Source organism: Triticum aestivum, chromosome 3B (assembly GCF_018294505.1).
Source record: "Triticum aestivum cultivar Chinese Spring chromosome 3B, IWGSC CS RefSeq v2.1, whole genome shotgun sequence".
NCBI classification, from domain to species: domain Eukaryota; kingdom Viridiplantae; phylum Streptophyta; class Magnoliopsida; order Poales; family Poaceae; genus Triticum; species Triticum aestivum.
The window spans coordinates 699,960,473-700,032,561 of NC_057801.1; the positions used below are offsets into that span (position 1 = coordinate 699,960,473).

The 72,089-nt window shown below is 44.2% G+C and overlaps 2 pseudogenes; one reads left to right on the forward strand and one right to left on the reverse strand.

The window, feature by feature from the left end:
- Positions 1 to 11,546: 11,546 nt before the first annotated feature.
- LOC123067724 (mugineic-acid 3-dioxygenase-like) lies at positions 11,547 to 43,400 on the reverse strand (annotated as a pseudogene).
- An 82-nt stretch (positions 43,401 to 43,482) lies between these two features.
- LOC123066118 (chitinase CLP-like) lies at positions 43,483 to 59,810 on the forward strand (annotated as a pseudogene).
- Positions 59,811 to 72,089: the final 12,279 nt, after the last annotated feature.

The following is a 72,089-nucleotide window of genomic DNA, read 5'->3' on the forward strand; positions in this document are numbered from 1 at the left end:
AGCCTCGTAACGATAAGCATGAGGAAAATAATCTTCACCACACAAGAGTGCATCAAGATGCAACGATAGAGGACACACACTCAAGGCAAAAGCTTTCACGGAGCCACCAAAGAAATAACATAAGAAAGACAAGGTGGACGTGAAAGAAAGGATATCAACTAGAGATGTAATTTCTCTCAAGTGTATAAGGTTCTATGTAGACGAAATCATGATGATATATATATCTACAAAGAAGAATGTACACCCGAAATAGTTACAACACAAAGGAACAAGATATCCACAAGGAAGTCATAAATATACCAATAAGATATTTGCTTGAAAGCATAGCGCTTGGCTAGATATGGTCTTATTGTATATAAATGAAGTCCAAACACACATCCATCAAGGGCATCACAACTAGCAACAAGAGATCATCGTTGGGATGCTTTGAGAAAGGAAACAAGTATCACAAGATATGAAATGAAAATCATGCCAAGATGCAACCTACACAAGGTTGAATGCAAGAGGAGAAAGCATGAATAGATACTTGTTATCGAGATATCATTGGAAGGATGTAGTAGATACCAATTGAAGGTAGATAGTAGTTCATTGATCATCCTAGCTTGACTCCAATATGCACATGGTGACAACACCTTCCTTGTGAGTGAGCCGAGCATCCAATGCATCTCCAAATGTTCCTAGAAGAACAACACAAACTAAACGGTACCCAAACTCACCGGGACCAAATAGTTAGAAACACCAATACATAGGACAAACTCGACATAAATATGTGCATATAGATATGAAAATGAATTTCATGCACATCTCATCCAAATTGAGACTAGGTGGAGTTTCCCCTATATATTGAGTCAAAGAAAGAAAGCATGCCAAATGAAATACATGAAGTAAACATGCATGCTCAAGACTTTCAAAACCCAAAACCAAAAGACAAATAAATGCCAAGTGAAAAGGATACCAAATGGAGAAATCATCACTTGGAAGATATCATTAAAGATACATCAAGGAATGAGATATCCATTGATACACACTAAACTAAAGATGTCAAACTCCCAAAGAGAGGATGGTTCCAAACATACCAAGCTCTCAATAAAGTTTCATGATGGCACAAAGTACCAAAAAGAAATGGCTTGCCTTCCACCAAAACACACTTGATAAGGATCACAAGAAGAGTGAAGAAAATAGAATAGCTCCCCCACGAGTTGTGCATTATATAGGATTTGTATTTGAATACAAAAGGCACAAGGTGGGATCACTGCTTTCACTATATCTAGAAAACACTAGACAAGAACAAGAAATAAACAAGATCCAAAAGTGGTATGGAAGACAACGAGAGTTAACACAAACCTTTGCAAGTGAAAAAGGCAAATAAACAAAAGCGAATGTAAAGATGATCAATTAAATTCTACCACACATAAGTGACTACCAATTGTCAAAAGACAAGAAGTAGATGGAAAGAATTCCCGGTGGTAGATAGCAAGGATATCCAACATCATCTTCACACCACACACAAGCAAATTGCAACTTGTAGAGCTAACATGCCACCTAGGAACAAGATAATTTACAATATCAATTCTATGTGACAATATCTCAAATGTACACATTTTCTAGGCTTGTAATATGCACTTAGCATATTACTCCCCCATAATGTGATACCAATAAGAACTAAACAAGAGGCAATAAGAGGATCCAACACGAGATAATCAATGGAATTTTTAGAATTTGAATTTCTCATGAGAGATATACCACCTAGCGCCTAGATAATCTTGTAATATCAGTACTAGATGGTATTCCTCATGTACACACATTTATAGGATTGTGAGGTGCACAAAGCACATCACTCCCCCAAAATGGGATGTTCCATTGATCTCTCACACGAGCCAACTAGGATACAAACAGGAAGCAAAAAGGCTCAACGCACGACACACACGTACATGATGTGCAAACCAACACACACATACTTGATTGCTCAAGATAAGCAAGTTGGAAGCGCAACATATACAAACACATGCAAGGAACAAAACCAAAACATGCAAGGGGGCAAGTAACTTTCAAGGTAAACAATTTAAGTACAAGTTACCGCAAGGAGGCACATTGGATATAAGATAGAAACTTGATAATCCCATTGACTTGGCTTGAGACAAAGAGAATGATGAAGTCCCCTTAATTCTTCATAATGTAGCCAAGTCTCCAATGCCCACCAACAACACCTATTGATCAAGTTTGAGCTTGTTGGTCCCCAACCAAGTTGGGTCCTAAGAGGTTCGTCACAATAGGTTTGGCTACCCAAATGGTTCTTTGCTTGACACCACTTTGATTACCAACAAACTTGGCAAACACATTGCCAACCTTATCCTTACCAAGAGAATAGATATCATCAATAATAATTGGGTTGGATAAGTTACCACTAGTGCATGAAGAAGCGACGTGACCTTTCTCACGACATAAGTAGCAATGTCTACTCTTCACTTTCTTCTCACTTGATTTCTCAATTTGAGAAGCATTAACTTGAGTCTTCTTGGGAAGAGGCCTTTCTTCAACTTGATGTTGAGCATGAGATTGAACTTGTGCCCACTTCCCTTGTTGCTTGACACTAATGGCCTTCTTCTTCAATGGGTAAGATCTAACATGATGCCCTTCAACTTTGCACTTGAAGCAAACAATCTTGGCCGAATTCTTGACTTGTTCTTGGCCCTTCTTCTTGTTCAACTTGGACTTCTTCTTCTTCTTGGAGTTGAATCCAAGTCCACCTTTGTCATTGGGGGATTTTTGCACACTCAAGATATTGTTGAGTGTGGCCTTCCCTTCATGACACTTTTCCAAGTCTTTCTTCAAAGAAGTGACTTGGGCCTTGAGCTCTTTGATTTCCTCTACATGGTTAGTCTCAACACAAGTACTAGAGGAAGTATAAGCTTCATCGTTAGAGCAACAAGGCAAGGAAAGCAATTCATCACAAGATGTACCAACATTGTGAGTAGATGAATTACAAGGACTAGCACATGGCAATATACTATTTTGACTAGAAGTAGTGCTAGTATCCACATGAGGCTCACTAGATGTTACCTTAGCAATCATGGCCTCATGAGCTACCTTTAGCACACTATGGGATACTAGAAGATCATCATGAGATCTTGAGAGCTTTTCATGACTTTCTTCCAATTTCCCATAATTGCAAGATAGCACCTCAAGTTGAGCCCGTAGCTCAACATTCTCCTTCAAAATGGATGCTTCACAAGTAATAGAATTAGTAGCACAAGCATCATCATTAACAACAAGAGGAGAAGGCAACTTGGCAAGCTCTTTTAAATAAGAAGCTTCAAGTTGAGAATGAGACTCGGTGAGTTTGATGAGCTCACCCTTGATGACCCTTGAGCCATTTTCGAGGTGCTCAAAATCCTCAAGGAGTCTAGCATGAGCAACTTCAAGCTTAGCATTTTTAGTTTCAAAAACATTGGCCACCTTAAGAGCTCTATCAGTAGATTCCTTCACTTTAGACAATTCTAGAGCAAAAGTCTCCTCAAGAGATTCCTTGGTGGTTTGTTCAAGTTCAAGAGCTTGAGAGAGGTCCGCAATCTCATTAGCGTAATCACGCCCATGACCTTCCATTTTATCAATGGTGGCCTCATGCTCCTCTAGATGAGATTCCAACTCCTCAATGTATTTCTTGCCATCAATGGCAATGGACATTATTTCCATGAAGTTGGAACGAGCAATTTTATTTTTATGAAGAGATTTAAAAATCATTTCCCCCTTAGTTTTTAAGGAGGCAACATTATCATTCTCTTCATCATTATCCTCATCATCATTAGCATCAACATCATCATCAAGAGACATATTGGGGTACAAAGTAGGAGATACCTTTGACGCCTTAGCCATAAGGCAAAAAGGAATAGATGATGATGTAGGATCCCTTGAGGCACCATTAAACACCACATCTTGTTCCATGGAGTGTTCGGTTTCCACTACATTGTTAGCACAACAATTTGAGGAAATAGATGCATTTTTATCATGGCAACAAGACATAGCAAGCATATCATCATGAGATTTAGTCAAGCAATTTCTACATGATATGCAAGGACTATCAACACAAGCATGTGAAACATTTGGAGTGCTCAAAGTGTTAAAGCCCAAAGAAGGAGCATTGCAATAATATAGTGATGAAGGATCATCCACAATAAGCATACTATCATCATTGCAATGACCAACACTACTCACCATGTCATTACCTTGTGGCAAACCACATGTAGGTAGTAGAAGAAGTTGAGAAGAATATACGACCGGAGGTGGAGGGAGAACAATCATCCCCACAAATATTGGATACACCATATTTAACTTGAAGCTTTGTCCACAACTCATGAGCATCCCGGAACGGCATGAGTTGGAAAATAACTACATTGCTCAAAGCATCAAAAAGCACATTAGAAGCTTGAGCATTGATATAAGAGTTTTTCTCATCCTCTAAAGATAATCTTTGGGGATCCTTTGGAGGAGAAAAACCCATATCTACAATTCGCTCTAAATTTGGGTCCATGACCCTAAAGGGATTAAGCATGCGAATTACCCAAACATCAAAATTTGTGCCATCGAAACTAAGAGTGTCAGAGAATCCTAAGCCCCTAGTCGACATCCTTACTCTCTAGGCGGTTAATCCTAACAAAGAGAGACGAGGCTCTGATACCAACTGAAAGATCATGGATGTCGCCTAGAGGGGGGGGGGGTGAATAGGCGCTTTAAAATAATTATGGTTTAGGCTTGAACAAATGCGGAATAAACCTAGCGGTTAATTTGTCAAGCACAAAACCTACAACAACTAGGCTCACCTATGTGCACCAACAACTTATGCTAAGCAAGATAAGCAACTATGTGATAGCAAGATATATGACAAAGAACAATATGGCTATCACAAAGTAAAGTGCATAAGTAAAGGGGCTCGGGTAAGAGATAACCGAGGCATGCGGAGACGATGATGTATCCCGAAGTTCACACCCTTGTGGATGCTAATCTCCGTTTGGAGCGGTGTGGAGGCACAATGCTCCCCAAGAAGCCACTAGGGCCACCGTAATCTCCTCACGCCCTCGCACAATGCAAGATGCCGTGATTCCACTAAGGGACTCTTGAGGGCGGTCACCGAACCCGTACAAATGGTGACCCTTGGGGGCGGTCACCGAACCCGTACACTTTGGCAACCCTTGGGGGCGGTCACCGGTACCCGGCAAATTGCTCGGGCGATCTCCACAACCTAATTGGAGACCCCGACGCTTGCCCGGAGCTTTACACCACAATGATTGAGCTCCGAACACCACCAACCGTCTAGGGCGCCCAAGCACCCAAGAGGAACAAGCTCAAGGGCACCAAGCACCCAAGAGTAATAAGCTTCTCAACTTGTAACTTCCACGTATCACCATGGAGAACTCAAACCGATGCACCAAATGCAATGGCAAGGGCACACGGAGTGCCCAAGTCCTTCTCTCTCAAATCCCACCGAAGCAACTAATGCTAGGGAGGAAAATGAGAGGAAGAACAAGAAGAAGAACACCAAGAACTCCAAGAACTAGATCCAAGCGGTTCCCCTCACATAGAGGAGAAAGTGATTGGTGGAAATGTGGATCTAGATCCTCTCTCTTTTCCCTCAAAAACTAGCAAGAATCCATGGAGGGACTGAGAGTTAGCAAGCTCGAAGAAGGTCAACAATGGGGGAAGAACACGAGCTCAAAGGATAAGGTTGAATGGGGAAGAAGACCCCCTTTTATAGGAGCTCCCGAATCCAACCGTTATGCTCACAGCCCGCACAGAGCGGTACTACCGCTCCAAGGAGCGGTACTACCGCTAGGGCGGTAGTACCCCTTCGAAACACAACAGCGAGGAGGCAAAAAGGCCAAAAGAACCTTCGGAGCGGTAGTACCGCTTGTCCTCACGGTACTACCGCTCGACCTCACGGTACTACCGCAAATGGTAGCGGTACTACTGCTTGCGAGCGGTACTAAAAAAATACTTCTGTGCCTACTTCCGCTGAGCAAAACACGAGATTTTGGTCCGGAGCGGTACTACCGCTTAGGAGCCGCGGTAGTACTGCTCTGGGGCGGTACTACCGCTCAGGAGCCGCGGTAGTACTGCTCTGGAGCGGTAGTAAAAAATTACATCCGCTCTAGTCGCGGTAGTACCGCTGCAGCCTTTACCAAAACAGCCACAACTTTTGCAAACGGACTCCGAATTCAACGAAACCAAGTTTGTTGGAAAGCTAACGACATGGGCTAAAACAATATTGATAGAAATATCAAGAATAAGAAAATGAGAAAAGTCCCAAAGGAAAATGGTGAGAACCCTTCCTCGGAAAAGACCGGTAAAACCCCCAACACCGAAAACATCATAGAAGACGCATGTGAACTCCGTTTTCGATGAACTCAAGCTTGTCATCAAGATGACCATAAGATCTAAGACTCACAAAGAGAACCAAAAAAGAACCAAGAAACATGATGCAAGGATGCAAGGGTTTGAGCTCTCTACTAACGATACAATCAAGCTACCAACTTGAGAGCCCCCCTTGATAGTACGACAAACGATCATATAACCCGGTCTCCCTACTACCACCATGAGACCGGTAAAATAGAAAACCTATCAAGGGCAAACCTTTGCCTTGCACATGGTCCACTTGAGCTAGATGATGACGATCTTGACTCCCTCAAGATGGACCACCTTTCTTGATTGCGTTGGCTCGATGAAGACTAGATGATTGCTCCCCCATAATCCACTATGGGTGAGCCACTCTTCGGCTCATCTTCACAAGTCCATTGACACCACAATGGATGGCAAGATTCAAGCACTTGATCTCTTCGTGATGCTCCACTTGAACTTGCACACGGCAATCTTGATGACGATCACCACTTGAGTTGATCAACTTGATTCACTATTGACTTAGTCTTGATCAACCTTAAATCTTTGCAACTCTCTTCATTTGGGATATGTATTGAAGGTAAACATGAATGATCACACAACCTTCTTCTTCAAGACATGCTTGCAATAAGCTCAACACTCGCAAGACCAATATTTGGATAATTCCTTAATACCACCTTAGTCAACTCATAAACTCCTTGAAACCAACACATGGACTTCAAGAAAATCCTATGGACAAATCCTTCAAATATAACTCAAGACAACCATTAGTCCATAGAGATTGTCATCAATTACCAAAACCAAACATGGGGGCACCGCATGTTCTTTCACCTATGACTGTCGATTGGCGCGCCAAGTACATCCAATTCCCCACTGCTATGGGACGAGCTCACCTGTTCGGCCACGAAGCCAACTCCACAACATGCCATGTGATCAATCGGGTGCAGCTGATGAACCTGCACCGCCAAGGCTCTCTCCTTCACATCATCCTGCTCTGCCCGATCAAGGGGGAGTCATTTGTTTCAGAGAACTCGCCAGAGCTGCAGCAAGTGCTAACTGAATTTGAGGATGTGTTCCAGAAGCCCACAGGCCTGCCACCGCGTCGTGCGTATGACCATACCATACCACTGATGCCGGGCGCGCAACCAGTTAATGTCAGGCCATATCGGCACAAGCCGGAGCACAAGACAGAAATTGAGCGGCAAGTAGCTGAACTGCTGCAGTCAGGGGTCATTCAGCGCAGCCACAGCAGCTTTTCGTCGCCTGCGATCTTGGTCAAGAAGAAGGACGGGACGTGGCGTCTGTGCATTGACTACCGCCCTCTCAATGCCATGACGCGCATTAGCAAATTCCCTGTCCCTGTAATCGAGGATCTGCTTGATGAATTACATGGAGCGAAGTGGTTCTCCAAACTTGACCTGCGCGCAAGATATCATCAGATCCGGCTGGCAGAAGGGGAAGAATTCAAGACCGCGTTTCAAATTCACTTGGGCCATTATGAGTTTAAAGTGCTCTCCTTCGGTCTAGCAGGCGGGCCGGCAACATTCATTAGTGTGCTTACGGACACTCTGCAACCACTGCTTCGGCACTGCGTACTCCTGTTCTTTGATGATATATTGGTGTTCAGCCGTACCTGGGAAGAGCATGTTTCTCACATTCGTCAGGTTCTCGAGCTTCTGCGCAAGGATCAATGGAAAGTTAAGAGATCTAAATGTGAATTTGGTCAGCAACAGTTGTCGTACTTGGGCCACGTCATCAGCGAGAAAGGTGTGGCCACGGAACCCAGCAAGATCCGTGCGGTCCAAGAGTGGACAACCCCACAAGACGCCAAGCAGGTCCGGCAATTCCTCGGCCTTGTGGGTTATTATCGCCGTTCTGTGCGTGGATTCGGCATCATCACGAGACCTCTGTTCAATCTTCTCAAGAAGGGCATCCCGTTCGTCTAGACAGACAACACAGCTCAAGCATTCCAACTGCTCAAACAACAACTGATCACAACTCCAGTTTTGGCATTGCTGGACTTCACCAAGACATTCACGATTGAAACGGACGCCTGTGACAAAGGGATAGGGGCAGTTTTGCAACAGGAGGGGCACCCTATCGCTTTCATGAGCAAACGCCTTAGTCCCAGGTACCAAGGCCTTTCAACTTATGAAAAGGAGTATCTCGCCATTGTGGTTGCGGTGGACCAATGGCGACCATACCTGCAGCACAACGAGTTCGTCATCTACACAGACCAAAAAAGTCTAATACATCTGGAGGAACAATGCCTTTCCACCCCATGGCAACAGCGAGCTTTCACAAAACTTTTGGGTTTGCGTTACACCATTCGGTACAAGAAAGGCACCGAAAACACAGCCGCAGACGCGCTGTCGCGCGCGGGGTCTTCCGAGATTCTTTCGGTTGTCACTTCGTGTCAACCAACATGGCTCGAAGATGTGGTGGCAAGTTACAATTGCAATCTTGAGGCGCAGAAGCTGCTGGAACAACTAGCTATCAAAGAAGATTCCAAAGGGCGTTTCACATTGCAGAATGGCGTCATTCGTTTCCGTGGGCGTATTTGGCTCGGGGGTTCCACGACACTTCAACAAAAGATCATGGGGGCATTTCATGATAGCCCCCTGGGAGGGCACTCTGGGTTCCTAGCTACCTTCCGGCGCATCCGTCGTCTGTTCGCGTGGCCCAAGATGAAGACACACATGCTGCATTACGTGCGATGTTGCTCAATCTGTCAGCAAGCGAAACCGGACAAAGCAGCATCTCCAGGCCTCCTTCAACCTCTTCCAATCCCACAGCAGCCTTGGGAGATGATCACGATGGACTTCATCGACGGACTCCCGCAATCCGGTAAACACAACTGCATCTGGGTCATTGTCGATAAACGCACCAAGTTTGCCCATTTCCTCCCTCTGGCGCACCCCTATACTGCAGCCAAGGTTGCGCTTCTCTACATGAACAGTGTTTACAGGATCCACGGTTTCCCAGCGTCGATCGTGTCTGATCGCGACCCTGTCTTCACCAGCCATTTCTGGCAGGAACTTTTCAAGTATGCGGGCACCGAACTGCGACTGAGTACGGCAAATCACCCGCAAACAGACGAACAAACGGAGCGAGTCAATCAGTGTCTCGAAACTTACCTCCGCTGCTTCGTGCACGCCTGCCCGACCAGGTGGAGTCATTAGATACCATTGGCACAGTTTTGGTACAATACCTCGCACCACTCCAGCATCGGCATGTCACCATTCAAAGCTACGTTCGGGCATGAACCAAGACACTGGGGGATCACTCCGATCAGTGAGTGCACGGTGCCGACACTGCACTCTTGGTTGGACGAGCGTGTCATCATCGAGGACCTGCTGCAACAGCACTTGAACAGAGCACAGCAGTACATGAAGGCTCAAGCGGACAAGTGTCGATCCCCGTGCACCTTCTCGGTGGGCGACTCGGTTTATCTCAAACTTCAACCTTATATTCAGACTTTGGTTGCGAGGCGTGCCAACCACAAATTGGCGATCAAGTATTATGGACCGTACCAGATCATCGCCAAGATCAATGATGCAGCCTACAAGCTGGAGTTACCTCCGCAAGCCCAAGTGCACCCGGTCTTCCATGTCTCCCAGCTGAGGCACTGCTTGCGCCTGGGTATGATGACTCACTCTGTTCTTCCTCAATGTACTGATGCTCATGTTGTTCCAGTCACAGTTCTGCAGCGACGCTGGCGCAAAAAGAATGGCACCATGATTGAGCAAGTCCGCATTCGTTGGTCGGATGAATCTGCCCTGGAAGATACTTGGGAGGATCGAGTGGCTCTTCAAGCCCGCTTCCCTGCAGCAGAGGCTTGGGGGCAAGCCTCGTCGCAAGGAGGAGGGGATGTCAGCGCCCCTAGCCCAGGTGACCCTACTCTGATCGCTGACAGGAAGGACCCAGGCGGTAGCGACTCCATCGCTGCCTCTCGACCCAACAGGACCAAGAAGCCCAACCCAACCAACTCTGGGCCGCAGTGGGCCTGCTGAGCCCAACCGCCCGGCCGACTACTTAAGGCACACCCCTCGGAGATCAGGTCATCCGGTGGATCAAGGCAAACGACGACGGCGGCTTACCCTAGTTCTCCTCCTTAGATATTCCCCATTCTATAAACCTAATTCCTCTGTAGTCGAGACACAGACTTGAATTCGTAAGTGAGATCAAGCTAGTTCGAGTGAATCCCATACCATCCCTTACATTTATATCCGGTTGTAACATTCTACAGGGCTTCCAAGCGGGTCCTAACAGCGAATGCAGCAACGGTACCAATCAGCAGCAATGGCCGGCTAAAATCGCATGCAACAGCAGTAGCAATCAACGTAGCGTGCAATAGAGCAGCAGGGCCATGAACAGGGATCTTGCCAGCCCGCGAGGCGGCAGCGCCCTAGGTACAGTACTGCCGCCACGCTCCCTGGCGGCCGGGCCCCACACGCCGCTGCCGTTTCGTCGCCAGCGCCGATTCTTGTTGGTACAGTGCTGCTGCCTCGCTGTTTGGTGGCAGGTGCCATGTGTCACCTGCCGCACCTGTCGCCACAGTCGAGGGGGTCCTTTTTGTCAAATTTATCAGCAAGTGGTCTTTTTTGTCAATTCATTCGTGCAGGTGGTCCTTTTCAACAAAAAAATCGAATGTTACTATGATAGACGCATGTGTGCGTCATTCGTTAGTACCATTTACTACTGTCCACGTCCCCACATGTGAAATTATTTGATTCTCAACTGTACCCACTAACGAGTGTTACCTGATCGTGGAACATATTTAGAGCAAGGTTGGTAGCACGACCAACAATTGTCTACTCCCTTATTGTATGACTGGGTCCATACCAAAGGCAATCAGAACTGAGGCCATAAATTTCTTTACCATTGTATCTTTTTCTATGTGCTGAATCACTTATGATCACCCTAAAAATAGAGATGGCCTTAACAACAAAGCCCAACGAGGCAGTGTTTATGGGTACTTTGCAGGTGTGATACACATGAGCAGAGTTGGTATGAGGCGTGCACAATTTGATGGAATTTAGATTTTCAATGGTATACAATCCATATTTCTATAGTTTTGCCATGTGTGGTTTAGTGCAAAAAATCAACTAGTTATTTAATTTATAAGAAGATTTGATAAATTTCTCAAATATGAATTCCTAGATGTCTTTGACGATGAAGGCCCCGGGGACGGGGCGGAGGAGCCACCGCCCGCCGTGCCTTGCCTGCAGCCCGGCAACGTCGCCCTTGGAGAGCACGGTGAGGAGGTGTCGGTCGCAGTGCCGGAGGAGGCCCAGCGTGAGGCTCAGGTCCGGGCACGGCGGGTAGTAGTTGACGTTCATTTGGGTGCTGCCGCTGCTGAGGTCGCCAGTGAAGAATCCACCGTTGGGGTCGAGCCCCTCTGCAATGAGCCAGAGCAGCGTCTGTGCAAGCTCGTGCACCGCGGCGGAGTACTCGGCGAGGGAGGTCCTGAAGCTTCCCGGCTTGTCCGGCCACTGCCGGACGTGCTCGTCGATTTTTTTTGATAAAAGAGAGCTTCCTCTCCAATTTCCATTAATAGAAATCACCGCGTCTTACAAACTAAAAAACAAAAAGATAAAGAGAGAAATGAGGCTATCTCCCTTGGTTCTTTGTCAACTCTGCTTCTAGAGGGGGTGTAAGGAGCCATCCCTCCCTCCATCCATAATCCTCCGAAACAGGTAGACTTTTACCGAGGGGGGAGATCTAAGGCGTGGGCTCAAAACGGTCCCAGCACCAGCATTACAAAGTTATAGCAGTCTAGAACATAGAACTATGATAGGCTATTACAAGCAGATTCACAAAATAAGTCTTCATCGGGGGGAAAGTAGAAACAGCAAGTAAACTAGCAAAGAGGCTTGAAGAAGCAGAGTTCATCACATCGTCATAGGTTCTGAGGTTCACCCCAAAATCCTCCTGGTCTCCAGGCGCCACCCATGTGCTGTTCGGAACACTTCTTCAGCCACTTCACTAATCTGCTTTATTCCAGCTTCCATCATTCTACTTCTTACGCGGTTTTTCTGCAAAATATTCCAATCCTGTAAGGTTTGAGCAACAAGTTAACAGGCACACAAGGATCATTCACCCTGTTATTATCAAAAATAACACCATTTCTCAATTTCCACATAGTCCAACAAAAAGCTGAAATCCCTATCCAAACTAAAACCCTTTCATCCTTATCAAAAGTTTTTGTCCAATCCCTCATTATCAAATCTAGATTATCTGGTATGTCTTTTAGATTAAAAGCACATTTCAAAATAATCCATAACAATCTGGCTACCGAGCAAGTCAAGAACAAGTGATTGATAGTTTCTATTCTCCCACAAAATGGGCATTTATCATCCCCTTTCCACTCCCTGTGTAGTAGATTGTCTTTGGTGAGAATGCTATTTCTAAGAGCTAGCCACATGAAGACTTTAACCCTAGGTGGTATCTTGATCTTCCACATATAAAGATGTGGATATTTGATCCCATTTTCTATTAAGTGCCTATAATAGGACTTTACTGTGTATGTCCCTTTTTTTGTAAGGGTCCATTTGATCTTATCTTTTACATTCTTCAGCACCACCGAATTGCATGCCTCTTTTATATGCTCCCACAGCTCTCTAGAATCTCCTGTCAGAGTTCTCCTAAACTGGATGTTGTCAATCCCCCCTCAAGGACCTCTTTAACTGTCTTTCTTTTATCAAAACATATATTATATAATCTAGGGAAGTTTTTATATAAAGGAGCCGATCCAATCCACCAGTCTTCCCAAAATATGGTGTTCCCCCCATCTCCTACAACAAATTTACACGGAGAAGTAAAATGATCTCTATGTTTTAATAATTCCTTCCAAAATTGGGAATCTCCCTGCTTAGCCACTATATTTCCAATTGCTTTACACCCTTGATACTTTTCCAGAATTATGTCTTGCCACAAGCCTTCTGTATTGTAAATTTTCCACCACCACTTACTCAATAAAGCGTTGTTCATACAAGCTAAATTGTGAATCCCCAAACCACCCATGTCCTTGGGCCTGCAAACATCAGCCCATTTTACCAGATGATATTTTTTGTTTTTATCATCTTCCTGCCATAAAAGCCTAGCTCTAAAAAAGTCCATCCATTTTTCCACCCCCACAGGAAGTCCATAAAAAGGACATCATAAAGTAAGGGATGCCTGTCAAGGAAGACTGGATCAAAGTGACCCTCCCAGCACTAGCAAGAAGCCTTCCTTGCCAGGTCTCACATTTCTTTTCCATCTTATTCTCTGTAGGTTTCCAATGCTGGTTCCTGATTCTCCCCTTATCAACTGGCAGACCTAAGTATTTCATAGGCAAAGTGCCAACAGGACAAGTGAATATTTTAGCATACTCATCTTTTCTGCTATCAGCTTCTCCAAAAAGGAAAAGTTCACTTTTATGAAAGTTAATTTTCAACCCAGACATTTGCTCAAAGAGGCAGAGTATATTTAAGGTTTTGAGCACTCTCTACATCATCTTGTATAAGGAAGATGGTATCATCTGCATACTGGAGCATGTTGATCCCATCTTCAACATATTATTCTAAAACCCCCTTAACTAACCCATTTTTCCTAGCATTATCTGGCATTATGGCCAATGCATCAACTGCCAGGTCAAAATTAAGAGGTGACAGAGAATCCCCCTGTCTCAGCCCCTTATGAGTAGGAAAATATTTCCCCAAGTTTTCATTAACTTTCACACACACTTTTCCACCCCTGATGGTATCCATCACCCAGTCTATCCATTTATCTGGGAATCCTTTGGTTTTGAGCATTTGAAAAAGAAAGGTCCATTTAATATTATCATAAGCTTTCTCAAAATCTATTTTTAACAGCAAAGCACCTTGTTTTTTCCTTTTAATACTATCCAATGCTTCATGCAAGATCAAAACCCCCTCCATAATGTATCTGCCTTTTATGAAAGCAGTCTAAACAGGAGAGATAACATTAGCTGCCACTATATATTTAGCCTATTCATTAAGACTTTTGTAATGATTTTGAAGCACACATTCAACAAGCACATGGGTCTAAAGTTTTGTATTCTATTTGCATTTTTTTCTTTTAGGCACCAACGTGATAATACCATAATTCAACCTACTAATATCGATTTTCCTATTAGCAAAATCATCCAACAGGTCTTTGAGATCATCTTTAACCAACTCCCAATAATGTTGATAGAATTCAGCTGTAAAGCCATCAGGGCCAGGCGATTTATTATGAGCCATTTTAAAGACCACATTTTTAATTTCTTCCATTGAGAACTCCTCTGTCAGCATAGCCTTGTACTGATCTTGGATCTTTTGTGGATTATTTATATTTAGAGATATAGTGGAATTATCAGGATGCCCAAATAGGGTTTTGTAGAAATTAGTGATATATTCCACTATATCTTTCTCACCCTCAACAACTCCCTCATCCTGTTCAAGTTTATTAATTTTGTTTCTCCTCAGCCTCCCATTGGCCTTGGCATGATTTTTTTGTATTACTATCACCTTCCAACAATTCATCCACCTTAGCTCTTTGCTTCCATCTAGCCTCCTCTTGTTGCAGGAGTCTATCCAACTGGGCTCTAAGTTCTTTTTGCTCTACTCTGTCTGCAGCAGTAAGACCATTAAGTTCACAATGTTTATCAATATTATCCAATTTGAGTAGAATGTCTTTCTTCAACTCAATATACCAGACATTCATGTTTCTATTCCACCCTTTTAGTTTGGGTCTAAAAAGTCTAAATTTCCCCAGGAGTCTATCCACACTATCCCCAGTGATGTTACTATCCTTCCAAACTTCATGCATGATCTTATCAATCCCCTCCCTGAGAAACCAAGCATTTTCAAATCTGAAAAGAGGATCAGATTTTTGAATATCACCAGAATCTAGGAAGAGTGGAGTATGATCAGATTTTTCTCTAGTCAAAGCTATAACATGAGTCAAAGGGTATACATCTTCCCATTCATTATTACACAAAATCATGTCTAGTTTTTCAAAGGTAGGGGCAGGTAAATTATTCCCCCATGTAAAGTTCCTGCCATTCATTTCAAACTCCCTAACTCCAGCTTGTTCTAGAATAGCATTAAACAAGAAACTCCAATGACCTGGAGTACCAGGTTTATTTTTTTCACTGGCTTTCCTAATAATGTTAAAATCCCCTCCAATTAGAATGGAATTTACACTATTTTGGAAAATTCTAGAGAGCTCAGCTAGAAATTTAGCTTTCCTCTCTGGTTGAGCATCCCCATAAACCACCACTAAATCCTAGATAAATCTATTTTTTTATCCTGGACTGTCATTTTAATGTGATAATCTCCTTCATCTTGAGATATAACATCAAGGGTAGTATAGTTAACCCCTAGCAATAATCCACCAGATTTCCCCCTAGCTGGGGTGAAATGCTAGTGAAAATATCTACCAGCACATATTTGCTATAGTTCATTTCTAGAAATCTCTTGCCTCATGGTCTCTTGTAGTCCCAGAAAGTCCACTTTCTTATCCATGATCATCTCTCTCAAGAATATTTTTTTAATATCCCCCCCAAAACCTCTCATATTCCAAAAAATACCTCTCATTTCTTCTTTTTCTTTTTCTTGACCGAAGATTCCAAAATTTTAACAGCACAGGCAGTTTTAACCCCAGAACCCCTGGTGGTTTTATTATTATTCTTCCTCCCATCTCTTTTCTTAAATGAAAAAAGCTCTTTGACTATCTCCCAATCATCATCCTCTCTATCATCCTCCCCATATTCCCCCTGGTTTAAGAGATCTTTCAGGGTATAATCCCCAGTATCAATGATCTCAGCCTCTTCAAGCATCATAGCTTGTTTTTGTTCTCTATTAAAGTCAGACAACCACAAATCAATCCTAGCCTGTTCAACTTTTTTTATCAATTCAACATTATGTTTAATCATATCAGGATTATTCCCAAGTTTCACCCCAACCCCTTCAGCAACTTTCTGAAAAAAGTTATCAGAATTAGGAAAACTCTCACTACAATTTAGCTTACCATAATTGTCCTTCTTAGCAGCCCTCTCTTTTGCCAGCTCAGTGATATTTCGATCTTCTTTTCCTTTCAGCCTAAGACATCTCCTCCACTCTTCCTCTTCTTCCTTTAACTCAGCATCACCTTTCCTAGCCTTCATAATCTTGGTCTCAAAAGAATCAGTTTCCTGACTAGCTGTGTAATCCACTGGCTCAACATACCCTAGTCCAATGGCTTGTTCCATCAGTTCCTGATCTATCATCTCTCCTTCCCCCTCTTGTTTGTCCTCAATCTGCATATCTTCATCCAGGTTTTCCATTTCCTCTCCCTCAGCAGTATTTTTCTCTCCAGATTGAGACCCTTTCACATCTTCATTCCCTTTCAGATTAATTTGGAGTAGCTCATGCTGTCTCTTCACCTCTTTCTCAAGGGTTTTCCTAATGATCTCCATCTCTTTCCTCTTTTTTTCTTCCAACATCAACTGTGCAGTCTGTCTAGTAGCCAATTCTTCTGCTTTTTGCAACCTAGATAACATATCATCTTCTCTCCCCTGCCTCTCTGCACTAATCCCTATTTTCTCACTTACTTTAGTAGTGTTAGTGTTTTGACAACTGTTTCCAGACTTCAGAACCACCTGTTCATACTGTTTTAACCCCAAGCTTCCCAAACTCACATTCTGTTTCCCAGTGTCTGTTTGCTTGCTTTTCTTCTGTATGTCATTCTCTCTCTGTGCCTCAAAGTGTTCCAGTTCCAAATATTCAAACATTTTCATTTTATTCCCCTCCTCAAACTTGTACCATCCCTGTTCAGCTACTGAGTCAAATTCAAAGAAAATATCATATAGGAGCAAATCCTTGGTGGTTATCTCAGTCCCTGCTGGTATCTTGTGTATATCCCTCACTCCAACTTTCACCTTGATCTCCGCCCTGAAATGGATGTGCTCAATGTCCACCTCCACCACTGGTCCCAAAGCAGAACCAATCTCACAAATTTCCAGATAATGTCTCAATGTATTAGGCACACCCCACATTTTTATCCACACTGAGTGCAACTTCCCTTTGGCTTTATCATCTGGGCTCCAGAAGTCAACCTCCACCATTGCTCCTGTCCCCAACAGAGTAAATTTACCAAAGTTCTTTAACTCCACCAATTTGGCCTTCTTGCGGAATCTCATCAGAAATATTGCAGGACTCTGAAACTTGGCTCTCCAGGTCCACCCCCACTCAAACATCTTGGAAAATCCAAAAGCAACTATAGTCTCATTCAACTGTCCAGAGTGAACAGTCACCAATGCCATAGGATTTGTGTGTTCATTAGCCACCATATCTTTAGTGTGTTGCACCAGAAGACACCGCAAGCCCCTAGCTCCATATCCAACATATTTGGCCACTGGTTTGGTTTGTTTCAAGACTATGCAATCTTCAGCGTTATGTGATGCTCTCTGGCACACCACACAGAAAAGCTTATTCTCGCAATCAATCTTCAGATGACCCTGCTCCTTGCACTTCACATAGAACAGTTCCTTGCTATTGCTCCCTGCCTCTTTCTTCTTTGACGTTCCTTTTTCTCCTTCATCCTTTTGATGACCCTGCAGATTCAAGGTCTCCTGTTTTGCCATGTTGGATAGCAGGTATTGGTACTGTTGTGCCATTTGCTCCTGGGGCATGAAACCAAACTGACCAAGCCCCATTCTCACTGGCACTAGCTGGGGGAAACTAGGGTTGTTCATCACAGGGAAACCACCTGCCAACTGCATTTGCCCCCCTTGCATACCCATCTGTGGGGCATTAGGACTATCTGTTGCAAATCCACTACCAGATCCCATTTCTCCAGTCCCCCCAAGAACTCTCTCTTGCTGTCCTCCCCCTCTGTTGGGGCCAAAGTTTCCAACCCTGTTATCCAGATCTCTGTCGCTTCCCATAGATGTCCCTTCACCTCCAGATCCACTGCTGTTTGTCCTAGATCCCCCTCTGTAATTACCATCTCTATTTCTCCACTCAAAGCTCTCCTGGTCTCTCCCATCAGGCCTACTAAATCCTCTCTCAGAATTGTTGGGTTTGTTGAAAAAGTTACCTCTTCCTCCAAAACCAGCCCCTCTTCCTGGCCTGGGACGCCAGCTCTCCTGTCTGCTGGCCATGTTCTCTTCTCCTCCTCCAGCGAAATCTTCTTCCTCAGATTCAACTTCCCTACTCGCCACCGCCTTGGGATTTTTAGGGTTTGGGGAGTGGAGAAAATCAGGTTCAGGGACCGCAGGCGGAATGCCTCTGTTATATACATCCATCCCTCCTACTCCCCCATCTGGGCCCCCAAAACTTTTCTCCCTACTGGGCCATAAGCCCTTGAGGCCCAACTCACCAGAACTGTACTGAGACCATTTTTTTCTCCTGCCATCCTCTCTGGCCTTTCTCCCTAAACTCTGAACCTCTTCCCTTCTCTGAACTTCATCAGCCACTTCCTCCAACGCGTAATTTTCAGGGATATCTAACCTAAAACTTCCTTATCAATCTTATCTCCACTCCCCCCAATTCCATCATTGTTATTTCAGGGAGGGATATTATCTTCGGGTTCAATGTCACTAAGGAATTCGGGAAATCTGGCATAATCCCAGATTTTTGGATTTCTAGGTTTCATTTTTATGAGTGTTGTATCAATGTTGTTGCAATGATAAACCCCCCACCTAGGAGAATCTATATGTATCATTTCACTACTGGATTCAATCTGTTTTCCATCACATTTCTTATCAATAGTATCCCCCTCATTTTGCAAAAGCAAACTCTGAACATATATATGCATTTTTTTTCTTCATTTTCTTATTCACAAGCCTGATTTGGCTCTGTGTATCAATATTCTCAGAATCCCCACTGTATCTACTGACAGGAGGAGAATAAGAACAAGCAGTAACGCAAAATTTACCTGCTAAGTCAACCTCAACAGAATCGAAGCCTGAACCATCGCTAGCCAACACCCAGAAGCAGTTGCGGGCTAGCGAGGACTTCAGGCATCGATTCCGTCGAGGCGAGCCGAGCGGCGAGGAGTCGGTGGAGTTGGAGGCGGGGCCCGAGCTAAACATCGTGGGATCTGCACCTCCATCTGCATTAGTTCCTCCCGCGGTGGCTGCACCACTGGGTTTTCAGGAATCACGATCGGCGCCATAGCCGACCCTGGCACTGGGAGAGCCAGCACCCCCTCGCGATATCTGAGCGCCGACTCTCGCATGGCCGGGGCGAGGTTCGCCATCTCGAAGGAGGTGAACGCCACCCACTTCCTCGCCACGGCTGGCACCGACGAGTCCGCCTGATCCATCGGCCACAGCAGCACCTGGAGTGGATGGTTGTGCCCACCCCTCCCGAACAGCGACCGCTCCTCCGCCGCCGTCATTCCTTTGAAAATCGCCTCCGCCTCGCTGTACATCTCCTTTTTCCTGGTGTACCACGAGCCGATCTCCCTCAGGCAAGCACGCAGCCGCGCATCCCTGCCTACAAACCGCCTCAGCTTCTCTTCGCCGATCTCCACCATTGCCGCCGCGGTCGCCGATCTGGAGAGAGGAGAATGAGATGGTTGGGGAAGGAAGTGAATGGTCGAGAGGGAGCGGAGCCCGGGCATTAGTACTGCCCGAATTTACTCCCCCACAGGCCGCAATTCCTCCCTCACCGCCCGCAATTTCTCCCTCGCCGGCTCCCGAGGTGCCGCTCCTGTCCAGGTCTTCATCCTCGATGCGTGCGATATGACAGGGGAATACGATTGTGACGCCCGAGGCCAACACGAGCCCTCCCCTAGACTGTCTATCAACCGTTGATGACCCACAAGTGTAGGGGATCTATCATAGTCCTTTCGATAAGTAAGAGTTTTGAACCCAACGAGGAGCAAAAGGAAATGATAAGCAGTTTTCAGTAAGGTTTTCTCTGCAAGCACTGAAATTGTAGGTAATAGATAGTTTTGTGATAAGATAAATAGTAACGAGCAACAAGTAAATAAAGTAAATAAAGTGCAGCAAGGTGGCCCAATCCTTTATGTAGCAAAGGATAAGCCTGGACAATTTCTAATAATAATAAAGGAGCTCCCGAGGACACATTGGGAATTATCGTCAAGCTAGTTTTCATCATGTTCATAAGATTCGCATTCGGTACTTCGATAATTTGATATGTGGGTGGACCGGTACTTGGGTACTGCCCTAATTTGGACAAGCATCCCACTTATGATTAACCCCTATTGCAAGCATCTGCAACTACAAAAGAAGTATTAAGGTAAACCTAACCACAACATTAAACATATGGATCTATATCAGCCCCTAACGAAGCAAGGCAAAATCTAGGGTTTAAGCTTCTGTCACTCTAGCGACCCATCATCTACTTATTACTTCCCCATGCCTTCCTCTAGGCCCAAATAATGGTGAAGTGTCATGTAGTCGACGTTCACATAACACCACTAGAGGAAAAGACAACATGCATCTCATCAAAATATCGAACGAATACCAAATTCACATGACTACTAATAGCAAGACTTCACCCATGTCCTCAGGAACAAACATAACTAGTCACAAACATATTCATGTTCATAATCAGAGGAGTAATAATATGTATAAATGATCTGAACATATGATCTTCCACCAAGTAAACCAATTAGCATCAACTACAAGGAGTAATCAACACTACTAGCAACCCACAGGTACCAATTTGTGGTTTTGATACAAGATTGGATACAAGAGATGAACTAGGGTTTTGAGAGGAGATGGTGCTGGTGAAGATGTTGATGAATACATCAAAAGAGGACCCATAGACGGAGAAGTCATCCATGAATACCTCACAAATCTTTTCACAAAAATCATAGAATATAGCCATCATGCATCTTTGAAAGGTAGCAGGTGCATTACATAAACCAAAAGGCATATGTCTATAAGCAAAAGTACCAAAAGGGCAAGTAAAAGTAGTTTTAGATTGATCCTTCACTGACACAGGTATCTGAGAGAAACCAGAATAACCATCTAGAAAGCAAAAATGTGTGTGTTTGGATAGTCTTTCGAGCATTTGATCAATAAAAGGTAAAGGGTAATGATCTTTCTCAGTAGCTTTATTTAACTTATGGAAATCAATTACCATCCTATAACCTGTAATAATTCTTTGTGGGACCAATTCATCTTTATCATTGGGAACAACGGTAATACCTCCCTTTTTAGGGACACAATGGACAAGACTTACCCATTCACTATCAACAACGGGATAAATAATACCTGCCTCAAGGAGCTTTAGTATCTCCTTTCTTACCACTTCCTTCATCTTGGGATTTAAACGTCTTTGAGGATCTCTAACTGGTTTGGCATCTTTCTCCACTGAAATTTTGTGTTGACATAATGTGGGACTAATGTCCTTAAGATCATCCAGAGTATATCCAATAGCTGCTCGGTGCTTCTTCAGAGTTTTCAATAATCTTTCTTCTTCTTTCTCCGAAAGGTTAGCACTAATAATAACAGGATATATTTCTTTTTCATCAAGATAAGCATACTTAAGATTATCAGGTAATGGTTTGAGTTCAAACACGGGATCACCCTTGGGTGGAGGGGGATCTCCAAGAATTTCAACGGGAAGGTTATGTTTCAGGATAGGTTCCTGTTTAAGGAACACTTCATCTATTTCTTCCCTTTCCTTCATAAACATATCATTTTCATGGTCTAGCAAATATTGTTCTAACGGATCAGTTGGAGGAACAACAATGGAAGCAAGACCAATAATCTCATCCTTACTAGGTGGTTTCCTTTCACGAGGTTGTCTACTAAACTTAGCAAAATTAAACTCATGAGACATACCATCTATGCTGACAGTGACAATATTCTTTTCACAATTAATCTTAGCACTAGCAGTATTCAAGAAGGGTCTACCAAAAATAATGGGACAAAAATCATCTTGTGGGGAACCAAGAACAAGAAAATCAGCAGGGTATTTAACCTTCCCACACAAAACTTCAACATCTCTAACAATCCCAATAGGTTTAATGGTATCCCTATTAGCAAGCTTAATAGTAACATCAATGTCTTCTAATTCAACGGGTGCAATGTTGTGCATAATTTCTTTATATAGATCATAAGGTATCGCACTAGCACTAGCACCCATATCACATAAGCCATGATAACAATGATCTCCTATTTTAACAGAAATAACAGGCATGCCTACGACAGGTCTACGTGTCTTAGTATCAGGTCTAGCAATATTAGCAGTCTCACCCAAGAAAGAAATAACATGCCCATCTAAGTCCTCATCCAAGAGATCTTTAACCATAGCAATACTAGGTTCAACATTAATTTGCTCAAGAGGTGTATAAGTCCTAGTATTACTCTTATGAACAACAGTCGAAGCTTTAGCATGATCCTTTATCCTAATAGGAAAAGGAGGTTTTTCAACATAAGCAGTAGGAACAATAGGATCACTATAGGTAATAGTCTTTTCTTCGACTGTAATAGGTGCAACTACTTTCACTTCAACAGGAGGATTATATTTAAACCACTTCTCTTTAGGGAGATCAACGTGAGTAGCAAAAGATTCACAAAAAGTAGCTACTATCTAAGAGTCAAGTCCATACATAGAGCTAAATCCACGAAAAGCATCGGTATCCATAAAATATTTAACACAATCGAACTTAGGTGTCATACCTGACTCCTTACCATCGTCAGAACCCCAATCTTCAGAGTTGTGTTTAATTCTTTCCAATAAGTCCCATTTGAAATCAATAGTCTTCATCATGTAAGAACCAACACAGGAAGTATCGAGCAGGTTGCGAGTATCAAGAGAAAGCCGAGCATAAAAATTCTGAATAATCATTTCCCGAGAGAGCTCATGATTGGGGCATGAATATAACATTGACTTAAGCCTCCCCCATGAAGGAAATATGCCCTAGAGGCAATAATAAAGTTATTATTTATTTCCTTATATCATGATAAATGTTTATTATTCATGCTAGAATTGTATTAACTGGAAACGTAATACATGTGTGAATACATAGACAAACATAGTGTCACTAGTATGCCTCTACTTGACTAGCTCATTTATCAAAGATGGTTATGTTTCCTAACCATGGACAAAAGAGTTGTCATTTGATTAATGGGATCACATCATTAGGAGAATGATGTGATTGACTTGACCCATTCCGTTAGCCTTAGCACGTGATAATTTAGTATGTTGCTACTGCTTTCTTCATGACTTATACATGTTCCTATAACTATGAGATTATGCAACTCCCGTTTACCGGAGGAACACTTTGGGTGCTACCAAACGTCACAACGTAACTGGGTGATTATAAAGGAGTACTACAGGTGTCTCCGAAGGTACATGTTGGGTTGGCGTATTTCGAGATTAGGATTTGTCACTCCGATTGTCGGAGAGGTATCTCTGGGCCCTCTCGGTAATGCACATCACTATAAGCCTTGCAAGCAATGTAACTAATGAGTTAGTTACGAAATGATGCATTACGTAACGAGTAAAGAGACTTGCCGGTAACGAGATTGAACTAGGTATTGGATATCGACGATCGAATCTCGGGCAAGTAACATACCAATGACAAAGGGAACAACGTATGTTGTTATGCGGTTTGACCGATAAAGATCTTCGTAGAATATGTAGGAACCAATATGGACATCCAGGTTCCGCTATTGGTTATTGACCGAGAATAGTTCTAGGTCATGTCTACATAGTTCTCGAACCTGTAGGGTCCGCACGCTTAATGTTTCGATGAAAGTTTTATTATGAGTTTATGAGTTTTGATGTACCGAAGGAGTTAGGAGTCCCGGATGAGATCGGGGACATGACGAGGAGTCTCAAAATGGTCGAGACGTAAAGATCGATATATTGGACAACTATATTCGGAGTTCGGAAAGGTTCCGAGTGATTCGGGTATTTTTCGGAGTACCGGAGAGTTCCGGGAATTCGCCGGGGAGTATATGGGCCTTATTGGGCTATACGGGAATAGAGGAGAGAGGCCGAAAGGAAGGAGGCGCGCATCCCCCCTCTGGTCCGAATTGGACAAGGGGTGCGGCCCCCCTTTCCTTCCTCCTCTCCCCCTCTTTCCCCCTTACTCCTACTCTAACAAGGAAGGAGGGAGTCCTACTCCCGGTGGGAGTAGGACTCCCCTTGGCGCGCCCCTCCCCCCTTGCTCCTTTATATACGGGGGCAGGGGGGCACCTCTAGGCACAACAACACAAGTTGATCTACGGATCGTTTCTTAGCCGTGTGCGGTGCCCCCCTCCACCATATTCCACCTCGGTCATATCGTCGCGGAGTTTAGGCGAAGCCCTGCGCCGGTAGAGCATCATCATCGTCACCACGCTGTCGTGCTGACGGAACTCATCCCCGAAGCTTTGCTGGATCGGAGCCTGGGGATCGTCATCGAGCTGAACGTGTGCTGAACTCGGAGGTGCCGTACGTTCGGTACTTGGATCGGTCGGATCGTGAAGACGTACGACTACATCAACCGCGTTGTCATAACGCTTCCGCTTACGGTCTACGAGGGTACGTGGACAATACTCTCCCCTCTCGTTGCTATGCCATCACCATGAACTTGCGTGTGCGTAGGAATTTTTTTGAAATTACTACGTTCCCCAACAATGGCATCCGAGCCAGGTTTTATGCGTAGATGTCATATGCACGAGTAGAACACAAGTGAGTTGTGGGCGATACAAGTCGTACTGCTTACCAGCATGTCATACTTTGGCTCAGCGGTATTGTGAGGTGAAGCGGCCCGGACCGACATTACGCGTACGCTTACGCGAGACTGGTTTCACCGTTACGAGCACTCGTGCTTAAAGGTGACTGGCGGGTGTCTGTCTCTCTCACTTTAGTTGAACCGAGTGTGGCTACGCCCGGTCCTTGCGAAGGTTAAAACAGCACCAACTTGACAAACTATCGTTGTGGTTTTGATGCGTAGGTAAGAATGGTTCTTGCTAAGCCCGTAGCAGCCACGTAAAAATTTGCAACAACAAAGTAGAGGACGTCTAACTTGTTTTTGCAGGGCATGTTGTGATGTGATATGGTCAAGACGTGATGCTATATTTTATTGTATGAGATGATCATGTTTTGTAACCGAAGTTATCGGCAACTGGCAGGAGCCATATGGTTGTCGCTTTATTGTATGAAATGCAAACGCCCTGTAATTGCTTTACTTTATCACTAAGCGGTAGCGATAGTCGTAGAAGCAATAGATGGCGTAAAGACAACGATGCTACGATGGAGATCAAGGTGTCGAGCCGGTGACGATGGTGATCACAACGGTGCTTCGAAGATGGAGATCACAAGCACAAGATGATGATGGCCATATCATATCACTTATATTGATTGCATGTGATGTTTATCCTTTATGCATCTTATCTTGCTTTGATTGGCGGTAGCATTTTAAGATGATCTCTCACTAATTATCAAGAAGTGTTCTCCCTGAGTATGCACCATTGCAAAAGTTCTTCGTGCTGAGACACCACGTGATGATTGGGTGTGATAGGCTCTACGTTCAAATACAACGGGTGCAAAACAGTTGCACACGCGGAATACTCGGGTTAAACTTGACGAGCCTAGCATATACAGATATGGCCTCGGAACACGGAGACCGAAAGGTCGAGCGTGAATCATATAGTAGATATGATCAACATAGTGATTTTCACCATTGAAAACTACTCCATCTCACGTGATGATCGGACATGGTTTAGTTGATTTGGATCACGTGATCACTTAGATGATTAGAGAGATGTCTATCTAAGTGGGATTTCTTAAGTAATATGATTAACTGAACTTAAATTTATCATGAACTTAGTCCTGGTAGTATTTTGCAAATTATGTTGTAGATCAATAGCTTGCGTTGTTGCTTTCATATGTTTATTTTAATATGTTCCTAGAGAAAACTGTATTGAAAGATGTTAGTAGCAATGATGCGGATTGGATCCGTGATCTGAGGTTTATCCTCATTGCTGCACAGAAGAATTATGTCCTTAATGCACCTCTAGGTGACAGACCTATTGCAGGAGCAGATGCAGACGTTATGAACGTTTGGCTAGCTCAATATGATGACTACTTGATAGTTTAGTGCACCATGCTTAACGGCTTAGAATCGGGACTTCAAAGATGTTTTGAACGTCATGGACCATATGAGATGTTCCAGGAATTGAAGTTAATATTTCAAGCAAATACCCGAGTTGAGAGATATGAAGTCTCCAACAAGTTCTATAGCTAAAAGATGGAGGAGAATCACTCAACTAGTGAGCATGTGCTCAGATTGTCTGGGTACTTCAATCGCTTGAATCAAGTGGGAGTTAATCTTCCAGATAAGATAGTGATTGGCAGAGTTCTCTAGTCACCAACACCAAGTTAGTGGAACTTTGTGATGAACTATAATGCAAGGGATGACGAAAACGATTCCCAAGCTCTTCGTGATGTTGAAATCAATGAAGGTAGAAACCAAGAAAGAGCATCAAGTGTTGATGATTGACAAGACCACTAGTTTCAAGAAAAGGGCAAAGGGAAAGAAAGGGAAACTTCAAGTAGAATGGCAAACAAGTTGTCACTCCCGTGAAGAAGACCAAAGCTGACCAAAGCCTGAAACTAAGTGCTTACACTGCAAAGGAAATGGTCACTAGAAGCGGAAATGCCCTAAATATTTGGTGGAGAAGAAGGATGGCAAAGTGAACAAGGGTATATTTGATATACAGGTGTTTGATGTGTGCCTTACTAGTGTTTATAGTAACCCCTGAGTATTTGATACTTGTTCGGTTGCTAAGATTAGTAACTCGAAACAGGAGTTACATAATAAACAGAGACTAGTTGAGGGGAAGTGACGATGAGTGTTGGAAGTAGTTCCAAGATTGATATGATCATCATCACACACTCCCTATACTTTCGAGATTAGTGTTAAACCTAAATAAATGTTATTTGGCGTTTGCGTTGAGCATGAATATGATTTGATCATGTTTATTGCGATACGGTTATTCATTTGAAGTTAAAGAATAATTGTTATTCTGTTTACATGAATAAGACCTTTGATGGTTATACACCCAATGAAAATAGTTTGTTGGATCTCGATCGTAGTGATACACATATTCATAATATTGATGCCAAAAGATGCAAAGTTAATAATGATAGTGCAACTTATTTGTGGCACTGCCGTTTGGGTCATATCGGTGTAAAGCGCATGAAGAAACTCCATAAAGATGGATTTTCGGCATCACTTGGTTATGAATCATTTGATGCTTGCGAACCGTGCCTTTTGGGCAAGATGACTAAAACTCCGTTCTCCGGAACAATGGAACAAGCTACTGACTTATTGGAAATAATACATACGATGTATGCAATCCAATGAGTGTTGATGCTCGTGGCAAGTATCGTTATTTTCTGACCTTCACAAGATGATTTGAGCAGATATGGGTACATCTACTTGATGAAACAGAAGTCTGAAATAGTTGAAAGGTTCAAAGAATTTCAGAGTGAAGTGGAAAAATCATCGTAACAAGAAAATAAAGTTTCTGTGATTTGATTGTGGAGACAAATATTTGAGTTACGAGTTTGGTCTTCAATTAAAACAATGTGGAATAGTTTCCCAGCTCACGCCACCTGGAACACCACAATGTTATGGTGTGTCCGAACATCGTAACCACACTTTATTGGATATGGTGCGATCTATGATGTCTCTTACTGATTTACCACTATTGTTTTAGGGTTATGCATTAGAGACAGCTGCATTCACGTTAAAAGGGCACCATCTAAATCTGTTGAGACGATAGCATATGAACTGTGGTTTGGCAAGAAACCAAAGTTGTCGTTTCTTAAAGCTTGGAGTTGCGATGCTTATATGAAAAGGGTTTTCAACCTGATAAGCTCGAACCCAAATCGGAGAAGTGCGTCTTCATAGAATACCCAAAAGTAAGTATTGGGTACACCTTCTATCAGAGATCCGAAGGCAAGTTATTCGTTGCTAAGATGGATCCTTTCTAGAGAAGAAGTTTCTCTCGAAAGAAGTGAGTGGGAGGAAAGTAGAACTTGATGAGGTAATTGTACCTTCTCCCTTATTGGAAAGTAGTTCATCACAGAAATCACTTCCAGTGATTACTACACCAATTAGTGAGGAAGTTAATGATGATGATCATGAAACTTCAGATCAAGTTGCTACCAAACCTCGTAGGTCTTCCAGAGTAAGATCCGCACCAGAGTGGTACGGTACTCATGTTCTGGAAGTCATGTTACTAGACCATGATGAACCTACGAACTATGAGGAAGCGATGATGAGCCCAGATTCCACGAAATGGCTTGAGGCCATAAAATCTGAGATATGATCCATGTATGAGAACAAAGTATGGACTTTGATTGACTTGCTCGATGATCAGCAAGCCATGTTAAATAAATGGATCTTCAAGAGGAAGACGGACACTGATAGTAGTGTTACTATCTACTAAGCTCGACTTGTTGCGAAAGTTTTTCGACAAGTTCAAGGTGTTGAATACGATGAGATTTTCTCACTCGTATCGATGCTTAAGTCTGTCAGAATCATGTTAGCAATTGCCACATTTTATGAAATCTGGCAAATGGATGTCAAAACTGCATTCCTTAATGGTTTTCTTAAAGAAGAGTTGTATATGATACAACCAGAAGGTTTTGTCGATCCGAAAGGTGCTAACAAAATGTGCAAGCTACAGCGATCCATCAATGGACTAGTGCAAGCATCTCGGAGTTGGAATATACACTTTGATGAGTTGATCAAAGCATATGGTTTTATACAGACTTTTGGAAAGGCCTGTATTTACAAGAAAGTGAGTGGGAGCTCTGTAGCATTTCTAATATTATATGTGGATGACATATTGTTGATTGGAAATGATATCGAAATTCTGGATAGCATGAAAGGATACTTGAATAAGAGTTTTTCAAAGCAAGACCTCGGTGAAGCTGCTTACACATTGAGCATCAAGATCTATATAGATAGATCAAGGCGCTTGATAAGATTTTTCAATGAGTACATACCTTGATAAATTTTTGAAATAATTCAAAATGGAACAGTCAAAGAAGGAGTTCTTGCCTGTAATGCAAAGGTATGAAGTTGAGTAAGACTCAAGACCCGACCATGGCAGAAAATAGAAAGAGAATGAAAATTCATTCCCTATGCCTCAGTCATAGGTTCTATAAAGTATGCTATGCTGTGAACCAGACCTATTGTATACTCTGCCCTGGTTTGGCAAGGGAGTACAATAGAGATCTAAGAGTAGATCACTGGACATTGGTCAAAATTATCCTTAGTGGAATAAGGAGATGTTTCTCGATTATGGAGGTGATAAAAGAGTTCGTCGTAAAAGTTACATTGATGCAAACTTTTACATTGATCCAGATGACTCTAAGTCTCAGTCTGGATACATATTGAAAGTGGGAGCAATTAGCTAGAGTAGCTCCGTGCAGAGCATTGTAGACATAGAATAGTTGCAAAATACATACAGCTCTGAATGTGACAGACCCGTTGACTAAGATTCTCTCACGAGCAAAACATGATCACACCTTAGTACTCTTTGGGTGTTAGCCACATAGCTATGTGAACTAGATTATTGACTCTAGTAAACCCTTTTGGTGTTGGTCACATGACGATGTGAACTATGGGTGTTAATCACATACAGATGTGAATATTGGTGTTGAATCACATGATGATGTGAACTAGATTATTGACTCTAGTGCAAGTGGGAGACTGAAGGAAATATGCCCTAGAGGCAATAATAAAGTTATTATTTATTTCCTTATATCATGATAAATGTTTATTATTCATGCTAGAATTGTATTAACTGGAAACATAATACATGTGTGAATACATAGACAAACATAGTGTCACTAGTATGCCTCTACTTGACTAGCTCGTTTATCAAAGATGGTTATGTTTCCTAACCATGGACAAAAGAGTTGTCATTTGATTAACGGGATCACATCATTAGGAGAATGATGTGATTGACTTGACCCATTCCGTTAGCCTTAGCACTTGATCGTTTAGTATGTTGCTACTGCTTTCTTCATGACTTATACATGTTCCTATAACTATGAGATTATGCAACTCCAGTTTACCGGAGGAACACTTTGGGTGCTACCAAATGTCACAACGTAACTGGGTGATTATAAAGGAGTACTACAGGTGTCTCCGAAGGTACATGTTGGGTTGGTGTATTTCGAGATTAGGATTTGTCACTCCGATTGTCGGAGAGGTATCTCTGGGCCCTCTCGGTAATGCACATCACTATAAGCCTTGCAAGCAATGTAACTAATGAGTTAGTTACGGAATGATGCATTACGTAACGAGTAAAGAGACTTGCCGGTAACGAGATTGAACTAGGTATTGGATACCGACGATCGAATCTCGGGCAAGTAACATACCGATGACAAAGGGAACAACGTATGTTGTTATGTGGTTTGACCGATAAATGTTGGAAATATGCCCTAGAGGCAATAATAAATTAGTTATTATTATATTTCCTTGTTCATGATAATCGTTTATTATCCATGCTATAATTGTATTGATAGGAAACACAGATACATGTGTGGATACATAGACAACACCATGTCCCTAGTAAGCCTCTAGTTGACTAGCTCGTTGATCAATAGATGGTTACGGTTTCCTAACCATGGACATTAAGATGTCGTTGATAACGGGATCACATCATTAGGAGAATGATGTGATGGACAAGACCCAATCCTAAGCCTAGCACAAAGATCGTAGTTCGTATGCTAAAGCTTTTCTAATGTCAAGTATCATTTCCTTAGACCATGAGATTGTGCAACTCCCGGATACCGTAGGAATGCTTTGGGTGTACCAAACGTCACAACGTAACTGGGTGGCTATAAAGGTGCACTACAGGTATCTCCGAAAGTGTCTGTTGGGTTGGCACGAATCGAGACTGGGATTTGTCACTCCGGTTAACGGAGAGGTATCTCTGGGCCCACTCGGTAGGACATCATCATAATGTGCACAATGTGACCAAGGGGTTGATCACGGGATGATGTGTTACGGAACGAGTAAAGAGACTTGCCGGTAACGAGATTGAACAAGGTATCGACATACCGACGATCGAATCTCGGGCAAGTACAATACCGCTAGACAAAGGGAATTGTATACGGGATCGATTGAGTCCTTGACATCGTGGTTCATCCGATGAGATCATCGTGGAACATGTGGGATCCAACATGGGTATCCAGATCCCGCTGTTGGTTATTGACCGGAGAACGTCTCGGTCATGTCTGCATGGTTCCCGAACCCGTAGGGTCTACACACTTAAGGTTCGATGACGCTAGGGTTATAAAGGAAGTTTGTATGTGGTTACCGAATGTTGTTCGGAGTCCCGGATGAGATCCCGGACGTCACGAGGAGTTCCGGAATGGTCCGGAGGTAAAGATTTATATATGGGAAGTCCTGTTTTGGTCACCGGAAAGGTTTCGGGTTTTATCGGTAACGTACCGGGACCACCGGGAGGGTCCCGGGGGTCCACCGGCCCTGGAGGCTTGCATGGGCCTAGAGTGGAAAGGTACCAGCCCCAGAGTGGGCTGGTGCGCCTCCCACCCTTGCCCAAGGCGCAGCTAGGAGGGGAGAGGGGAAACCCTAGGCGCAGATGGGCATATAGGCCCACCCTAGGGCGCGCACCCTCTCTCTCCCTCTTGGCCGCCCCCTCCAAGTCCCATCTAGGGCTGGCCGCCGCCCCCTAGGGGTGGAAACCTAGGTGGGGGCGCAGCCCCCTCTTCCCCTATATATAGTGGCGGCATTGGAGCAGCTCAACATATGAGTTTCTTCTCCTGTTGGCGCAACCCTACCTCTCTTTCTCCTCATATCTCACGGTGCTTGGCGAAGCCCTGCTGGACTACCACGCTCCTCCATCACCACCACGCCGTTGTGCTGCTGCTGGACAGAGTCTTCCTCAACCTCTCCCTCTCTCCTTGCTGGATCAAGGCGTGGGAGACGTCACCAGGCTGTACGTGTGTTGAACACGGAGGTGCCGTCCGTTCGGCACTAGGATCTCCGGTGATTTGGATCACGACGAGTACGACTCCTTCAACCCCGTTCTCTTGAACGCTTCCGCTTAGCGATCTACAAGGGTATGTAGATGCACTCTCCTTCCCCTCGTTGCTGGTTTCTCCATAGATAGATCTTGGTGACACGTAGGAAAATTTTGAATTTCTGCTACGTTCCCCAACAGTGGTATCAGAGCTAGGTCTATTGCGTAGATTCTTTGCACGAGTAGAACACAAAGTAGTTGTGGGCGTTGATGTTGTTCAATATGCTTACCGTTACTAGTCCAATCTTGTTTCGACGGTATTGTGGGATGAAGCGGCCCGGACCGACCTTACACGTACTCTTACGTGAGACAGGTTCCACCGACTGACATGCACTTGGTGCATAAGGTGGCTAGCGGGTGCCAGTCTCTCCCACTTTAGTCGGAACGGATTCGATGAAAAGGGTCCTTATGAAGGGTAAATAGCAATTGGCATATCACGTTGTGGTTTTGCGTAGGTAAGAAACGTTCTTGCTAGAAACCCATAGCAGCCACGTAAAACATGCAAACAACAATTAGAGGACGTCTAACTTGTTTTTGCAGGGTATGCTATGTGATGTGATATGGCCAAGAAGAATGTGATGAATGATATGTGATGTATGAGATTGATCATGTTCTTGTAATAGGAATCACGACTTGCATGTCGATGAGTATGACAACCGGCAGGAGCCATAGGAGTTGTCTTTATTTATTGTATGACCTGCGTGTCATTGAACAACGCCATGTAATTACTTTACTTTATTGCTAACCGGTAGCCATAGTAGTAGAAGTAATAGTTGGCGAGACAACTTCATGAAGACACGATGATGGAGATCATGATGGAGATCATGGTGTCATGCCGGTGACGATGATGATCATGGAGCCCCGAAGATGGAGATCAAAAGGAGCAAAATGATATTGGCCATATCATGTCACTATTTGATTGCATGTGATGTTTATCATGTTTATGCATCTTATTTGCTTAGAACGACGGTAGTAAATAAGATGATCCCTCATTAAAATTTCAAGAAAGTGTTCCCCCTAACTGTGCACCGTTGCGAAAGTTCGTCGTTTCTAAGCACCACGTGATGATCGGGTGTGATGGATTCTTACGTTCACATACAACGGGTGTAAGACAGATTTACACACGCGAAACACTTAGGTTGACTTGACGAGCCTAGCATGTACAGACATGGCCTCGGAACACAAGAGACCGAAAGGTCGAGCATGAGTCGTATAGTAGATACGATCAACATGAAGATGTTCACCGATGATGACTAGTCCGTCTCACGTGATGATCGGACACGGCCTAGTTGACTCGGATCATGTAATCACTTAGATGACTAGAGGGATGTCTATCTGAGTGGGAGTTCATAAGATGAACTTAATTATCCTGAACATAGTCAAAAGACCCTTTGCAAATTATGTCATAAGCTCGCGCTTTAGTTCCACTGTTTAGATATGTTCCTAGAGAAAATATAGTTGAAAGTTGACAGTAGCGTTTATGCGGACAGTAGAAAGCTTATGTCCTTAATGCACCGCTCAGTGTGCTGAACCCCAAACGTCGTTTGTGGATGTTGCGAACATCGGACATACACGTTTTGATAACTACGTGATAGTTCAGTTAAACGGTTTAGAGTTGAGGCACCAAAGACGTTTTCAAAATGTAGCAGAACATATGAGATGTTTCGAGGGCTGAAATTGGGATTTCAGGCTCGTGCCCACGTCAAGAGGTATAAGACCTCCGACGATTTTCTTAGCCTGCAAACTAAGGGAGAAAAGCTCAATCGTTGAGCTTGTGCTCAGATTGTCTGAGTGCAACAATCACTTGAATCGAGTGGGAGTTGATCTTCCAGATGAGATAGTGATGTTTCTCCAAAGTCATTGCCACCAAGCTGCTAGAGCTTCGTGATGAACTATAACATATCAAGGATAGAGATGATGATCCTTGAGGTATTCGCGTTGTTTGACATCGCGAAAGTAGAAATCAAGAAGGAGCATCAATTGTTGATGGTTGGTGAAACCACTAGTTTCAAGAAGGGGCAAGGGCAAGAAGGGATACTTCATGAAACGGCAAATCAGCTGCTGCTCTAGTGAAGAAACCCAAGGTTGAACCCAAACCCGAGACTAAGTGCTTCTGTAATAAGGGGAACAGCCACTGGAGCAGAATTACCCTAGATACTTGGTAGATGAGAAGGCTGGCAAGGTCGATAGAAGTATATTGGATATACATTATGTTAATGTGTACTTTACTAGTACTCCTAGTAGCACCAGGGTATTAAGATACCGGTTCGGTTGCTAAGTGTTAGTAACTCGAAATAAAAGAGCTACGGAATAAACGGAGACTAGCTAAAGGTGAGCTGACGATATGTGTTGGAAGTGTTTCCAAGTTTGATGTGATCAAACATCGCACGCTCCCTCTACCATCAAGATTAGTATTAAACCTGAATAATTGTCATTTGGTGTTTGCGTTGAGCATAGACATGATTGGATTATGTCTATCGCAATACGGTTATTCATTTAAGGAGAATAATGGTTACTCTATTTATTTGAATAATACCTTCAATGGTCTTGCACCTAAAGGAATGGTTTATTGAATCTCGATCGTAGTGATACACATTTTCATGCCAAAATTATAAGATAGTAATGATAGTACCACTTACTTGTGGCACTGCCATGTAAGTCATATTGGTATAAAACGCATGAAGAAGCTCCATGTTGATGGATCTTTGGACTCACTCATTTTTGAAAAGTTTGAGACATGCGAACCATGTCTATTGGTGCATACGCATGAAGAAACTCCATGCAGATGGATCGTTTAGACTCACTTGATTTTGAATCACTTGAGATATGCAAATCATACCACATGGACAAGATGACTGAAAAGCCTCGGTTTCAGTAAGATGGAACTAGATAGCAACTTGTTGGAAGTAACACATTTTGATGTGTGCAGTCCAATGAGTGCTGAGGCATGCAGTGAATATCGTTATGTTCTTACTTCACAGATGATTCGAGTAGATGTTGAGTATATTTACTTGATGAAACACAAGTCTGAATTATTGAATGGTTCAAGTAATTTCAGAGTGAAGTTTAAGATCTTCGTGACAAGAGGATAGAATGTCTATGATATGATCATAGAGATGAATATCTGAGTTACGAGTTTTGGCACACAATTAAGACATTGTGGAAATTGTTTCACAATTAATACCGCCTGGAACACCATAGTGTGATGGTGTGTCCGAACATCATAGTAGCACCCTATTGGATATGGTGCGTACCTTGATGTCTCTTATCGAATTACCACTATCGTTCATGGGTTAGGCATTAGAGACAACCGCACTCACTTTAATAGGGTACCACGTAATTCCGTTGAGACGACACCGTTTGGAGAAACCTAAGTTGTCGTTTCTTAAAAGTTTGGGGCTGCGACGCTTATGTGAAAAAGTTTCAGGTTGATAAGCTCGAACCCAAAGCGGATAAAATGCATCTTCATAGGACACCCAAAACAGTTGGGTATACCTCCTAATTCAGATCCGAAAGCAATAGGGATTGTTTCTTGAATCGGGTCCTTTCTCGAGGAAAGGTTTGTCTCGAGAATTGAGTGGGAGGATGGTGGAGACTTGATGAGGTTATTGAACCGTCACTTCAACTAGTGTGTAGCAGGGCATAGGAAGTTGTTCCTGTGGAACCTACACCAATTGAAGTAGAAGCTTATGATAGTGATCATGAAGTTTGGATCAAGTCACTACCGTACCTCGTAGGGTGACAAGGATGCGTACCACTTCAGAGTGGCACAGTAATCCTGTCTTGAAGGTCATGTTGCTAGACAACAATGAACCTACGAGCTATGGAGAAGCAATGGTGGGCCCAAATTCCGACAAATGGTTAGAAGCCATGAAATCCGAGATAGGATCCATGTATCATAACAAAGCATGGACTTTGGTGGACTTGCCCGATGATCGGCAAGCCATTGAAATAAATGGATCTTTAAGAAGAAGACGGACGTGGACGGTAATGTCACCGTCTATGAAGCTCGACTTGTGGCGAAGAGTTTTTCACAAGTTCAAGGAGTTGACTACGATGAGATTTTCTCATCCGTAGCGATGCTTAAGTCCGTCAGAATCATGTTAGCATTAGCTGCATTTATGAAATCTGGCAGATGGATGTCAAGACGAGTTTCCTTACCAGTTTTCGTAAGGAAAGGTTGTATGTGATACAATCAGAAAAGTTTTGTCGATCCTAAGGATGCTAAAAGGTATGCTGGCTCCAGCGATCCTTCTAAGGACTGGAGTAAGCATCTCGGAGTTGGAATGTGCGCTTTGATAAGATGATCAAAGATTTTGGGTTTATACAAAGTTCATGAGAAACTTGTATTTCCAAAGAAGTGAGTGGGAGCACTATGGAATTTCTGATGAGTATATGTTGTTGACATATTGTTGATCAGAAATGATGTAGAATTTTCTGGAAAGCATATAGGGTTATTTGAAAGTGTTTTTCAATTGAAAACCTGGATCAAGCTACTTGAACATTGAGCATCAAAATCTATGAGGATAGATCAAAATGCTTAATAATACTTTCAAATGAGCATATACCTTGACATGATCTTGAAGGTGTTCAAGATGGATCAGTCAAAGAAGGAGTTCTTACCTGAGATGTAAGGTATGAAGTTAAGACTTAAAGCTCGACCACGGCAGAAAAGAGAGAAAGGACGAAGGTCGTCCCCTATGCTTTAGACGTAGGCTCTACAGTATGCTATGCTATGTACCGCACCTGATGTGTGCCTTGCCACATGTCTGGCAAGAGGGTACAAAGGTGATCAAGGAGTGGATCACCAGATAGCGGTCAAAATTGTCCTTGGAGTAATAAGGATTTATTTCTCAATTATGGAGGTGATAAAGAGTTCGGCGTAAAGGGTTACGACGATGCAAGCTTTAACACCTATCCGAATGACTCTGAGTAGCAAACCGGATACGTATAGTGGAGCAACCATTTGGAATAGCTTCAAGTGGAGCGTGGAAGCAGCATTTACAATATGACATAGAGATTTGCGAAGTACATACGGATCTGAATATTGCAGACCCGTTGACTAAAACCTCTCTCAAGCAAAACATGATCAAACCCAGAACTCATTGAGTCTAAATCACATGATGATGTGAACTAGTTTAATGACACTAGTAAACTCTTTGGATGTTGGTCACATGGCGATGTGACATGTGAGTGTTAATCACATGGCGATGTGAACTAGATTATTGACTCTAGTGCAAGTGGGAGACTGTTGGAAATATGCCCTAGAGGCAATAATAAATTAGTTATTATTATATTTCCTTGTTCATGATAATCGTTTATTATCCATGCTATAATTGTATTGATAGGAAACTCAGATACATGTGTGGATACATAGACAACACCATGTCCCTAGTAAGCCTCTAGTTGACTAGCTCGTTGATCAATAGATGGTTACGGTTTCCTAACCATGGACATTAGATGTCGTTGATAACGGGATCACATCATTAGGAGAATGATGTGATGGACAAGACCCAATCCTAAGCCTAGCACAAAGATCGTAGTTCGTATGCTAAAGCTTTTCTAATGTCAAGTATCATTTCCTTAGACCATGAGATTGTGCAACTCCCGGATACCGTAGGAATGCTTTGGGTGTACCAAACGTCACAACGTAACTGGGTGGCTATAAAGGTGCACTACAGGTATCTCCGAAAGTGTCTGTTGGGTTGGCACGAATCGAGACTGGGATTTGTCACTCCGGTTAACGGAGAGGTATCTCTGGGCCCACTCGGTAGGACATCATCATAATGTGCACAATGTGACCAAGGGGTTGATCACGGGATGATGTGTTACGGAACGAGTAAAGAGACTTGCCGGTAACGAGATTGAACAAGGTATCGGCATACCGACGATCGAATCTCGGGCAAGTACAATACCGCTAGACAAAGGGAATTGTATACGGGATCGATTGAGTCCTTGACATCGTGGTTCATCCGATGAGATCATCGTGGAACATGTGGGAGCCAACATGGGTATCCAAATCCCGCTGTTGGTTATTGACCGGAGAACGTCTCGGTCATGTCTGCATGGTTCCCGAACCCGTAGGGTCTACACACTTAAGGTTCGATGACGCTAGGGTTATAAAGGAAGTTTGTATGTGGTTACCGAATGTTGTTCGGAGTCCCAGATGAGATCTCGGACGTCACGAGGAGTTCCGAAATGGTCCGGAGGTAAAGATTTATATATGGGAAGTCCTGTTTTGGTCACCGGAAAGGTTTCGGGTTTTATCGGTAACGTACCGGGACCACCGGGAGGGTCCCGGGGGTCCACCAAGTGGGGCCACTGGCCCCGGAGGCTTGCATAGGCCTAGAGTGGAAAGGGACCAGCCCCAGAGTGGGCTGGTGTACCTCCCACCCTTGCCCAAGGCGCAGCTTGGAGGGGAGAGGGGAAACCCTAGGGGCAGATGGGCCTATAGGCCCACCCTAGGGCGCGCCCCCTCTCTCTCCCTCTTGGCCGCCCCCTCCAAGTCCCATCTAGGGCTGGCCGCCGCCCCCTAGGGGTGGAAACCTAGGTGGGGGCGCAGCCCCCTCTTCCCCTATATATAGTGGAGGCATTGGAGCAGCCCAACATATGAGTTTCTTCTCCTGTTGGCGCAGCCCTACCTCTCTTTCTCCTCATATCTCGTGGTGCTTGGCGAAGCCCTGCTAGACTACCACGCTCCTCCATCACCACCACGCCATTGTGCTGCTGCTGGACAGAGTCTTCCTCAACCTCTCCCTCTCTCCTTGCTGGATGAAGGCGTGGGAGACGTCACCGGGCTGTATGTGTGTTGAACGCGGAGGTGCCGTCCGTTCGGCACTAGGATCTCCGGTGATTTGGATCACGACGAGTATGACTCCTTCAACCCCGTTCTTTTGAACGCTTCCGCTTAGCGATCTACAAGGGTATGTAGATGCACTCTCCTTCCCCTCGTTGCTGGTTTCTCCATAGATAGATCTTGGTGGCACGTAGGAAAATTTTGAATTTCTGCTACGTTCCCCAACAATAAAGATCTTCGTAGAATATGTAGGAACCAATATGGACATCCAGGTTCCGCTATTGGTTATTGACCGAGAATAGTTCTAGGTCATGTCTACATAGTTCTCGAACCCGTAGGGTCCGCACGCTTAAGGTTTCGATGACAGTTTTATTATGAGCTTATGAGTTTTGATGTACCAAAGGATCGGAGTCCCGGATGAGATCGGGGACATGACGAGGAGTCTCGAAATGGTCGAGACGTAAAGATCGATATATTGGACGACTATATTTGGAGTTCGGAAAGGTTCCGAGTGATTCGGGTATTTTTCGGAGTACCGGAGAGTTACAGGAATTCGCCGGGGAGTATATGGGCCTTATTGGGCCATACGGGAATAGAGGAGAGAGGCCTAAAGGAAGGAGGCGCACAGCCCCCCTCTAGTCCGAATTGGACAAGGGGTGCGGCCCCCCTTTCCTTCCTCCTCTCCCCCTCTTTCCCCCCTTACTCCTACTCCAACAAGGAAGGAGGGAGTCCTACTCCCGGTGGGAGTAGGACTCCCCTTGGCGCGCCCCTCCTAGGCCGGCCGCCCCCTCCCCCCTTGCTCCTTTATATACGGGGGCAGGGGGGCACCTCTAGGCACAACAACACAAGTTGATATACGGATCGTTCCTTAGCCGTGTGCGGTGCCCCCCTCCACCATATTCCACCTCGGTCATATCGTCGCGGAGTTTAGGCAAAGCCCTGCGCAGGTAGAGCATCATCATTGTCACCACGCCGTCGTGCTGACGGAACTCATCTCCGAAGCTTTGCTGGATCGGAGCCCGGAGATCGTCATCGAGCTGAACGTGTGCTGAACTCGGAGGTTCCGTACGTTCGGTACTTGGATCGGTTGGATCGTGAAGACGTACGACTACATCAACCGCGTTGTCATAACGCTTCCGCTTACGGTCTACGAGGGTACGTGTACAACACTCTCCCCTCTCGTTGCTATGCCATCACCATGATCTTGCGTGTGCGTAGGAATTTTTTTGAAATTACTACGTTCCCCAACACCCCAAGTCTGAGCGATGCTTTCTCCTTCGCGAGGCCAGAAATTATATATGTAATTACGATCACGATGAACAAGATGCATAGGATAGAACTTCTGGTGAAATTCCAACTTCAATCGCTTATAATTCCAAGATCTCGTATCATCACATAGCCTATACCATGTCAATGCATCTCCCTTCAAAGATAAAGGGAAGACCTTCCTTTTGAAAACATCATCGGGAATACCTGCAAGCTTAAATAATCCACATACTTCATCCAAAAAGATAAGGTGTAAATCGGGATGCAATGTTCCATCTCCTGCAAATGGATTACCTAGCAGTTTTTCTATCATACCCGAAGGAATCTCAAAGTGAATATTTTCATAAAGTTCAGTAGGTTGAGGAGCATCTCTTTGCTCTTCTGGTTGGGTTGAAGATACCCCAAACAAGCCCCTCAAAGGATTAGTTTCCATAGTGACAACTAACAGAAAATTTCAGCACACTATATGAATGTTTCCTTACCAAGTTCCACTCACCAAAAGTGCAACACTCCCCGGAAACAACGCCAGAAAAGAGTCTTGATGACCCACAAGTGTAGGGGATCTATCATAGTCCTTTCGATAAGTAAGAGTGTCGAACCCAATGAGGAGCAGCAGGAAATGATAAGCGGTTTTCAGTAAGATTTTCTCTGCAAGCACTGAAACTGTAGGTAATAGATAGTTTTGTGATAAGATAAATAGTAACGAGCAACAAGTAAATAAAGTAAATAAAGTGCAGCAAGGTGGCCCAATCCTTTATGTAGCAAAGGATAAGCCTGGAAATTTTTTGATAATAATAAAGGAGGTCCCGAGGACACATTGGGAATTATCGTCAAGCTAGTTTTCATCACGTTCATAAGATTCGTGTTCGATACTTTGATAATTTGATATGTGGGTGGACCGGTACTTGGGTACTGCCCTAACTTGGACAAGCATCCCACTTATGATTAACCCCTATTGCAAGCATCGGCAACTACAAAAGAAGTATTAAGGTAAACATAACCACAACATTAAACATATGGATCCATATCAGCCCCTAACGAAGCAACGCGTAAACTAGGGTTTAAGCTTCTGTCACTCTGGCAACCCATCTTCTACTTATTACTTCCCCATGCCTTACTCTAGGCCCAAATAATGGTGAAGTGTCATGTAGTCGACGTTCACATAACACCACTAGAGGAAAAGACAACATACATCTCATAAAAATATCGAACGAATACCAAATTCACATGACTACTAATAGCAAGACTTCACCCATGTCCTCAGGAACAAATGTAACTACTCACAAAGCACATTCATGTTCATAATCAGAGGAGTAATAATATGCATAAAGGATCTGAACATATGATCTTCCACCAAGTAAACCAATTAGCATCAACTACAAGGAGTAATCAACACTACTAGCAACCCACATGTACCAATTTGTGGTTTTGATACAAGATTGGATACAAGAGATGAACTAGGGTTTTGAGAGGAGATGGTGCTGGTGAAGATGTTGATGGAGATTGACCCCCTCCCGATGAGAGGATCGTTGGTGATGATGTTGGTGATGATTTCCCCCTCCCGGAGGGAAGTGTCCTCGGCAGAACAGCTCCACCAGAGCCCTAGATTGATTCCGCCAAGGTTCCACCTCGTGGCGGCGGAGTTTCGTCCCATAAGCTTGCCCACAATTTTTTCCAGGGTAAAAGTGATGATATAGCAGAAGATGGATGCCGGAGGCCCACTAGGGGGCCCAGGAGATAGGGGGTGCACCCTATAGGGGGGGGGGGCTATCTCCTGGACAGGGTGTGGTCCCCCTGGCCTATTTCTTTCACTCAGAAATTCTTATTAATTCCAAAAAGTTGTTTCGTGGAGTTTCAGGACTTTTGGAGCTGTGCAGAATAGGTTTCCAATGTTTGCTCCTTTTCCAGCCAGAATTCCAGCTGCCGGCATTCCCCTCTTCATGGTAAACCTTGTAAAATAAGAGAGAATAGCCATAAGTATTGAGATATAATGTGTAATAACAGCCCATAATGCAATAAATATTGATATAAAAGCATGATGCAAAATGGACGTATCAACCGTGCACCCCCGCTCATCCACGAGATCCACCGAGTCCAAATGTGAGCCGAGCACCACCTCCCCTCGACACGGCCTGAGGGTCGTCGGCGCCCGGAAACTGACAGCGAACGTGGCCGACCATCGCCGCAAAGCATACACTCCCAGCGAGTCACCAGAGAGACGTGACGACCCCGTCATCTCCCCCTGCTGTATCTGATGTCAGGCTTTGACCTCCGACACGACGGTGCATGCATGCATGGGCTTGATTTTTGGCTGCAATGCGCACAGGTGGTGTTAATGGTGACCCTCCTTGAATGAATGAGCACCACTCCAGTTTTGGGCTGCAATGCGCGCCGGCGAAGAATCCACCGTTGGGGCCGAGCCCCTCTGCAATGAGCCGGAGCGGCGTCTGTGCAAGCTCGTGCATCGCGGCGGAGTACTCGGCGAGGGAGCTCCATGCTTCCCGGCTTGTCCGGCCACTGCCGGACGTGCTCGTCGGTGACGGGGTGGCAGGTGATTTTGAGGTAGTCGAGCCAATAGCGGTCCGTTTTGGTAAGTTCTCCTCTGCCGACATCTCGAAGAACCCCGCCGCCGCCTCGCAGAACCCCTGCACCACGTCCTCTGCCACGCCGTGGTTCACCACCTATAGAAAGATCAACCAGTCAGCTAGCTCAGCTCAAGCAACATAACTTCCATACCTAAGTGTGAATCAACCGACGTGCCTGGAAGATGCTGAACTCCTTGCAGGTCTTGATGATCTTGACGACGATCATGTGGCGCTGGCGATCGTCGGAGATGGCGGCATGGTGGAGGTCAATGACCGACATGGCTACATCGAAGCTGGGTCTGTTGTTGAGGAGTGAAGGGCGCTTCTCTGGGATGCGCCTGCGCCTACAACCAGGTGACCCGCGAGTGCTCCACTCCACCGGCGGCCTCACGAGCTTCGCGATGTCAGCCAACACCACCGACGGCAGGATGGAGCTCCTCCCGGAAGAGTCGTTCGCCGTCGTCGGCGCGTGCGCGCCGGGCAGCCTGCTGAGGTCGCTCCCCGCGGGCGCCACCGGCATTGCGGGGTTATCTCGGCGCCCTCGCTCGCTGCCATCGCAGTTCGCCGCACAACGCGGTTTCGGAGCTAAGTTCGTCCCGTGCCTCCCCGACTTCGCGACCTTGGGCTACGGCGATGTGCCTCCGGACCCGTACTCACCCCGCTCCTCACGAACCCGGCGAACGCTGCCGGCTACTACATCCCTGTCAAGGGCATCTCTGTGTCGTGGCGTGAGGCCGACGCTCCAGCGACCCTGATTCGCGGCGCGCTCGACCTCGACGCTGCCACGGGCCGCGACGGCGTCGTGCTGAGCACCGCCATGTCGTACATGATCATGCGTCCCGACGTGTTCCGCGCGTTCGCCAAGGCATTCGACCTTGCCATTACCAGGTACCCATCCTTTCATCATGAACCACGGCGCTATCACAGGCAAGTATGCTAATTAAAATAGCTAAACTAAGCTCGCCGGCGCCGGAAATGGCGTGCAGGGGGAAGAATCCGACGAGCACGATGAAGCGGGTGGTGCCGGCGCCGAAGCCGTTCGAGCTACATTTCTGCTCCGGTGCTACCCCCTGGACTGAACGCTCGGCGCGTGAAACACAAGGACGGCTGAGATCTGTCAAAAACGATTCGTGAAGAGGAGCATGATCGACTTTCAATGTCCGCGTAGAGCGCGCGTAGAGCCCGGTACGAGCCCGCACCAGCCCGATTACTTTTGTATGCTGAGGGTATACAAGTATTATACGTGGGCGTTTCGGTTTCCCTTGTCACGTGCCTGTTGTCACGTGCTGCGGTCGTGGGCTAGCCGCGGGCCACGCCACGCACGAAAAATTCCAAAAATGTCCCATCCTATAAGAGGGGAGGGGAACCACCGGCCACATCCGCCCACCATTTCCCCCCAAATCGGCTCACTCCCTCCTTGTCTCCCCCTCTTCTCCATCGCCCCATCACCACACCTACTTGCTCAACCCCACCACCTACCTCTCTCCGGCGGGTTCTCTCAGGCTTCGATGGAGCAAGGTCGTGGCGCTGCCGCCGCTGCGCACGGAGATGTGGTCGAGAGCGCGGAGACCGCGGCAGATGCCGTCCAGGAAGTGGCCACCGTCGGCGGTGCGGGAGATGCTACACCCGCAGTCGCTGGATCGGTCCCTGCGGCGGCGGATCTGGTGGCGCAGGGGGTGGTGGGATTGGACTCCGTCGTGGCAGACCTGGTGGTGACGGCGTGTGGCAACGCACTGGATGTGGGTGCGGAGGCCAGCGACAAGCAGGTGGTGGATGTGGCAATGCTTCTCGTTCCCCTCCTTCCATACTTGTAGTAGATAAGCAGAAGATTGAGTAGATGGGTTTTTTTATAGTTGATTTGTGATTGATTGCGGCACCCCCTTCTACTTGTTAGGGTTTTTTGATTGAATGGCGAACCCCATTTCAGAGTTAGGGTTTGTTCTAGTTGATTCGTGCTTGAATGCTAGAGACATCATAATGAGAGTTAGGTTATTTCCATTAGAATCTGGATTGCCTCATTCCCCTCCTTTCATACTTGTAGTAGATAAGCAGAAGATTCAGTAGATGGGGTTTTTTATAGTAGATTTGTGATTGATTGCGGCACCCCCTTCTGCTTGTTAGGTTTTTTTGATTGAATGGCGAACCCCATTTCAGAGTTAGGGTTTTTTCTGGTTGATTCGTGCTTGAATGCTAGAGACATCATAATGAGAGTTAGGTTATTTATATTAGAATCTGGATTGCCGCATGTGCTCAGATTCTGTTCTGTGCTGTATATGCTGTTATGCATATTCCCTTAGTGGGCACGATAGGGGCTGAGCAGCCACCTAGTGTATCTATTGAAGTTCATATTGTAGAAATGAGGTTTAAATCCTACTTTATGTGACAGAAGTGTATCAATTAATTGTTGAAATGAACACAGTATGTTTAACTACTGCGCAATTTTAAAATAGTTAGGAGTTTCACTTCATTATCCATAAACTAAAATTGTTGCTAGGTTTATTTTTGATCTGTAGGATTGTTGTAGTTATAAAGTAAACCATAAGTAGGTTTGGTAGACATGCAACTATGCGAGATGACCGAGTCATATTAAATTTATTATGCATAACTCCATGCATATATTTCACATGAAATAGTTTCACACCTAGCAATTACTTGTTGTCAATCACAATGGGTCACCGATATAGTTGCAGGGTATATCAAAGAATGTACTACCTCCATTGGCAGACTTGAGCACTCAAAAGATTATTGTTGGTGCCCAGGCTGGCATTATAGTTTGAAGGACCATAGTGAGCATGATCTAAAATTTTAGTTTGACCAAGCTATCATTGTAGAATGCTTGACCTTTGGATATAGTTTAATTTTATGTTAAAGTATCATTTTAGGTTATTAGAAGCACATTGCAGATTGCTTGACCTTTGCATACTATGTTATGTAGTTAGTAGTATAGTTGAATTAATTACTTATATATATTGCAGAATGAGAAACCTGCTGGGAACAAGAGGAAGCTGGACATCGCTGGGTTCGACGACCCGTTTGATTCTGACGACGACGAGGAGGTAACCCCAAGCTGTTATTTGTCTGTTTATTAATCTATGTTCGATGTTGTTTGTTGATGATGCCCTATATGAATGCCTCAAAATAGGAATGTTATGTAGTTTATTCATTGATATCATAAAGTTGTGCTATTTGGTCATTAATTAGCTGTAAATGGCATATTTGTAGTCTTTGATCATGAAACCATATCTGGATGCACATAAATGGAAATATTGTGTTGTTTGTCCATTGAATTATTCTAAAATGGAAAGTTTTGTTATACTTTTAATTAATTTCTCTGAAAGTTGTGATGTTTGTGCATTACTTAGCTGTAAATAGGATATCTGTGATGTTTTTTCATGAAACCATATATGAATGCATATGAATGAACTATTCTGTTGTTTATCCATTAAATTCTTCTAAATGGAACTATTATGTTGATTGTGCATTAAGTAGCTGTAAATGGGCCATTATGTTTTTTGTTCATTACATTCCAGCAAATGGCAATTCTCTGATGTTTGTTAATTACATTACTCTAAATGGAAAGTATGTATTTATGCAAATCATTTGTATGTGCAGTACAACTCTGGAGATGAGGTGGAAAAGTGGAACCACAAGTCCTTCATTGAGCATGAAGCCAATAAGATCAAGGAGAAGGGGAAGGCGGTGTACTACAAGTGGGGCAAGTTCAGGTGCCCATACTGCACCACTAAGCCAATTCCCAAGGATGGGCTGTATGAGCACCTTATGTCGCATGCACGCGGTTTAACCAAGAGTGGGAGCGACATGAAGATTAGGGCAGAGCATGCAGCCCTCCTGAAGGCTATGGGTCCCATCTAGTCACCCTCTGTGAAGTTGGTAGTGGTACTAATCATCAATATAGTTGATGATGTTTAACTTTTGCGCTAGTATGGTTGTGAACTGTGAATCTGGAAGGTGGAAGTGTTTGTGAACTGTTAAGTAGTATGACAGACTATTAAGTAGTATGGCAGACTCTTAAGTATGACAGAGACTTAATTAATCTAGTATGTCTCTGAAGTATGTCAACTGTCTACTTTGTTGTAGTGTTTATATTCTGATGCTGCAATGATCACAGTAGGTGCTTCAATGTTGCTTGACTGATGAGACATGCTGCATACAGTGGGCATGTGCTTGGTAATGGTGTGTGCAAATAATAAACCTTATCTACATAGGATAGATAGTAAAAACATTGACTTGAGGTTTTCATAAGTTAGCATGATCGAATCTTCCATTACAAATATATTATTGAATTTAGAAAATGTTGAAAATCATTTTTTGTCAATGTTCTTAAGTTAGCATGATTGAATATTCCATTTCAAATATATTATAGAAAATTGAAAAATGTTGGAAATCCTTTATTGTCAATGTTCATAAGTTAGCGTGATTGAATATTCCATTTCAAATATATTTTTAAAATTAGAAAATGTTGATTTTTTTGATAATGTTGATAAGTGAGCATGATTGAATATTCTATTTGAAATATATTATAAGAATTAGAAATTTTTGAAAATCTTTTTTTGTCAATGTTCATCAATTAGCAAGATTGAATGTTCCATTAATAATATATTTTAAAAAGTGGAAATTTTGGAGGTGGTCGATAAAATCAGCGCCTTCTGGAGGGACCATTTGGTCTAGCTTACATGGTGATTTTTTTGCACCAACTCCTAACCACACAAATTTTCTTTTACATGGTGACCCACATGTGCCAAACATGGCTATGAAAGAAAATTTGGAAAAAAGAAATTTTACAATGCACCCTTGAGGTATAGACCGATGTTTGGACCAGTCAGTCTATAGGTCATTATAAATTCAAAGAAAATTCAAAAAATATAAATCCTTGGAAACCTAGCTTAGTTTGTGCAAGAGATCATGTGTGCAAAAGTTTAGTTGATTTGGAGGTGGTCGAAAAAATCACCGCATTCCGAAGGGGCCATTTGGTCAATTAAGCCAGTTTTTTGAACAAAGGTGATTTTTTCCACCACCTCCAAATCACACAAATTTTCTTGTACATGGTGACCCACATGTGCCAAACATGGCTATGAATGAAAATTTGGAAAAATAATATTTTACAATGCCCCCTTGAGGTATAGACCGATGTTTTGACCAGTCAGTCTATAGGTCATTATAAATTAAAAAAATTTCAAAAAAAATACAAAACCTTGGAAACCTAGCTTAGTTTGTGCAAGAGATCATGTGTGCAAAAGTTGAGTTGATTTGGAGGTGGTCGAAAAAATCACCGCATTCCGGAGGGGCCATTTGATCTAACTTAAGCTAGTTTTTGAACAAAGGTGATTTTTTTTCACCACCTCCAAATCACCCAAGTTTTCTTGTACATGGTGACCCACATGTGCCAAACATGTCTATGAAAGAAAATTTGGAAAAATAATATTTTACAATGCCCCCTTGAGGTATAGATCGATGTTTTGACCAGTCAGTCTATAGGTCATTATAAATTTTAAAAAATATAAAACCTTGGAAACCTAGCTTTGTTTGTGCAGGAGGTCATGTGTGCAAAAGTTGAGTTGATTTGGAGGTGGTCGAAAAAATCACCGCATTCCGGAGGGGCCATTTGGTCTAACTTCAGTCAGTTTTTTGAACAAAGGTGATTTTTCCCACCACCTCCAAATCACCCAAATTTTCTTGTAGATGGTGACCCACATGTGCCAAACATGGCTATGAAAGAAAATTTGGAAAAATAATATTTTACAATGCCCCCTTGAGGTATAGACCGAGGTTTTGACCAGTTAATCTATAGGTCATTATAAATTCACAAAAATTCAAAAAAAATATAAAACCTTGGAAACCTATCTTAATTTGTGCAAGAGATCATGTGCGCAAAAAGTTGGGGGGGGGTCATCTTATGCATGCTGCCGCCACATGCACCATGTACAAGCCGGACCATTCGGGTCTGCCGGAGGGCAAGTCTGAAAGAGGTTTTCCTTGCCGGTCCCACCAAATGATCCCAAACTTTATGCACACCCTACCATGACCATGGCATGCATGTGGAAGGAGAATTCGTACACCACGACCTCATTTTTGTTGAAATCCCATTAATAGCCATGTGTGCAAATGAGCATGTGTAAAATTTACTAGGTGTTTTGAAGGTAGAAACATTAACTTGGCAGATATGCAAAAAAAAATGTGCATTGAATGCAAGTGAGCATGTGTAAAATTTAGTGTGTGATTTGAAGAACAGGAGAATATGCCAAAAACACATGGCAATATGCCAAAAAAAAGTGCCCACCTACCAGAGCAGGAGAATTCATACACCACGGCCTGCATACGACTAGGAACCCAACCGTTCATGGGCCAGGATGCATGCCCTTGGTGCTGAATATCTGTGCTGCTAGTAGGCCCCACGGGGCAGAGGGGACGGGAGTTAGGCAATGTACTGCCTGCATATGATAGAAGCTTGGGAGGGGAGTCGCAGCCGGGTATATAAACCGGTGGAGCGCTCTCTCGCTTGGCGAGGTGGGACTAAACTCCCACCACCCCACGGCTGTGCGCTCTCTTGCTGTGTGCTGCGTTGTGCCCTGCGCGGCTCTGCCTTGGGCCCAATTCGGGCGGGCTGGCCAAGGGCAGCCTTACCCGTGTTGCGCTGATTTGTTTTATAAATTACTTTGTTTATCACTTCTTAACTCCAAACTTTATTTTCTTGTTTATATTTCTAATATTTAAAATCAAATCTCTTTTTTCTATATTATTTCTAACAGTGTTTACTAAGATAAAATAAAAGTATGCCAAATTTTGTTCTGTTTTATTTCATTTTTTCGTTCTCTTTTTTATATTAATAATATTTACGAAATATAAACTAAAATGGTGTGTTTTATTTCAATTCTTCATTCTAATATTTCTTATCTTTATTATATTTGAAATATTTTTAGTTTGTAAGATAAAATGTACTGTTTTATTTCACTTCTTCATTCTAATATTTGTTCTCTTCTTTATATTTGAAATATTTTCAAAATGTAAGATAATATGTTGTCTTTTCTTGCACTTATTCATTCAAATTTTTCTTCTGTTTTCTATATTCTCCTCTTTTCTTTGTTCTGACAATTATAAATTGAAATAATGTATGCTATAATGTTGTCTTTTATTTCACTTTTCATGGTTGTCTTTCGTAATTATAAATTTTCTTTTCTGTTTCATACTTGAAATATTATTAAATCAAATCTAGTTGGGACAATCGCATGTGTGCCTCCACTTGCAGCATGTACTAGAAGCAGGTTTTTCTTCTCGGTCTCACCAATGGATACCAAACTTTATGCACACCCTGTGATGAGCATAGCAAGCATGCATGGCAACTATCGTTCATTTCCGACACTCGATGCATTTTGTAGGCGTTTTGCATCGACCCTATAACAGTGCCCTGATGTGACGCAACGTGCGTATTGTGTCCGAATTCGTGCACACCTTGCCTGGGGGACCACATTGGCCATGACCATGTGCTCCCAAAAGGTTGGGGTCATCTCATGCATGCCTCCACATGAACCATGTACAAGCCGGACCATTCGGGTTTGCCGGAGGGCAAGTTTGAAAGAGGTTTTCCTTGCCGGTCGCACCAAATGATCCCAAACTTTATGCACACCCTACCATGACCATGGCATGCATCTGGGAGGAGAATTCATACACCACGGCCTCATTTTGTTGAAATCCCATTAATAGCCATGTGTATTACATGTAAGTGAGCATGTGTAAAATTTATTATGTGATTTGAAGGTCAAAACATTAACTTGGCATATATGCAAAAAGAAAATGTGTATTGAATGCAAGTGAGCATGTGTATAATTTAGTTTGTGATTTGAATATCAAAACACCTAGCAATATGCGAAAAAAGTGCCCACCTACCAGAGCAGGATAATTCATACACCACGCCCTGCATACGACTAGGAACCCAGCAGTTCATGGGACAGGATGCAGGCCCGTTGTGCAGAATATCTGTGCTGCTAGTAGGCCCCACGGGGCAGAGGTGACTAGAGTTAGCCAATGTAATGTCTGCATATGATAGGAGCTTGGGAGGGGAGTCGCAGTCGAGTATATAAACCGGTGCGGCGCTCTCTCGCTTGGTGAGGTGGGACTAAACTCCCACCACCCCACGGCTGTGCGCTGCGCTTCGCCCTGCGCGGCTTTGCCTTGGGCCCAATTTGGGAGGGCTGGCCCAGGGCAGCCTTACCCGCGGCGCACTGATCTGGCCCAGGGCTGCCTTGGGCCCAATTCTAATATTTCTTATCTTTGTTATATTTAAAATATTTTTAGTTTGTAAGATAAAATGTTCTATTTTATTTCACTTCTTCATTCTAATATTTGTTCTCTTCTTTATATTTGAAATATTTTCAAAATGTAAGATAATATGTTGTCTTTTATTTCACTTATTCATTCTAATAGATCTTATCTTTTTTATATTTGAGTTGTTTTTTTAAATGTAAGATAATATGTTGTCTTTTATTGCACTTATTCATTCAAATTTTTCTTCTGTTTTGTATATTCTCCTCTTTTCTTTGTTCTGACGGTTATAAATTTAAATAATGTATGATATAATTTTGTCTTTTATTTCACTTTTCATGGTTGTCTTTCCTAATTATAAATTTTCTTTTCTGTTTCATACTTGAAATATTATTAAATCAAATATAGTTGGGACAATCGCATGCATGCCTCCACACGCACCATGAACTAGAAGTAGGTTTACCTTCCCGGTCCCACCGAATGATCCCAAACTTTATGCATACCCAATGATGATCATGGCATGCATGCATGACAAGTATCATTCATTTCCGACACTCGATGCATTTTCTAGGGTTTTTCCGGCGAAAAAACCCTACAACACTACCCTCACATGGTCCCGAAAGTTGGGGTCATCTCATGCATGCCTCCACATGCACCATGTACAAGCAGGACCATTCGGATCTGCCGGAGGGCAGGTCTGAAAGTGGTTTTCGTTGCCGGTCCCACCAATTAGCAAGTCATAAATAGGACAACATTTAATCATACATATTTGAAATGAATTTGAAAACTATGAGAAGAAGTGATATGGAATTATGAAACATGAAAAAACAATTAGGAATAAGAAGGAGAAAACATAAAATAACAGGAAAACCAAATTAAAAGGGAAAGAGGAACAATACATTTGAATATATAATATTGCAGAAATGATAGAGATACTATTAATATTGTTGAACATATACAAGTATACAATAACTAATAGGTGTCACAAATATTTTTTATTGAGGGAAGAACCAATGATATTTATTTTGAGAAAAAAACAATGTAGAGGTAGGTGGGCCGGCCCAGACCGCAAATAACTGTCGGATCCATATTGTGGGGGCCCACCACGCTGTGCTTTCCATGCACGTCGATCACATGCACGTCGATCACGGGAGTAGATGCCGTTCTGTTACACAATTCCGGATCGTGCTAATCCATATGTTCCTAATCCCTATGATTGAGGAGCACGTTCAGCCTCGATTCAACGGAGGAAAATATAGATCGCGAGATTGTCCACAGGGAAGTTACGACGACCTAGGAGACGACCTCGTATATAATCTCCACCTGCTCGCACATGTCATTGTCTAGATCTCCTCCTGCCGGCGAGTCGTCGATAGCTCCGTCCGCCACATCCCACACGCCACAAAAACCCCGAGAAGATCAAGGTCGTCCGCACATGCTGGCCTCCCTCGACGAACTACGTCGACAACGCATCACCGACTTCTTTCATCTTCGTCGACCGATCAAGTAAGTTGTCCTCCTTACCTCGCGCCTTCATAGGAAGCTAATTCCTCCGTCTTTTTGCTTTCATGGGCTTAGGTTTACCACATATTTTCAACTAGCTAGTATCGAGTTAGGTCGAACCCTGGGTCCTGGAAGCAGGTGAGGCGGATTCGGTGGAACAGGAGGCAGCGGCGGCGGATCGAGTGGAACAGGGGAGGGGGGTTTCGTGGGCGGCGGAGGGCCGGGAGAACCGACGGCTAGGGTTTCTTCAGTGCTACACTTTGGTGGCAAAAAGGTAAGTTCTTTACTGTTGTTCTTTGCATCCCAACATTGTCGCCCACAAATCATGACCCATGGCCCTTACAAGCTCCATCTATTTGGTCATCAGGAAACTCCGGGTGGCCGTTGTGCATAAATGCAGACAATTTTGACAGCGCATTAGTGGGTTGTGTGTTTGAGGTTAGTGTACTAAGCATGATCTTCAAACTAGTACTGCTACTGCGGTCAAGCTGCAAAAAAGTTCAGTGTTTAACGCTTGCAGTGACAAGTTCAATTATAAATTGACTTGAATTGCTCATGATTTATTTGGGATGATGTCACTTCTGAGTATGTTGAATGGTTTGATGGGGAGTGGGATAGCAAAGCAAAGTCAGTCATTAAGTATCTTGCCATGAAGAACAAGAAACTGGAGACTAAGATTACATAATATGAAGCTGAAATTAAAAGGAATGAGAAAGAAAAGAGGGCAATGGTTAAGATGCACAAGGAAATATTGCTCTATAGGGATATGATTTTAGGATTTGGAGGTCTTCTATATCTTGGCCTGCTTGCCACTATGATTCCTGTCATAGTTACCAAGTAGATTGTTCATAAAGTTATTGACATGATGAAATCCTGATGAATTATTTGCTATTCAGTTTATGGGCAAAGTGTAATAGACATTGCAGCAGAAATAACATGGGGCCATCATGATTGGTAAACAATGCACTTTTGGCATGTTCTACATTTGGCAGACACTACACTTTTGTCATGTTCTATATTTGGTGAGTGATGCACATGGGCACATCACATAGCAACACTACTGATTTGTGCAGCAGCCCACTTCATTGTCTTGTTGCAACATAGGAGCAACGTCTAGCAGCACCTACACCTTTGATTCAACACTGAAGAAAAACAACAGTACATATTCAATATTCTGAAATTTAACTGAACTTCACACTTAGGGTAAGCAGTAGATATTCAGTTCTTTAGCCACAAAGAACCTGACCAAACCGTACCGATTGCATAACTTATATAATTACCTAGAGAAAAGCACACCTAACCAACAACAAGCCCAAAATAATGCTAACTTATATGCTGAAACATATAACAACATACCTAACTTAAGATAACCAGCAGCTTCCTCCTCATTCAGCAATTGTGCCCATCTTCACTTCTTCAGAAATTTGAGGCGGCGTGAGCGACGCACCACACACGGAGAAGCCTTCTTCTTGACCGCCGTCCTGTTCGACAGCTGCGCCACCGGATCCTAAGCCACTTGATCCTGAGCCACCTCCTCTTCTTCCACCTTCACTATGTCAGGGTGGAGGGGAAGGAGCTCGGCGTCGATGGGCATTGTCTTGCCACCCTCGACGGCGATCGGCGCTACCATCTGCACGGCGTCCTCCTCGCCCTCCTCATGGTCATCAGGGATGAGCAGTACCTCGTCCACGTCGTCCTTCACGATGTTAGAGCCCAACGGCAGGACTGGCTTCAGCACGTGGCGGACCTGGTAGTCCGGGCTCACGGGCGCAGGGAGAGTGAGCTCAACGTCGATGCGCTTCGCCCTCGACGCGACGCGTGCTGGATCTGGCCGCAGCATCATGATGGTGGAGCGGTACATCCACCACCTTGCGCGCTGAACAGGGGAGTCGCTCAGTGTGGCCTCTCGCATTGCCCAGGCCAGGAGGAGAGCCGGCGGGACACCGCAGCCGTAGGGGAAGGCGCGTTTCTTATCGGCGTCGGTGAGGACTTTGACGAGGCCACGCGTGAGGTTGACCAACATCTCCGTGCTGGGGAACCAGCCGCACACCTCCGCCAACTGGGCGCGCCACCCCTCGTCATCGCCGGCGAGCTCCATCATCGCTCTCTGCCAGCCGAGGCTTTTCTCCACGGAGGCGGTTGCAGCGGTCGCCGGCGAGGGTTTTCTCGATCTACTGTAGGTGGGGATAAGGGGAGTTCGGACCGGCGTGCGAGGTAGGTGGGTGAATGTGTGGTGGGGAGTGGTAAGTTTCTTATTTAATGGTTGTTAGGACGTGGGGAGGGGAAATGTACAATTCTGTCTACCATGTATAACTAATTTATTTAGGTCGGATTTTGTTGTTTATTTAGAGATGTAAAAATTTGACACTCCCACTAAACAAAGTGCCGATCGAGTTGCTACAACTAAATGATGCCCCGCGCGTTGCTGCGGGAACCGTGTTAAAACCAATGCATAAATTAGTGCTTAAAACCAATGAAAACAAATGTAAGAGTTTTACATATTTAAAATGATAAAACATAAAAGAAGTGTGTGTGGCAAAATGATGTATAAAAGAGAAAAAAAATCCCCACAAAAAGAAGACATGATTGATGAAGTGGCGTTGTTTGAGTTGATAGGTTAATGCAAAAAATGCATGCATGCGTTAGGAAAAAAAGACATGCATGACCAATGAGGTGGCATAATTTACATTAATGCAAAAAGTAACTTATGAGCACATGCAAGATTCCTTGATGCCACACAATTTTGATCGGAAGGCTGTAAATAATTGAGGTGATATGGAAGCACGCATGTGTAGACAAATCTAGTAGTGGGGGCTAGCTATTTAGGTATAGAAGATATATAGGATCCAAACATGATGTTAAACGTCGAACTAAATTTGATGTCATAATGTGAAAATGATATACTGTCCTGTTCACTCGATTCATCCGTAAAATATTGAAGCAAGTGTTCTACTCTTCTTCCTTCTCCACTGTTCTGCACATCATAGAAGACAAGATAAGTTAATGAATGATAAATTTTTCAATAATCCACAATGCATACAAACACTTACTTCTGATTTAGTTTGCATTTCTTGCTACGTTTAGTGTGTCCTAGCAATTTGCAAGCGCCGCACCGGGTTTTCAACTCATCAAAAGAGAGTGGTCTACCGTTTTTCGAGACAGGGCGGTTCTCATCTACCTTTGTTGAACCTTTGCTTGACACTTTCATAGGATCTTTAACTGCGACCATGTTGTCTTCTTCATCGTCTACATATTCAACTGCACACTTACTGAAGTCATTTGTATTCTTGCTCAAATTTCCCTGTAGCAGATCATACTCATGACTCTTAGCTATCACAGCCTACAAACTATCCTGTAACTGATCCCACAAAGCTGGGTGTTTGCATGCCGCATGCATAGCTTCTGACGCTAACACACTGACCTGGCTATATTTCATTCTTTCCTCTGCCCCAGTCCAACCATATCCCAACATATCGCTTGTGCACCTCGCGGACAGTCCCAACCTTGCTTGTTTTGTCAACCGAACAAGAACTAAACACTATGGTATTTCAGATATGTTCAAGTACTTCAGTACGTGGAATATGTGTTTGCAAGGTAGACCCTTTTGAATCATTCTTCTGCAGCTGCACCGTATAGGTTCTGTGGAATTTACCGGTGTATACTCCACCCAAAAACGGCTATTCCGGTTATTCTTCCAGGCCACGATGTACTCCTGTGATCCGTCTCCCAGCTTAATTTCTACAATCTCCATGCCATCAATTTTTCTAAGATCATCTTGCAACATATAGAAGTTTGCTGGAGTGAAGACATGAGAAGCAACTATCTCAAGTTCCCTCGAGCTAGTAACTGGCACCGGTAAACTCCGTGAGGCCGTGCAGTCATCTCGCACCTTGTTTTCACGGATACGTACAACGACGTTCTCATCATATCCACCAGGGTTATTTCACCATCTAGGTGGAGGTGAAGGCATGAGTTTAGGCTTTCACTCTGTTGGTTGCTTTTCATGCCAAGCCAAAACCCCTCTGTCAGATAAGCCGCGGCCCACAGTCTCCTCTTCTTATACATCCATCTCAACCATGTTATTGTCTTTTCCGACTGCCATCTTTTGGTAAACGCGCGCCATCTCTCCTCAAACATGGCCGTGGACGTGCTGTAGTACAGAAGAGTTCGGAACTCCTTCGAGGACTTGGGACTGAGGTGAATCTTCATATTTTTTCTATATGCCACGTACATATACGGTGCCACATGTCTGGCAAGACTTCGCGAATTGCCTTGATCATTGCAGCGTCGGCGTCTGTGATTACACTCTTTGGCATCTTTTGACACATGGACCTCAAAAAAGTCTGCAGCAGCCACACGTATGTCTGTTCGGTCTCGTCCGAAACTATGGCACAACCAAAAACAGTGGTCTTCCAGTGATTGTTAAGACCAACAAAAGGTATGAATGGCATACCATAGCGGTTCATCTTGTACGTGCTGTCAAATACAAGCACGTCGCCGAAGTCCTTATAGTCATGACAAGACTGGGAGTCACACCAGAACATCCTATTCAAGTGCTCTTCCTTATCTAGCATGTACTCGAAAAAGAAGCTAGGATCCCTCTGTTTTCTATTGGCCATGATGCCTATGGCTGTGGCAGCATCACCTTTTGAAAGCAGCTTCCTCTTCTCCCTGGCACAAAGGTTGTATATTTCACGCCTGGTAAAACCAACACCGCCATACCATACATGTTTGCTGATGAGGGAATCCATCATGTCGTGAATTCTAATCCCTGCAGCTCCCATGGACATTATCTCATGCTTCTGGAACTCTTTGATTTTTCTGTGGGACCAAAGAAAAGGTACCTCGTCCGGTCCTGCCAACATATGGCTATGCTTGTCCTCAAAACTTGAAACATACCAAACCCCACGTTTTTGGTCAAGCTTGACGGTCAGGTGTGCTTCGCAAAAGCAGCGTGTCTCGGCTCTGAGCCTACGGCTATGCCCTTCCTCGGTTAGTAACTTGTTGTCATGTTTCCCTTGTCTGGAACAAACAAACTTCCTATAACGCATAAGATGTGCATCGGTTTTTGTATACCTGGCCTTATTCTTTCTAATGCTGAAACCATTAACTCTAGCATAGCTGTTGTAGAAATCATACGCAACATCGTGAGTCATAAAAGTCATGTCCATTATCTGCATGAACATATCCCTCTTATCATCTGCACTGACAGTATCTTGGACATTTATTACCCCACCATCTTCTGTCACCTAAACAATCAAAACATAGCCATGAAAACTATTTTGTATGGTTTAACATTACTTTCATAGAACATTGATTACACAAATACCTCACTCATGATGACCGATGACTGCGAATCCCCAGAATCAGGTGCATCTGATGATTCATCGTTAAGGCATGTCTCCGCGTCGGATTCACCGTAATAGTCGTACGCAAATACAACACAAATACATAATTACTTATCATATAATATTCCAGAATGAATTCAATTTGCATGCCAATAAATTTTTTCACTTACGTACTTGACTAATGTAATCTTCATTTGAGAGCTCCGAATTGTTGTCCTAACCATCATCATGCTCATCCATCTACAAATTTTCAACACAAAAATATAATGTTGTCGGATGGCACCAAAAAATTACAACATGATAATGCCACTCACATTAAAATCTCCCCATTCCTTCCCATTCTCTGACTGATCTCCAAGATCTGAATATTTATCATCTGACCAATCTTCTATCCAGTCTTTCATCAGTTCTCCAAACTCCATGTCTACCATCATATCAGTTAACTCCTCGTCCGCCATTTCCTACAACAAATGATGAAAGCATTATCAATGATGAAATATCAACACATAGCACACGATCACGGATGTTATGTAAACAACCCCAACCGAGGCCGTTCAGATCTGCCAAACCAAGTCAGGAAGATAGCCACGGCACCCGTCGTGATCACTTTCAATCGCGAGGAGCAGCACTACAAACCCTAGCTAGATCTGTGATTACCTCTGCCGTCGGATACCTAGGTTAGCCGCCACATCAAATAATGATGGTCCTGGTGGACACAGCCAACGGCAACCAACGCTACGTGAACCCTACACTGAAGAAACCCAGATCACGAGCTGCAGCACTACCGGAACAAGATCCACGATCGCATGCGCCGGCGGGTAGGTAGGTTACCCGCCCCACTATTTTGACCACTATCTCTGACGGCGGCAGTTCGTTCGATGTTGCCGCTAGCGAGACTAGAGGGGTGCGGGGGGATGCGGGATGCGGTACCTGTGAGCGCTGGAGATCTGTGAGCGCTGGAGATTCACGACGTTGCCGCACCCGCTGTCCGACGAGATCGCCGGCGACGAGATAGCCGCGCGCCGCTGGAGATCTACCGCGTGAAGTATGGAGCTGCGTGAATGCTCGCGAGATTGATGGAGCTGCGCGAATGATTGGATCCGGCAGGTCCTACATGGTCGTGGGATCGTGTGTGTTTTTTCGGACCAGGATACTGTACGTATACGGTCTGGGCTATACAAGGCTTGGCAGGGCTAGACAGAGCTTGGATCTGGGCTACGGCGGGCCAGAAAAAAAACTCACGGGGACAAAAATACCCCTTCGAAATTAGGTTAGGGGGAGCACCGGAGCAGGGCTCGTGCTACAAGGGCGGGTTCTGGATGCTGAAGCGGCCGGTGAGCCGCGACGTGCCGCGCATCAACCTGGAACTGGGCGACGGCGCCACGGGGAACTGGACGCTGTTCAACGACAACTACATGGTGAAGGTGGACGGGGCGACGTGCCTGGCGATCCTGCCGATGGTGCCCGGCGGCATGCCGGTGGAGGGCGAACCGGCGGTGGTGGTTGGCGGGAAGCAGCTGGAGAACAACCTGCTGGTGTTCGACCTGGAGAAACAGGTGCTCGGGATCAGCATGCTGCTCGACTCGCGCTTGTCCAGTTGCAGAAGCTTCAGTTTCTTCGGAAACTAAACATTTTGCAGTCACTTCAATTTCAGAAGCACCAGTTTCACCGTGCTTGTGTAGTTGTAATAAACGTGTATCTTTTGTACTCTTCGAGCGTTGGACCATATGTATGTGCAACTTGTGTGTCCATCTACCCCGCAAAAAAAAAACTTGTGTGTCCATCTGTGCAACTGACAGAAATTAGCCTCGCCTCGCCGTACTGCTGCAGAGACACAAATGGAGCCCGTGACGTGGTTCAACGTACCCTGCTGCATCGGGACTTGCGTGCGTGCGTGCGCGCGTGTATACTACGTGCACTCCGCACGTACTACGAACGTCCAAAATCAAGAAAACATACATACAATCTTCTTCTTCTTCTTCTTCTTCTTCTTTCTCAGCCAGTGTTAAATATTCGTGCAGCCGGAATCCTTTTCTTATTTCATCCTCAAAAAGAACACATTCTCATAGCCAAGTCCTTAGAATTTTGCGGTTGACACCCTAAAGTTTTCGTTTTCTTACAAACAAGTCCAAATTTTTGACAAGTCGCATGAGTTTTTGCCGAAAATTTCGGTGGCATAACCATTGGGAAGAACGTACCTCGCCGTCAACATCGAACCTCCATTGTCGACGATGAGCAACTTAACTTGTTTCTCCTCAAATGGACACACAGTTCAGAATTAAACCGAGCTTCAACTCCCACGCATGTAGGATGCATACATAGCAAACACATGCATCATCCCAGATTAATTAATGCAGCACACCCTCAACATCCTACCGAATCATCAAAAAAATTTCAAGGTTTCAACTCAACACAGCCATGCATGTATTTCACATCCAAGCAAGGCCTATGCACCAGTGCAGAAACTTCCATGGCATTGTTTTCTTCTTTTATCATGGCAACTTACTCTTGTGACATACGCAGCAGCTAACTCTATTTGCATTCTACCACACTGTCAAGCAAATGAAGAAAGCAATAGCGAAGATTACAACAACAACAATAACAAAATGACGGAATGGTTCCTTGGTGATCTATGAAAGTAAGGATCACTATATATGTTTGCTAAAAGGAAGACTCTTGAAAGATGCATGTTTGGAACACAACCAAAGAAATGCCTAATAAATCTAGTAGTCTAGAATGCAACTTGTACTTGTTGTTTATATCCCAAATTATCAGTTTGGTACTGTTAAGATAGGGCAAGACATCATCCTATAATTTTCTGCGCATACCATATCTGACCACACAAAGAAAAAAAAGCATGACAAATGAAGAAGGAAACATTAATAAACAAGCTTTTTTTTCTAGGTAAAACATTAACATGCATGCTTGTGCTACAAAAGGCAACTGATAGTAGTCAAGCTAATCATACCACACACACTGACAAACATACGAATATCTTATTACTCCCTCCTTTCCGGTTTATAGGGCTTATCTCAAAATTTTAGTTTTCCCATTTTATAAGTCTCAATTTGGTTGTTCCCCATCACATGTTCAGATTTCAAGGTGCAATAAATCATTGCATGCAAGTATTAAGAGAAAATTGACCAATGCATGTACTTTATGCATGCATGCATTGGTAAACACAATTTTTGAGGAAAAAACAAGCGCATTAATTGAGTGGTTTTGCAAACTATAAAAATTGTTCCACCACTCATCATCTACCTTGGTTGGTGAGATTTTTGAATTGAGCCCTATAAACCGGAAAGGAGGTAGTAATTCAAGACTAGCCCATTAAATTAATGCCTAGATGCTTTAAAACTCAAGCAATTACTTTTGTCAAAACTATACTTGGCTTTCACCTTTGGTTCATGTTACATATAGACTTGTACTCCCATTCATAGTTTACGGAAAATACATGAGTTATACAACTATAAAGTGAAGCAGCTCACAACGATGTTATGGAAAACAAAAGACAAGGTAGACAATTTGGGTTTGCACCAGCTAGCCTCCAGCAAGAACTCAACACATTCAGTCTAGTTGTTGTAAAACAAACACCTAATTAATCCTACTCAACAGGAACATTTGTTATAGGAGTGTCGATCATTCGGAGTTTTAGAGAAGCCACATTTCCCTTATAGCACACTTGTATGAATTGTGCTAGTACCCAGATTAATTATTTTTGAGATGTTATTAGAGAGCTAGATTACATGGTCAATCAGATGTGCAATTGTGAATGAGTAGCTTGCTAGCTAGGATTTGACAGACAAACAAACATTCAGAGAAGGATTATCAAGCAGACAGATGAACTAGCTGGTGACTGCAACATTAATAACTTCTGAAGAACTGAATTAGCAGTACCTGGTGAGTAGTTTCATGGAGGGGGGTGATACGTCTCCAACGTATCTATAATTTATGAAGCATTCATGCTATTTTATTATCTGTTTTGAATGATTACGGGCTTTATTATACACTTTTATATTACTTTTGGGACTAACCTATTAACCGGAGGCCCAGCCCATATTGTTGTTTTATTGTCTGTTTCAGTGTTTCGAAGAAAAGGAATATCAAACGGAGTCCAAACGGAATGAAACCTTCGGAAAAGTTATTTTTGGAACAGAAGCAATCCCAGGAACTTGGAGTGCAAGCCAGGGAAGCGTCGAGGAAGCCACGAGATAGGGGGGCGCGCCCACCCCCCCGGGCGCGCCCTCCACTCTCGTGGGCCCCTCAAGGCTCCCCCGACCGACTTCTTTCTCCTATATAAGCCTACGTACCCTAAAAACATCGATATAGAAGATAGATCGGGAGTTCCGCCGCCGCAAGCCTCTGTAGCCACCAAAAACCTCTCGGGAGCCCGTTCTGGCACCCTGCCGGAGGGGGGATCCCTCACCGGTGGCCATATTCATCATCCCGACGCTCTCCATGACGAGGAGGGAGTAGTTCACCCTCGGGGCTGATGGTATGTACCAGTAGCTATGTGTTTGATCTCTCTCTCTCTCTCTCTCTCGTGTTCTCTCTATGGCACAATCTTGATGTATCGCGAGCTTTGCTATTATAGTTGGATCTTATGATGTTTCTCCCCCTCTACTCTCTTGTAATGGATTGAGTTTTCCCTTTGAAGTTATCTTATCGGATTGAGTCTTTAAGGATTTGAGAACACTTAATGTATGTCTTGCCGTGTTTATCTGTGGTGACAATGGGATATCACGTGATCCACTTGATGTATGTTTTGGTGATCAACTTGCGGGTTCCGCCCATGAACCTATGCATAAGGGTTGGCACATTTTTTCATCTTGACTCTCCGGTACAAACTTTGGGGCACTCTTTGAAGTACTTTGTGTTGGTTGAATAGATGAATCTGAGATTGTGTGATGCATATCGTATAATCATGCCCATGGATACTTGAGGTGACAATGGAGTATCTAGGTGACATTAGGGTTTTGGTTGATTTTTGTCTTAAGGTGTTATTCTAGTATGAACTCTATGATAGATTGAACGGAAAGAATAGCTTCATGTTATTTTACTACGGACTCTTGAATAGATAGAACAGAAAGGATAACTCTGAGGTGGTTTCATACCCTACCATAATCTCTTCATTTGTTCTCCTCTATTATTGGCTTTGGAGTGACTCTTTGTTGCATGTTGAGGGATTGTTATATGATCTATTTGTGTTGCAGAAAATAAAAATTTTCCTACGGTTTCACCAAGATCCATCTATGAGTTCATCTAAGCAACGAGTGAAAGGGGAGATGCATCTACATACCACTTTGTAGATCGCGAGCGGAAGCGTTCAAAAGAACGGGGTTGAAGTAGTCGTTCTCGTCGTGATCCTATCACCGGAGATCCTAGCGCCGAACGGACGGCACCTCCGCGTTCAACACATGTACGGTCAGCGTGACGTCTCCTCCGTCTTGATCTAGCAAGGGGGAAGGAGAGGTTTATGATGATCCAGCAGCATGACGGCGTGGTGGTGGATGCAGCAGAACTCCGGCAGGGCTTCGCCAAGCTGCTGCGGGAGGAGTACGAGGTGTAGCAGGGGAGGGAGGCGCCAAGACACAAGGGTGCGGCTGCCCTCCCCTTGCCCTCCTTTATATAGGCCCCCAGGGGGGCGCCGGCCCTGGGAGATGCAATCTCCCAAGGGGGTGGCGGCCAGGGGGGGTGGAGTGCCCCCCAAGGCAAGTGGTGCGCCCCCCACCTAGGGTTTCCAACCCTAGGCGCAGGGGGGCAAGGGGGGGGGGGCGCACCAGCCCACTAGGGGCTGGTTCCCCTCCCGCTTCAGCCCACGGGGCCCTTCATTATAGGTGGCCCCACCCGGTGGACCCCCGGGACCTTTCCAGTGGTCCCGGTACAATACCGGGTGACCCCGAAACTTTCCCGATGGCCGAAACAGCACTTCCTATATAGTTTTCTTTACCTCCGGACCATTCCCAAACTCCTCGTGACGTCTGGGATCTCATCGGGGACTCCAAACAACATTCGGTTTGCTACATACTCATATTCATACAACCCTAGCATCACTGAACCTTAAGTGTGTAGACCCTACGGGTTCGGGAGACATGCAGACATGACCGAGACGGCTCTCTGGTCAATAACCAACAGCGGGATCTGTATACCCATTTTGGCTCCCACATACTCCTCGATGATCTCATTGGATGAACCATGATGTCGAGGATTCAAGCAACCCCGTATACTATTCCCTTTGTCAGACGGTATGTTACTTGCCCGAGACTCGATCGTCGGTATCCCAATACCTCGTTCAGTCTCGTTACCGGCAAGTCACTTTACTTGTGATACCTGTGACCAGACACTTGGTCACTTTGAGATCATTATGATGATGCACTACCGAGTGGGCCCAGTGATACCTCTCTGTAACACGGAGTGACAAATCCCAGTCTCGATCCGTGTCAACCCAACAGACACTTTCAGAGATACCTATAGTGCACCTTTATAGTCACCCAGTTACGTTGTGACATTTGGTACACCCAAAGCACTCCTACGGTATTCGGGAGTTACACGATCTCATGGTCTAAGGAAGAGATACTTGACATTGGAAAAGCTCTAGCAAAATGAACTACACGATCTTGTGCTATGCTTAGGAATGGGTCTTGTCCATCACATCATTCTCCTAATGATGTGATCCCATTGTCAACGACATCTAATGTCCATAGTCAGGAAACCATGACTATCTGTTGACCAACGAGCTAGTCAACTAGAGGCTTACTAGGGACGTATTGTGGTCTATGTATTCACACGTGTATTACGATTTCCGGATAATACAATTATAGCATGAATAAAAGACAATTATCATGAACAAGGAAATATAATAATAATCCTTTTATTATTGCCTCTAGGGCATATTTCCAACAGTCTCCCACTTGCACTAGAGTAAATAATCTAGTTACATTGTGATGAATTGAACACCCATAGAGTTCTGGTGTTGATCATGTTTTGCTCGTGAGAGAGGTTTAGTCAATGGATCTGCGACATTCAGATCCGTATGTACTTTGCAAATATCTATGTCTCCATCTTGAACATTTTCACGGATGGAGTTGAAGCGACGCTTGATGTGCCTGGTCTTCTTGTGAAACCTGGTCTCCTTGGCAAGGGCAATAGCTCCAGTGTTGTCACAGAAGAGTTTGATCGGCCCCGACGCATTGGGTATGACTCCTAGGTCAGTGATGAACTCCTTCACCCAAATTGCTTCATGCGCTGCCTCCGAGGCTGCCATGTACTCCGCTTCACATGTAGATCCCGCCACGACACTCTGCTTGCAGCTGCACCAGCTTATTGCTCCACCATTCAACATATACACGTATCCGGTTTGTGACTTAGAGTCATCCAGATCTGTGTCGAAGCTAGCGTCGACGTAACCCTTTACGACGAGCTCTTCGTCACCTCCATAAACGGGAAACATGTCCTTTGTCCTTTTCAGGTACTTCAGGATATTCTTGACCGCTGTCTAGTGTTCCTTGCTGGGATTACTTTGGTACCTTCCTACCAAACTTATGGCAAGGTTTACATCAGGTCTGGTACACAGCATGGCATACATAATAGATCCTATGGCTGAGGCATAGGGGATGACGCTCATCTCTTCTTTATCTTTTGCCGTGGTCGGGCATTGAGCCGAGCTCAATCTCACACCTTGCAGTACAGGCAAGAACCCTTTCTTGGACTGATCCATTTTGAACTTCTTCATAATCTTATCAAGGTATGTGCTTTGTGAAAGACCTATGAGGCGTCTCGATCTATCCCTATAGATCTTGATGCCTAATATGTAAGCAGCTTCTCCAAGGTCCTTCATTGAAAAACACTTATTCAAGTAGGCCTTAATGCTGTCCAAGAATTCTATATCATTTCCCATCAATAGTATGTCATCTACATATAATATGAGAAATGCTACAGAGCTCCCACTCACTTTCTTGTAAACGCAGGCTTCTCCATAAGTCTGCATAAACCCAAACGCTTTGATCATCTCATCAAAGCGAATGTTCCAACTCCGAGATGCTTGCACCGGCCCATAAATGGATCGCTGGAGCTTGCATACTTTGTTAGCATTCTTAGGATCGACAAAACCCTCCGGTTAGATCATATACAGTTCTTCCTTAAGATGCCCGTTAAGGAATGCCGTTTTGACGTCCATCTGCCATATCTCATAATCATAGTATGCGGCAATTGCAAACATGATTCGGACAGACTTAAGCTTCGCTACTGGAGAGAAAGTCTCATCGCAGTCAATCCCTTGAACTTGCTGATAACCCTTAGCGACAAGTCGAGCTTTATAGATGGTTACATTACCATCTGCGTCCGTCTTCTTCTTAAAGATCCATTTGTTCTCTATCGCTCGCCGATCATCGGGCAAGTCAGTCAAAGTCCATACTTTGTTTTCATACATGGATTCTATCTCGGATTGCATGGCTTCAAGCCATTTGTTGGAATCTAGGCCCGCCATCGCTTCTTCATAGTTCGAAGGTTCACCGTTGTCTAACAACATGATTTCCAGGACAGGGTTGCCATACCACTCTGGTGTGGAACGTGTCCTTGTGGACCTACGAAGTTCAGTAGCAACTTGATCAGAAGTACCTTGATCATCATCATTAATTTCCTCTCCAGTCGGTGTAGGCACCACAGGAACATTTTCCTGAGTTGCACTACTTTCCGGTTCAAGAGGTAGTACTTCATCGAGTTCTACTTTCCTCCCACTTACTCCTTTCGAGAGAAACTCTTTTTCCAGAAAGGATCCGTTCTTGGCAACAAAGATCTTGCCTTCGGATCTAAGGTAGAAGGTATACCCAATGGTTTCCTTAGGGTATCCTATGAAGACGCATTTTTCTGACTTGGGTTCGAGCTTTTCAGGTTGAAGTTTCTTGACATAAGCATCGCATCCCCAAACTTTTAGAAACGACAGCTTAGGTTTCTTCCCAAACCATAATTCATACGGTGTCGTCTCAACGGATTTAGACGGTGCCCTATTTAAAGTGAATATAGCTGTCTCTAGAGCGTATCCCCAAAATAATAGCGGTAAATCGGTAAGAGACATCATAGATCGCACCATATCCAATAGAGTGCGATTACGACGTTCGGACACACCGTTACGCTGAGGTGTTCCAGGCGGCGTGAGTTGTGAAACGATTCCACATTTTCTTAAGTGTGTACCAAATTCGTGACTTAAATATTCTCCTCCAGATCCAATCGTAAGAATTTTATCTTTCGGTCACGTTGATTCTCTACTTCATTCTGAAATTCCTTGAACTTTTCAAAGGTCTCAGACTTGTGTTTCATCAAGTAGACATACCCATATCTACTCAAGTCATCAGTGAGAGTGAGAACATAACGATATCCTCCGTGAGCCTCAACGCTCATTGGACCACACACATCATTATGTATGATTTCCAATAAGTTGGTTGCTCGCTCCATTGTTCCGGAGAACAGGGTCTTGGTCATTTTGCCCATGAGGCATGGTTCGCATGTGTCAAATGATTCATAATCCAGAGACTCCAAAAGTCCATCAGCATGGAGCTTCTTCATGCGCTTGACACCAATGTGACCAAGGCGGCAGTTCCACAAGTATGTGGGACTATCGTTATCAACTTTACATCTTTTGGTATTCACACTATGAATATGTGTAACATTACGTTCGAGATTCATTAAGAATAAACCATTGACCATCGGGGCATGACCATAAAACATATCTCTCATATATATAGAACAACCATTATTCTCGGATTTAAATGAGTAGCCATCTCGCATCAAACGAGATCCAGATACAATGTTCATGCTCAAACTTGGCACTAAATAACAATTATTGAGGTTCATAACTAATCCCATGGGTAAATGTAGAGGTAGCGTGCCGACGGCGATCACATCGACCTTGGAACCATTCCCGACGCGCATCGTCACCTCGTCCTTCGCCAGTCTCTGCTTATTCCGCAGCTCCTGCTGTGAGTTACAAATATGAGCAACGGCACCGGTATCAAATACCCAGGAGTTACTACGAGTACTGGTAAGGTACACATCAATTACATGTATATCAAATATACCTTTAGTGTTGCCGGCCTTCTTATCCGCTAAGTATTTGGGGCAGTTCCGCTTCCAGTGACCCTTCCCTTTGCAATAAAAGCACTCAGTCTCAGGCTTGGGTCCATTCTTTGACTTCTTCCCGGCAACTGGCTTACCGGGCGCGGCAACATCTTTGCCGTCCTTCTTGAAGTTCTTCTTACCCTTGCCCTTATTGAACTTAGTGGTCTTATTGACCATCAACACTTGATGTTCTTTCTTGATTTCAACCTCTGCTGACTTCAGCATTGAGAATACTTCAGGAATGGTCTTCACCATCCCCTGCATATTGTAGTTCAACACAAAGCTCTTGTAGCTCGGTGGGAGCGACTGAAGGATTCTGTCAATGACCGCCCCGTCCGAGAGGTTGATCTCCAGCTGGGACAGGCGGTTGTACAACCCAGACATTTTGAGTATGTGCTCACTGACAGAACTATTTTCCTCCATCTTACAACTATAGAACTTGTCGGAGACTTCATATCTCTCGACCCGGGCATGAGCTTGGAAAACCATTTTCATCTCCTCGAACATCTCATATGCTCCGTGCTTCTCAAAACGCTTTTGGAGCCCCGGTTCTAAGCTGTAAAGCATGCCGCACTGAATGAGGGAGTAATCATCAGCACGTGATTGCCAAGTGCTCATAACGTCTTGGTTCTCTGGGATGGGTGCTTCACCTAGTGGTGCATCTAGGACATAATCTTTCTTGGCTGCTATGAGGATGATCCTCAGGTTCTGGACCCAGTCCGAATAGTTGCTGCCATCATCTTTCAGCTTGGTTTTCTCTAGGAATGCGTTGAAGTTTATGTTGACATGAGCGTTGGCCATTTGATCTACAAGACATATTTTGCAAAAGTTTTAGACTAAGTTCATGATAATTAAGTTCATCTAATCAAATTATTTAATGAACTCCCACTCAGATTAGACATCCCTCTAGTCATCTAAGTGTTACACGATCCGAGTCGACTAGGCCGTGTCCGATCATCACGTGAGACGGACTAGTCATAATCGGTGAACATCTCCAGGTTGATCGTATCTTCCATACGACTCATGTTCGACCTTTCGTTCTCTGTGTTCCGAGGCCATGTCTGTACATGCTAGGCTCGTCAAGTTAACCCTAAGTGTTCTGCATGTGTAAATCTGTCTTACACCCGTTGTATGTGAACGTAAGGATCTATCACACCCGATCATCACGTGGTGCTTCGAAACGAGGAACTTTAGCAACGGTGCACAGTTAGGGGGAACACTTTCTTGAAATTATTATAAGGGATCATCTTATTTACTACCGCCGTTCTAAGTAAACAAGATGCATAAAACATAATAAACATCACATGCAATTATATAGTAGTGACATGATATGGCCAATATCATATAGCTCCTTCGATCTCCATCTTCGGGGCTCCATGATTATCTTCGTCACCGGCATGACACCATGATCTCCATCATCATGATCTCCATCATTGTGTCTTCATGAAGTTGTCATGCCAACGACTACTTCTACTTCTATGGCTAACGCGTTTAGCAATAAAGTAAAGTAATTTACATGGCGTTCTTCAATGACATGCAGGTCATAAAAAAATAAAGACAACTCCTATGGCTCCTTCCGGTTGTCATACTCATCGACATGCAAGTCGTGATTCCTATTACAAGAACATTATCTCATACATCACAATTTATCATTCATCATTCATCACAACTTCTGGCCATATCACATCACATGACAATTGCTGCAAAAACAAGTTAGACGTCCTCTAATTTTTGTTGCATCTTTTACGTAGCTGCAATTGGGTTCTAGCAAGAACGTTTTCTTACCTACGAATAACCACAACGTGATTTTGTCAACTTCTATTTACCCTTCATAAGGACCCTTTTCATCTAATCCGCTCCAACTAAAGTAGGAGAAACAGACACCCGCTAGCCACCTTATGCAACTAGTGCATGTCAGTCGGTGGAAGCTTTCTCACGTAAGCGTACGTGTAAGGTCGGTCCGGGCCGCTTCATCCCACAATACCGCTGAAGCAAGAAAAGACTAGTAGCAGGAAGCAAGTTGACAAGATCTACGCCCACAACAAGATTGTGTTCTACTCGTGCAATATAGAACTACGCATAGACCTAGCTCATGATGCCACTGTTGGGGACCGTTGCAGAAAATAAAATTTTTCCTACGGTTTCACCAAGATCCATCTATGAGTTCATCTAAGCAACGAGTGAAAGGGGAGATGCATCTACATACCACTTTGTAGATCGCAAGCGGAAGCTTTCAAAAGAACGGGGTTGAAGTAGTCGTTCTCGTCGTGATCCTATCACCGGAGATCCTAGCGCCGAACGGACGGCACCTCCGCGTTCAACACACGTACGGTCTGCGTGACGTCTCCTCTGTCTTGATCCAGCAAGGGGGAAGGAGAGGTTGATGATGATCCAGCAGCACGACGGCGTGGTGGTGGATGCAGCAGAACTCCGGCAGGGCTTCACCAAGCTGCTGCGGGAGGAGGACGAGGTGTAGCAGGGCAGGGAGGCGCCAAGACACAAGGGTGCGGCTGCCCTCCCCTTGCCCTCCTTTATATAGGCCCCCAGGGGGGGCGTCGGCCCTGGGAGATGCAATGTCCCAAGGGGGCGGCGGCCAGGGGGGGTGGAGTGCCCCCCAAGGCAAGTGGTGCGCCCCCCCACCTAGGGTTTCCAACCAATGGCGCAGGGGGGGGGCAAGGGGGGGGGGGGCGCACCAGCCCACTAGGGGCTGGTTCCCCTCCCACTTCAGCCCACGGGGCCCTCCGGGATAGGTGGCCCCACCCGGTGGACCCCCGGGACCTTTCCGGTGGTCCCGGTACAATACTGGGTGACCCCGAAACTTTCCCGATGGCCGAAACAGCACTTCCTATATAGTTTTCTTTACCTCCGGACCATTCTGGAACTCCTCGTGACGTCCGGGATCTCATCCGGGACTCCAAACAACATTCGGTTTGCTGCATACTCATATTCATACAACCCTAGCGTCACCGAACCTTAAGTGTGTAGACCCTACGGGTTCGGGAGACATGCAGACATGACCCAGACGGCTCTCCGGTCAATAACAAACAACAGGATCTGGATACCCATGTTGGCTCCCACATACTCCTCGATTATCTCATGAGATGAACCACGATGTCGAGGATTCAAGCAACCCCGTATACTATTCCCTTTGTCAGACGGTATGTTACTTGCCCGAGACTCGATTGTCGGTATCCCAATACTTTGTTCAGTCTCGTTACCGGCAAGTCACTTTACTCGTACCGTAATGCATGATCCCGTGACCACACACTTGGTCACTTTGAGCTCATTATGATGATGCACTACCGAGTGGGCCCAGTGATACCTCTCCGTAACACGGAGTGACAAATCCCAGTCTCGATCCGTGTCAACCCAACAGACACTTTCGGAGATACCTGTAGAGCACCTTTATAGTCACCCAGTTACGTTGTGACGTTTGGTACACCCAAAGCACTCCTACGGTATCCGGGAGTTACACGATCTCATGGTCTACGGAAGAGATACTTGACATTGGAAAAGCTCTAGCAAAACGAACTACACGATCTTGTGCTATGCTTAGGAATGGGTCTTGTCCATCACATCATTCTCCTAATGATGTGATCCCGTTGTCAACGACATCTAATGTCCATAGTCAGGAAACCATGACTATCTGTTGACCAACGAGCTAGTCAACTAGAGGCTTACTAGGGACGTATTGTGTTCTATGTATTCACACGTGTATTACGATTTTCGGATAATACAATTATAGCATGAATAAAAGACAATTATCATGAACAAGGAAATATAATAATAATCCT